The sequence below is a fragment of the Enhydra lutris genome, unplaced genomic scaffold, assembly GCF_002288905.1.
Source record: "Enhydra lutris kenyoni isolate GAN:26980312 unplaced genomic scaffold, ASM228890v2 scaffoldscaffold68, whole genome shotgun sequence".
Lineage (NCBI taxonomy): Eukaryota > Metazoa > Chordata > Mammalia > Carnivora > Mustelidae > Enhydra > Enhydra lutris.
The window spans coordinates 5940245-6010424 of NW_019154152.1; the positions used below are offsets into that span (position 1 = coordinate 5940245).

Here is a 70180-nt window from a genome sequence, read left to right on the forward strand (position 1 = left end):
GAGGCTTGGGAGGCTCAATCATTTAACCATCTGCCTTCAGCTCAGGTCATGATCCTGGGGTCCTGGGATAAAGCCCCAGGTTGGTCTCCTTGCCCAGTGGGGAGCCTGCTTCTCCCTCTGCCTGTCACTCCCCTTGATTGTGCTCTCTCTCTCTCTCTCTCTCTCTCCTTCTCTGACAAATAAATAAATAAAATATATATTTTTTAAATTGCATTTTACGGGGCACCTGGGTGGCTCAGTGGGTTAAAGCCTCTGCCTTCAGCTCAGGTCATGATCCCAGGGTCCTGGGATCAAGGCCCGCATCGGGCTCTCTGCTCAGCAGGGAGCCTGCTTCCCTTCCTCTCTCTCTGCCTGTCTCTCTGCCTACTTGTGATCTCTGTCTGTCAAATAAATAAATAAAATCTTTTTAAAAAATTGCCTTTTCCCAGCTAATAATGAGGGAAAGATCCTTATTGGCCATTTAGATTTCCTCCTCCCAGAATGGCCTGTTCATACCCCTTTTCCATTTTTCTCCTGGGCATTTGTCTTTTTTCTTTACAATGTTGAGAAATTCTTTGTATATTCTTTGCATATTTTCCCTTTCACTGTTACATACTTTGCAAATATTTTCCTGATATATCATTGTCTTTTTTCTTTGTTTATGGCATCTCTTGCCATTGAAGTTTTAAAAAATCAAATCAAGTGTGTCTTTCCTTTTGTTGGTTTTGCAGGTGTCCACCAAATTCATTTATATTATCCAAATCTATTCAGTTTTCCCCCTAACATTTCTAATATTTTCATTGTTTCACTTTTATGTTAAAATCTCTAACTGATGGGGCGCCTGGGTGGCTCAGTGGGTTAAGCCGCTGCCTTCGGCTCAGGTCATGATCTCAGGGTCCTGGGATCGAGTCCCGCATCGGGCTCTCTGCTCGGCAGGGAGCCTGCTTCCCTCTCTCTCTCTCTCTCTCTGCCTGCCTCTCTGTATACTTGTGATCTCTCTCTGTCAAATAAATAAATAAAAAAAATCTCTAACTGATTTGGAACATAACCTTTATATTTGGCGGGTAGAGACCCCTTTTGTTTCTTCCAGATAGATAACCGATATGGCAGCACCATTTTTTAAGACGACTTTGTTGAGATATAACTCACATACCATAAAATTCACCCATTCAACACGTGTTAGTCTACTCACAGGTAGGGAATTCAGCACAATCAATTTCAGATCACTTTCATCCCCTCAAAAAGAAACCCCAAACCCTCTAGCTGTCACCCCCTGTAACTCCCAGTCCCTGGCATCCATTCGTCTGCTTTCTGTCTCTATAGACTTGCCTATTCTTGGCATTTCATATGAATGAACTATTGTGACTGTTCTCTTTCATTTAGCATGTTTTCAGGGTTCGTCCATCTTGTGGCATGTACCAGTATTCCATTGCTTTCCATGGCTGAATAATATCCATTTGCCGGTTGATGAACATTTGTTTTTCCCCCCTCTTTTGACTATTATAAATATTACTGCCATAAACATGACTGTACAAATGTTTGAATAGGTGTATGTTTTCCATTCTCTTGGCTATATACTTAGGAGTAGAATTGATGGGTCCTATGGTGGTTCTGTGTTTAACTTTTGAGGAGACAGCAAGCTGCTTTCCAAAGTGGCTGCTCCATTCACATTCCCACCCACAATGTGTGAGTTCTGATTTCTCCACATTGTCACCAACATTTGTTATTACCTGACTTTCTTTTTTTTATTTTAAGATTTTGTTTATTTGAGATAGATAGATAGAGTGAGCAACTGTGAGTGGGGGAAAGGGGGAGAGGAGAGGGAGAAGCCCCAATGTGGGACTCGATCCCAGGACCCTGAGATCATGACCTAAAGCAGAAGGCAGATGCTTAACCAAAGGAGCCACCCAGGTGCCCCATTCTCTGACTTTCTAATTCTAGCTTCCTAGTGAATGTGAAATGCTATCTTATCATGATTTGATGTGTATTTCCAATGATATTGAGCATCTTTTCAGGTGCTTATTGGCTTATGTGTATATCTTCCTTAGAGAAATGTCTATTTAGATGGGAGTACCATTTATTAATTTTTTATCTGATGAATTGAAATGCAACTTTTATCATATATTAAAGTCCTTTCTATATGTGGATCTATTTTTTGGCTCTTTGTTCCTCTCACCTACTTATCTCTCCCTGGTTCACACCCTACCGCTTAAATCACAGTGGCTTGGTAGTGTGATTTATTATCCAAGAACACAAGTTTTCTCCAACTAGTCTTTCTTTTCATGTGTTCTTAACTAGCCTCAGATATTTCTTTTTCTTTTTTTTTTTTTAAGATTTTATTTATTTATTTGACAGAGAGAGAGACCACAAGTAGGCAGAGAGGCAGTCAGAGAGAAGAGGGGGAAGGAGGCTCCCTGCTGAGCAGAGAGCCCCATGCGATGCAGGGCTCCATCCCATGACCCTGGGATCATGACCTGAGCCGAAGGCAGAGGCTTAACCCACTGAGCCCTCCAGGCGCCCCTCAGATATTTATTTTTCAAATGTTTTTCAAATTGGAATTTTTAGCAGTTCTAAAAATTTTTTTTATTTGGGATTCTAAGCAAAATTACATTAAACCTATATATATATTAATTTTGAGAGGATTCACTGTTTATGAGAATAAGTCTTTGAAACCTGGCTGTCTTACTATATGTTCAGATCTTGTTACACATTCTTCAGTATAGTTTCACGGTTTTCTTCAAAGAATATCTTTAACTTTGTGATGGTGGTTCTTGTTTTAAAATTATTCCTGAATATTTTATAGTTTTGTCACTATTGAAGATGGTCAGTTTCTTCATTGTTATTTCTAATACCTCATTGCATTTAGGGGAAAAAGTACATATTTCCATTTAGGTTGTATTTAGCTACCTTCCCCCATGATCTAATTAACCTAATAGATTTTGACCTAAATTTTATTGGATTTTCTCAATACATAATCACATTATTTGTAAACAAACATATTTTCATCCTGTTTTAAGCCAGTTACTTATTCTGATTAGTTCATTTTCTTGTCTTATTGAATTGGTTAAAATTTCTAAAATATGTTAAATAATATTGATGATAATGAGCATCCCATCTTGTTCCCAATTTCTGGAAAGAGCTTTTGAATGTCATTGTTTATATAATTACTACTGGGTTTTGGTAAATAGTCTATCAAATTGAAATAGCTTTCTTTCTGTTTTAATATATAATTAGCAATAACTGCTGAATTTTATCAAGTGATTTTTGGCATTCATTACTCTAATTGTATTTTATTCCCTTTATTTGTTGATGTCATGACTTATATTGATAGATTTTCTTATGCTGAATGATGTTTTCAGTGTTAAAAAATAAACTCTTCTTTACATGGTATATTATTCTTTTGCTACTTTTCCCATATCCAGTTAGCTAACATCTTATGTCAGATTTTGCCTTTAAACTGCTCTGTGATTTCTTCTTTCTTTTTAAATTCAATCTTTATAAGGTTTGGGAATTAAGAAAATGCTAGCTCATAAAATAAACTAGGAAGATTTCCAACTTTTTCTCTTGTCTGGAATAGTTTAAATAACATTAAAAATCATCTTTTTCAAAGATTATATAAAACTCACTTTCAATATAAACTGTGCCCTGTGATATTTTGTATTTTATTTCTAACTATGGTGAAATGCACATAACATAAAATTTACCGGCTCAATCATTTTTAAGTGTGAAGTTCAGTGATGTTAAGCACATTCACATTGTTGAGCAACCAAGCTCCAGAATTCTTTGCATCTTGTCAGACTGAAACTCTACACGCATTAAACAAAAACTCCATATTTCTCCCTCCCCCACCCCAGTCCCTAGTAATGGTGGTTTTTGTGTTTATGAATCAGACTATTCTAGGTACATCATATAAGCAAAATTGTACAATATTTGTCTCTTCGTGCCTGGCTTAGTCCACTCAGCTTATAGTCCTCATGGCTCATCCATGTTATAACAGGTGTCAGAATTTCCTTCCTTTTTAAGGTTGAATAATATCTCATTTTATATATACATACACACACATATGTGTATATATATTTACACAAAGTGTATATATAATGTATATATGTATATATAATGTGTGTATTTATATACACACACACACATTTTTCATTATTCATCACCCATCAAAAGATACCTGAGTTGCATCCACCTTTTGGCTTTTGTGAATAATGCTCCCATGAACATGGGTGTACAAATATCTCTTCAAAAGCTTGCTTTCAGTTCTTTTGGGTATATGCCCAGAAGTGGAATTGCTGGATCATATGGTGTCTTGTGATATTTTAATGGCAGAGTTTTCATTTCTTTTTAAATCTCTTCTGTTTATTGGCCGATTCAGAATTTCAACTTCTACACTCAATTTTATTAATTTTCTACTTTGCCTGAAAATCATCCACTTCTTGGTTCACATGTATTTTCATAGGCTTACACATGTTATTGTTATCATTCTTTAATCTTTTCTGTACCTGTGATATATCTCTTTTCTCTCTTTTTTTAAATTTTTAGTTAAATTGCAGTCAGTTAAAATGCAGCATAATATTAGTTTCAGGTGTGCAATACAGTGACTCAAAACTTCATACAATACACAGTGCTCATCACAAGGGTCCTCCTTAATCCCCATCACCTGTTTCACCCATCACCCCACTTACCTCCCCTCTGCTGACCATTAGTTTCTTCTCTATAGAGTCTGTTCCCTGGTTTGTCTCTCTTTTTTCCCTCTGCGTTCGATTTTCTTTCTTAAATCCCACATATGAATGAAATCATATGGTAACTGTCTCTCTCTGACTGACTTATTTCTCATAGCATAATACTCTCTAGCTCCAACCACATTGTTGCAAATGGCAAGATTTCATTCTTTTTTTACGGCTGGGTAATATTGTACATTTTTGCCTTTTTTTTCCCCAACCAGTTTTGCCTATTCTGTGCGTCTTTTCAAGGAATCAAGTTTGGGTTTTAATTTTTCTTTTAATTATTTTTTCTATTGAATTAATTTCTGATCTTGACTTTATTAATAATATCCTTCTATATTCTTTTGGCTTAGTTTGTTCTCTTTCTGATTTCTTAGATTAAATACCAAGATTGCTGTAGTCCTTTGTTTGTTTGTTTAATATTAAAAAGCATTTAAGGCTATATTTTTTCCTCTAAGTACAGCTGTGTCCCAGAAATTCTGCATGGCACTCTCTGTTCTCTTTTTCATTACTAGATGATATGCAATTTCAGTTTTGAACTTATTTTTGATCCACTAGTAATTTAAGGGAGTATATCTTCATTTCTAAGCAGCTCATGTTTGAGGTCTGGAAGTTAGCTTTATTTGACATTAATATTGCTGTTCCTGCTTCCTCTCTGTTTGCATTTGTTTGGTGTATCTTTGCCCATTGGCTTTCTTCTCACTCTCCTTTGTCACCTTGTTTGGGAGTATTTCTTGTAAACAGCATTTGGCTGTATTTTTATTAGTTAACTTATTCAATCTGTCTTTTGATAAGGGAATGCAGTTAGTGTAGTAACTAACTGTGTAATAACCTGATGTACTTAGCTTTTTCTTTTCTCTCTCTCTCTCTCTCTCTCTCTCTTTTTTTTTTTACTTTTGTTGGCTTGATTGAAATTCTGGTATTAAAAATGGAGGCCAGTTTACTGAAATAAGATGAAGAAAGATTTTGGAAGAAATATCAAGAGTTCAATTCGGATTTTAAAATTTAAGATGCCTTTGAGACAGGCGCCTAGGTGGACCAGTAGGTTAAACCTCTGCCTTCAGCTCAGGTCATGATCTCAGGGTCCTGGGATGGAGTCCCACATCTGGCTCTCTGCTCAGCAGGGAGCCCGCTTCCCCCCTGCCCCTCTCTCTGCCTGCCTCTCTGCCTCCTTGTGATCTCTTTCTGTGTGTCAAATAAATAAATAAAATCTTTAAAAAAAAATGCCTTTGAGACATCCAAGTGGAGATGTCAAGAGAGCATTTAGAAATGCTGGAGTGGAACTCAAAGCAGAGATCCTAGTGAAGGTCACACACACTGGCAGCTATGGATGATACCCTAGGGGAAGGTGTTCTAAGATGGCCCGGGACCCAGTCCTGAGGAAAGCCAACAGCTAAAGACTGGAAGAAAGAGGAGAGCCAGCAATAGCTAAGACAAAAGGCAACATCCATGGTGGGGGCATGAGGAAAACCCAGACAGCATGTTAGTATAGAGAAAAATCATGTTCAAGAAGGAGGGAATGAACTTCATTATTACATGCTGGGAGGTCAGGTCAAGGGAGGCCTGAAAATAATCCCTTCGTGACATTAAAGTCACTGGTGACCTTGGCAAGCCTTGTAGAGACCTGATAGGAGTTGGTGCAGGGAGAGGGGGAGGGAAGGAGTCAGAAAAGGAAAGGGAACGGGTGGGAAGTATCTCAAGAACAACGTGAAGTTTAGGGACTTCCTTTGCTTGTTTTGCATGAGCTCCCAGAAAGGTCCAGCAGAAAGGGGACATCAAAAGGGACAGGAAGAGGGGCACCTGGGTGGTTCAGTGGGTTAAAGCCTCTGCCTTCGGCTCAGGTCATGATCCCAGGGTCCTGGGATCGAGCCCCACATCGGGCTCTCTGCTAGGCAGGGAGCCTGCTTCTCTTCCTCTCTCTCTGCCTCTCTCTCTGCCTCTCTGCCTACTTGTGATTTCTCTCAAAAAAAAAAAAAAAAAAAAAAAAAAAAAAAAAGGGACAGGAAGAGCCAACAGAACACCTTGACAAGTGATAGCAGGTGGGCCCTGGGGGTTGGGGTGGGGAGACCATATTTGCCACTGCTTGGGGAAAGAAGGTGCTTGAGACCAGGGGTCTGTTGCTGATGCTGTTGGTAAGGCTAGGAGTGCAGACTGGAGACAGGAAGGGGTGGGCCTTCCTGTCTGATTCCTTCTCTCATCTGAGTCAGGTAGGAGGTGATATCATCTGCTGAAACTGGAGTGGGGCAGGAGGACCAGATGGTTGGGGAAATGAGAAGGAAATGAAATAGAAGTTCAGGAGTCTGGGAGAGCAAGTATGGCCTCAAGAGGCCCTCTAGGCAGGGAAGGGCAGTGGAAGCAAAGCCTTTGATCTGCTGTATGACCTTGATCTAGTGCCCTCTGTGGCTCCTGCTGAGCTCCACTGCCACCAGGCAAAGCCGCAGTGGGAGCTGCTCCCCTATCATTGTCCTGGCTCATTCTTGCCCACACAGCCTTTCCCTTCATGCCCATCATGTAGCTAAGACAGGTCGAAACATAAAAGCTACACAAATACCAAGTATCGGGTCTCAAACCTTTATAAAAATTAGCCCCCAGATCTGGTCCTCTGATTCTTCTCTTCAGTAGCCTCCTTTCCAAGAAGTTGGGAGACCTTCTGGGAATGCTTACACGTGTAACCCAAGCACTCTCCGGGCACTGTGAGATTTTGAGTTCTGGAAAAAAGTCACTTTCTCTCTAATAATTCCAGCATTGGAAGCATGGGGTAGATGGGCGTGAGGTAGAGATGCCTCTCGTGTAATTACAACTGCTCTCTATGCTCCTACCATCTTGTCCTCCATGCCATGCACGTGCTGCTGCCAAGGCCACCAGGCTGCTGACCCCAGCTGTGACCCAACCTGTGTTGACGCAGCATGGAAATATCCCCTGCTTCTAGTGACCAGCTCTTTCAGGAGGGTATCCCCTAGCAGAGCCATGGGCCCAGAGTGACTGGGTCCCTCATTTGTACCACTGCTCTCCTCTTTCTGGGGCCTTGGTTGGGAGTGGGTCAGGCCCAGCTTAGTGCTGTATCTGAAACTATTGCCCCACCAAACTCCAAGCCTGTGGTTCTGTCTGGTCCCTTCTCAGGAACCTCACTCTCTCTCCTCCAACATGGCCGCCGTTAGGGACCTCGGTCTTCATGGTAGGTCTGTCCATGTCTGAGTCTCAGCTGTGGACTGAGTTCAGTGTCTTTCACCAGGGCTTGGGGCTGGGCTTCTGTTTCAGTATCCCTGAGGACTCTGTGAAGGTTAAGATCTCTGCACTCTCTTTTTCTCTACGAAAACTAGGAGAATAGTCTCCTAAGAGCTTACCAGATCCTGGTTAGGGTGGGGGTTGGGGCACAGGGTTGGCTGGGGGACCTCTCAGGCTGGCCCTTCTGAGTATAAACTCTGGCCAAGCAGAGACTCTCACTTCAGCACCATGCTCATCCACATGGGGCCCTTACACAGATTAGAGAAGGGTGCTTTCTCTGAGTGGGTGCAGCCTACACCAGGCCCATGGTTTAGAAGCAGAGGCCGAATTTCAGCCCCCTCCTGCCCGCTTGGCTAGCTGCCGTAGCAGAGGGAACAGCTGACACGAATGTAGGCAGTGGCCATGCCTAACTAAATAACATGGAGATCCAAATATTGGGCCAACAGAGGAAGCATATTCCTGGGTTCTGGTCCCATGCCATCTGAGATTCTGGTTGGGGGGGAAAAGATGCTGCCCAAGTGTCTCTCCTTCTGAGCCACCATTCCTGTATCTCATGTTCAGGAAAGCGGAGTTCCTTTCCCTGACTCTGCAGCTCCCATTTTCTCTAGTGACCCAGTGTAGACTCTTGATATGGTATCTCTCCTCCCTCTCCAGGGGAGAGCTCTAACACTCCCCTCAGGGGCTGATCTCATCCCCCAGGCCTCAACCAAATAATCCACACACCCCTCAGAGACCAGAGCCTTCACACAGAGACACCCACTTAGAAGGACAGAGAAGAGCTGTTTCCTTAGAGGATTTTTGAGAAGTGGGCCAGGGTTTCCTAAGCAGAGGAATTCCCTGAGAGGAGTCCCTTGAGCTGGAACCTACCAGATACATTCAGGGACAGGAAAGCAGTCCAGAGGGCGGGGCAGGAGTGTCAAGGTGGTTGCTGGCTATCAACAGAGATCCGTGGAAAGAAGGGGTAGGGGTTGTCACAAAGGCTTCTTCAAATCTTGTGGAAGGACCTGAAATAACAGGATAAGTAATTCGATTTTGTCACATGGACCATGGAGAGCCATGGAAGGTTTTTGAGAAGGAGAGTGGCAGGGCCAGATCCTGACAACAGAAGGTGTCTCTAGCAGCTCGTGCAGAATGGTGAGCAGGAGATTTGCCACCCTTGGGTGTGGTGTGGTTACATTCAGTGCCAGTGGAAGACTGCGAGTAGCAGGCTTGGAAGATCATTCTGAAGAGCACCTCTACGCTCCCCTTTTCTTCACCAAATTGATTATCATTCAGTCATTTCACAAACTTTTCCAGATACTGTGTGGGTCCAAGTGCAGGACAGAGGAGGGCAGGGAGACCTAGGATGAGCCTTCCGGTCCCTCCAACCCCCCACCCCCCCCCCCCCCCCCCTCCCTTCCTCCCCCCCCCTCTCTTTCCCCTCCCCCCTCTCTTTCCCCTCCCCCACCCCACAACCCCCACTCCCCCCATTCCCCACTCTCAGCCTTCTCCCCACCCCTCAGTCAGAATGTGTTTTGATAAGTGGTGGCTTGGGGACAGCATAAGGGTGACAAACTGTGCCCCTCCCCACCACCAATTAAATTTTTTAAAAAGCTGCTATGGAAGGAGCGAATATTAGTTTCCTGATTTATAAAGCCAAATGGATTAAGCTCATTCATTGCCTGAGGAAACAAAAAGGAAATCTTCAATACCTCTGTGCACATTGAGAACAGGAACAATACTGGTCTTTAGAAAGCAGAAACCTAATTTGGGGGAATCAATTACCCTCTGTGTCCCTGCCTCTGTGGGCTCTCATACTTGCTCTCTCTCAATAGAGATTTCCTGGGAGGTAAAATGTGAAGTTGGTCAACCACAGACACACCCTCGGTTCAGCCTGGCAGACAGGAGGGAAGAACTAGGCAGAGGGTGGGTGGCATCGGGTGGGGGTGCGCCTGGGTGGCAGGCACCTGTGGAAATAGGGGTAGAGGCAGGGGCGGGGAGGGCTGGGGGTGGGGTAGGGTCGGGGGCAGTACCCAGATGGGCCAAGGAAGCGGAGCATGGGAACCAGGGGTTTGAAAAAGCGGGTGGGCTGGGGGAGCAGGGGTGGCGGGGGAGGGGAAAGCATAGCCCATCCAGTGCAGAAACACCAGCCACCACTTCGTGATCCTCACGTTTCTCTTCTGTGTTCTGCATTTAGCCCGTGGGCTTGAATGTGCAACCGGCAGTGCCGGGGCAGTTATGAAAAAAAAAAGGGGGTGGGTGGATGGGGCACCCACCACTGTATCCAAGGAGTCAAATCCACAAAGTCACGCAGAGAAGCGCTCACAATCTCACCGTTGCTGCGCTGGGTCTCAAACCCCGGCCCGCAGTCCCCAGACCCAGAGCCACACCCAGCCCGATGCACTCACAATCACATGCACGGTTCCCCCACTCACACCCGCGCGGCCACAGACTCAAACTCCCACCCGCGATCGCACCCATTCCTCTACCCCCACGCTCTTCGCCTCACGCTGCGGCTCACCACCCCACACTGCCCTCACTCTGGCATGCGGTCACACACACACACACACACACGCGCGCGCGCGCGCGCACGCAGTCGCTCACACGCACACACTCTGGCTGTGCTTTTGTGTTTTGTCAGAATTAATGAGAAAAGTTCCCGTGCCCTGCGGGTAATTAGTGTCCTTGGAGTTAAATAAGCTAATGGCGGGCACCTCTGGCCCAAGCAATTATGTTTGTGTATTGAATAATTGATTCAAAGGGGGGAAGGGCCGCTAATCAGATCTGAGCATAATGAATTGATTTAATTAACAGGGGAACTGAGGGGCCCTGGGAAACGCAGGCTGCACTCGGCAGCGGCTAGCGCGGCCCGCGCGGACGAGAACGGGCGCGCGGCGGCGGCGGCGGCGGCAGCGGCAGCGGCAGCGGCTCCGGCCCGGCCCGGGCAGCGGCTGCTCCAGTGGCTCCCGCGACCCCGCGGCGGACGGACGCGCCCCCGTCCCCGTCCCCGGGACGCGCCGGCCGCACCGCCCCCCCGCCACCCCCCAGAGCTCCTTGCCCGCGGGGCTGAGCGGCCGGCGCCGGTCCGCCCGCCCCAGTCCCCGGCCGCCGGCCGCCGGTCGCCGGGCGCGGAGCCCGCGCGGGGCCGGCGTGAGCAACGCAGTCGGGCGGCGGCGGAGTCCGAGCCGTGCGCCCCTCCGCGTCCTCCGCCCGTGCCGCTGCTGGCGCCGCCGGGGGACCATGGTGTTGGACCAGGAGGACGGTAGGTGCCCGGGGTTGGGGGTGGGGGCGCGGGCGGCGGCGGCGCGGGCCCTGCCGAGGCCACCCCGCTCGCGTCGCGGCGGCAGCGTCCCCCGCGCGGGCCTCGGCTGGCTCGGGCCGCTCGGCTTCTTCCCGGAAGCGCGGCGCTGGGTGTGCGCGTGGGCGTGCGTGCCAGGGTGCTGGGCTCAGCCCGCGGGTTCCTTAGCGGGGTCTGGAAGTCACCCGGGCCGCCGCGGGCCCTCCAGCCCTGCACGCTCCGGCCGGGAACTTTCTCTCAGGCTCTTGCTGTCTCGCAGACACTGGAGCGCCTCGGCGACCCGCGCCGCCGCGGGCTTCCCCGCAGTGCCCACAGCCCCCAAGTCTCCTAGGCTTTCTGGGTGTCTGCGCGCCCCCCTTCCGCACCCGACTGCGGAACGTCTCCCCCAGGGGGATATCCAGAGAGCCTGCAGACAAACCGGCAGGGCTCGGGGGTCCCTCAGATCTAGAACTTCACAGCTGCGGGATGGGTGACATTGCTTCACCCCTGACAGCCCCCCCTTCCTCCACCAAGTGTGTCGGGAGTTGCCCTGCTGGCTAGGGTCGGGTCCTGTATCCAGAATATCGGGGTGGGGGGGGGGCGGATTTACCTTGAAGCTTATGAAGTTTCAGCTTCATAGTCCTTTGGTGGTCATTTTGTGTTAGCAGGCTTGTATTCCTTTTCTTAAAGAGCACCCCCAACCCCTAAATTGCATAAGTAAGCTTGGTTCTCGAAAAATCTGGATCCACGCCTGAGTCCAACTCACAGCTTTCCCACTGTGACTACCAATTTGCAAGAGAAGGCACAGCCAGGCTGCCCCATAGAGCCATTCCCCGGGGCTAGGCAGTTCCTCAGTGCCTGGGGGATGAAGCCCAGAGCAGGAGGCTGGGAAATTTGAGGCTACGACGCAGCTGCTGGTGTGCAGTGAAGGGTCTGGCTGCCTGACCTCTCTCTCTGGCCCCACTAGTCCCTTGTCCCAGCCTACCAACTCCCATTGTGGTCATCAACTGTCCTGCTTTGCCCAGAACCAGCTGGTTTTAGCACAGAGAGGCCTGCCTCCTGGGAACCCCTTCAGTCCTGGGACAAACCAAGACAGTTGGTCAGCCTACATGCACAACGTTCTCAGAGCTGTTGTGCAGGGGTGGCTTGGCCAGAGACTTGCTTCCTGGGGGAGCAGATTTGGCCTAGGCCTCCACCAGGCCTAACAGATATAACTGTAGCTTCCTCGACAAAGGAGGAAAGTTTGTCACCTTCTCCACTTTAGGTGATTGCAAATTCCTGTATTTAGGCTGCTTTTGTGTTAGTAGTGGGCAGAGCAGGGCATCTGAACTTGGCCAGCAAGCATCCTGATTGTACTGCAAAATCTGTAGGGTCACTCTGTCCTGTCATCTGTTGCGGCCACTCCAAATACATCTGTGAGCTTCACCTGTGAAGCCACCCATCTTGGAGACGGCTGCACTGTGTTGGAAGCAGGGCCCTCAGGCTGAGATACATCTGACAGCCTCCACTGAGTTCTGGAATATCTGGTCTGCCCAGGCCCCGGGGCAGAGTTTCCTGCCCCTCCACCCCACCCCACACACACCTCCCAAATCCAGTGCAGGAACCCTTCCTCAGGACTTTCCTGCCAAGTACAGGGACAAACTGCTAGGACCTGTCCCAAACTTTGAAAGGCAGCCAGTAGTACCCCCTTTCTCCTCACCATAACCTGGGGGCTGATCAGCTGCTGGTCTGTCTCTGCTGTCCCTGGAGGCATCTCAAAGACATTCTGGAGCACTCTTGACAACATTGACCTGAGAGTACATGCTCATTGCCTGTGGACTATGTTGGGTGAAAACCACCTCCCCCAGCCCCAGGGTATCTGAGGATTCCACTCTGGTGTTGTGGGTGGGCCCCTGGACTTGGAGACAGCTTGGGTGGGGGTAGGCCCAGGCACAGGACTTACCTTCCTGGCCAGCAATTCCCCATGAGCTGAGAGGGTGGCTGCCAGATGGGTGAGGCTTATGTTTGGCTCTGTCCCTCCAGTGGGCCCCTTCCTGGCTAAGAGTTCCAGTCATCTAAACCCTCCAAGACTTGCTGGGTAGCTCTGTAAAGTGGAAGGCCTCTTCGGAGGCCTTTTTCCAGATCACTGTGGAAGCTCGATGTTCACAACTGGGGGTGCAGAGAGAGCCGCCTGTGGACACAAGCAGCCCTTCACACACAGTGGTGACCCCCTGCTGACATACCCTACCTGCCTCTTCAGCCCATGGCTCAGAACTCCAGGCCTGCTCCCATCCCTGAGGTGGGGTACAGGGCGCCCGACTCCCCAGAGGGATGCTGGTGGGATGGCTGCTAACTGGGTAGCTTGGAGGCTTGAGGAAGCTGGTGTTGGGACAGATCCCCAAGCCCAACATGAGCAAGAGAGTGGGAAAGTGCCTTCAGCTAGTCAAGTCCTGGGCTGTGGGTCAGGGCCAGACCCTTGAAAGGGAGGAGGAGCTGGCCTTGGGACTTGAGAGGAAAGCCGCAGCCTTTATGAAGGGAATGCCTCCCCATTCTGAGGGAATGCCCACAGAGGCATCTACAGCCAGAAGCTACCCCTTGCCAGCCTGTCAGGCCCATTGCCTGTGACACTGTCTGGCCCCCAGCTCAAGCTGGGGTGACGGGTTGGTACGAAATGAGCCCGTGGCCAGCAGAGTCAAAGCCTCCCTCAGACCCTCGGGGTATAGCTCTGGCTGTAGTGGCAGGGGAGAGATCAAGCTTACAGTCCTGAGGGACAGTGAGGCTGAGCAAAATGATATATTTAACATCAAATATACTCAAGGACTATTAGGATTAAGTATTCTAGATGAAGGGGAAAGCGAAACCCTCTGAGCTGTGGATGAGGCATCTCATTAGAAGCAGCCTCTCTTCTGTTTTCTCAAAGACTGACTTCCCCACTTAGGCTGGAGGAAGATGGGCGGCAGCCCCACTTCCCCATTCCCACCCTTGCCAGGCACTCTGCTTTGGGACCTTCCGCTGGCTTCAGGGGCACCGCCTGGCCTCCAGGTTTCATGTATACTCAGTAAGTCCCCGCAATGTCGGGGTGCCACAGTTTACAAGGCATGTTCACAACCATTAGCTCATCTGACTCCCACCACAACCTTGGAGAGCAGCGCAGTTCTCCCACGTCACAAACAGGGAAACTGAGGCCCAGACAAAGTGATTTGCTAAGGTCCACCATTGGTAATAGGCAGAGATGGGATGAAATCTCAACTGGTGGTCCTTACCTTCTCCTTGCCTGAGTCTAGTCCTCAGAAGTGTCTGCCAGGGATGAACCTCTGACATGTCTTTCTGAAGCCCTCCTTGAGCTATAGAAAATCGTTAATATTTCCATCCTCTTGGATCACGGTACTGTGAAGGGGGAAAAAAGAAAAAAAAAAAAGCTCTTGGTATTTAAGATTGGCCTTCCTAGTCTAGGCAGCCTGGCACTAACCTCAAGCTCTTGGAGGAGAAGTAGGGTTCGGGAAGAGAGGAGATGAGCACTGTCTTCCTTCCTGCCTCCTGAGGTACGGAGCAAGGATTTTCAACTCCGAAATAGCAGGAACCTTTTGTTCACTCTGGTATCATAAGTGCCTTAGAATAATACATGCTCAATAAATAGTTTTGGAAGGAGAAAAACCTTCAAGGCCACACTGTGCTTGCTCAGAGAGAAGCTGAGACAGGATTCTGCTCCCTAAGGAATTAGGATGCTCTTGCGGGGGTTGGGGGGCTGCGTGCTGGGGTAAGTGTGATGCTAGTTTGTACCCTGCAGAGGGCTAACTTTGCCAAACAATCCAGGAGGTAACAAGAACCCTCCGGCAGAGCTGGTAGGAAGGGAGGGTACGAGATCAGAGAAAGATCGCCCAGCTGGGAGGGCGGTCAGAAACTAAGGCTGACGGGGTGGGAGTGGAAGACAAGGGTGGTCCACCAGACAAATATCTGGGATGAGGACCCTGGGTGCTGCGCAGAACCAAGCGCCGAGCTAGGGCCGAGCGACCTCCAGGTGGCGCTGCGGAGCCGGGCAGCCGCGCGTCTCCACTCCCCATTAACCCGGGAGGGAGGGGGGCCTCGGGAAATGTGTGCATTTATTCAGTAGCAGAAGTGCAAACCTCATACATTGAGGGAGAAAGGCAGCGGGAGACGGCCGCCGAGATTCCCCCATCTCTTTGAATATAATTTTAGATTGAGATTCAGATTAAATCCGAGGGGAAAACACTTTATGAGGCTGAAAGCTGTGTCGTTGCCAGAGCCAGGGTTATGAGCTATCAAATGCAATTACATTAAGACAGATTATACTGGGCAAATTGAGCCATTTAGAAGGTGAGAATCAAAGAAACGGCTCTGATCCTCTCTTCCCCCTTCTCTCTCCCTCTCTCTCTAAATTGCAGTTCGTAGTTCCTTGCAATTCTGAGGCACAAAAGTAGGTGAGACTGCTTTTGTATCTGCGAAGTGCTTCGCTCCTGAATGTAATTCTAGCTGAGTGCAATCTAGGTTAAGAGCCGGACAAGCGGGTAATTAGAGCCCGCTCGCTGCCCGAGGACCGGCCGCCCCGCCGAAGCGCGCCCGGAGTCGGCGCCCTTCTCCCGGTCGAGCCGAGCTGCGGCTGGACACGGAGCGCCCGAGATGATGGTGCTGGACAAGGAGGACGGTAGGTGGCAGGCGGGGGGGTTGACGCCCCGCACCCCCTCGTCCCCCTGCGGTGGCGCGCGGGAGCACACGCCGGGACGCACACGCGCCAGGGTTGCCAGGCGGGCGGGGCGCCGGGGGCCGGGGTGCGGGGGCGGCCAGGTGGGGCCGGGGGAGGGGTGAGTGAGCCGGAGGGCGGGCGGTGCGCCTGCCGCGTGGGGCTCTGCGGGGCCGCGTGTAGGCTCGGGTCCCCTCGGATCTCGGCGCAGTGGCGCTCCGTGAGTGGCGTCTCGTCTTTGCGGCCGCTCCTCTTACCACAGCCATCTCCCCCGCGCCGGCAGGGTAACCCAAGAGGAAGCCAGAGCTTGCGGCCAGCGAGACCGTGCTGGCCCCGGGGTGCCCTGCGAGCGAGGAGAAGGCCCGCCGGCCCCTGGGGAGACAGACGCCTCCTGTGCCGGCCCACTGGGTCCCGGTCCCCTGAGCGCGCAGGCGGGAGTTTGGCCCAGAGGAAGAAAGTGTCCTGCCACTGGCCAGTAGCACTGTGCAGGCGAGGTCCTGGAGAGTGGCATGAACTTGACATGGTCAAAAGCTTCAGTGCACCCCAGAAGTCAGAACGCAAGGCCCATGGTTGCTGCAAGCCTCTAGAAGATGGTCCCATAGACCCCAAAGCCTTCCTGACTGGGAGCGCCCTGCAGAAAGGGTCCTGGTGTGTTCAGGAGAGGTTGGGGATCGCAGCCCACTTAAAGGTAAAACCAGGTGGGTGCCTCCTGACCTAAACGCAGAGGCGGGTGGCCACACACTAGCTGTTCCTTGGCTGGCAGGGGCTCTCCTTGCCCTGTAGGTGATGGTTGACTGGTGTGTTGGTGCTATAGGGAGATGAGGATAGAATTGTTGGCACTCATGCTGTCACTTGATTTCTACTGGTAAGGAGCTGAGAAGGTGGTTTGCAGCATGTCACCAGGAATCCTCTTGGATTAACGGTGGTGGCCATTCTCTAACCTTCTACTAGTGAGTCTCCCCAGGCCTGTGCCCTCTGTCCACCGGGTCAGTGGTGTTACTATCATGGTCACTGGGTGAAAATTCCAAGTTAAGTGACTTGCTCAAGGTCACACAGGATGTGCACTTCACTGCTACCACAAGCTGGGGCTCCTAGCCTCCCCACCAGCCCTGAGACCTCCATCAAGGAGGGGCATTTAAGGTGTCTGGCCTGGGGGTGGCATGTGGGGCGGCCTTGAAGGCTATTTCTCAGCAGTATACAGTAAGAGAGGAAAGGGGTGACTAAGTGCTTCTGGCCAAAGGGATGCATTTGCAAGAGGTTGGCCAGGGTGTGACCTCCATCTCTAGTATGCTTGTAGCTCTTTGGGGCCCTCTCCCAGGATCCCTGTGGGGGTCACCAGAGGACTAGGCTTCTGCAGGTGTGTACAGAATGACAAGGAGAAGGACCTGGTCAGGCCAGACGGAGGGAAGAGGCATTTTGTCATGAGCTTGCCAGGTTCTCTCAGACCAGTCATGCCCAGAGCTAGCCTTCACTTTCCCTCTTGGTAAAATGAGGGTCTTGCAGAAGCCGGTGGAGAGGGCCCTTCCTCAGTGTGTGGGGGTACTCTCCTGACGGGGAGATGTGGAACTCAGGGCGTGTCTTTAGCCGTGGCTATTTGGCATGCCTGTTCCCCAGGATCGAGCTAGAACTGGAGAAAACCCAGGCCCTGTGCATGGGAGGCCTCAGGCGGGGAGATTGGTCTCATGCAACAGAATGACCCCACCACTGCCACCTAGGTCGTGCTCTGTGCAGGCACCCCAGAGTCCCTTTGAGCTCCGTGATACTCCAGATTTTCAGATGAGCCCTGAATAGGAATAGATACCTGGAGGTCATTTTAGCCAGTCTCCTGCCTCCAGAAGGCAGTGCACTGCAGCTGCCCTGGGCATGGGTTTCCCCCTAGTCTCCACCAGATCTGCAGAGGAGAGCTCGTGATGCTCCTCGGTCCCTGGCTTAGTTTCGTCTGAACAGAGTGGTGCTTCCTGCAGTTCATACCACCGAGCCCTGGGGCCCAGAGCACCAGGAAGGTAGACAGCTGCAGTCCCGAGGAGCCATCCGGTTCTTGTCCTGCCCAGGTCAGAGGTGTCCTCCAAAAGCAGTCTTTCAGCTCCTACATCTGCCCTCCACTCCCTATTAGAGTCTGGTCTCCTCTAATTCCAGGAAACTCTGAAGGTGGCACCTTCCATTGGGGAAGGGAGAAAAACTCTGGATCGACTCACCTGTCCGTCCGAGCCCGCTGCCTAATTTCTTCCTGGCACTTATGCCCTTCCAGCAGGCAGCCCTGTGGGCTAGGTGGCAGCCTTGCCCCCCGGGGCCCCCAAGAAGCATGTGCCTCCAGGATGCAGCATCGCACCCTTTGTCTGGCTGCAGCAGGGACTCGGGGCCCTTATTAACCACCCCCAATGCCTTTTCTCCACCTGACAGCATCTTGTCGGAAGAGGCCGGGGCTCCTCTGGTTGAAGTCAGGTCTGCCAGCTCCCGAGGACCAAAGCTCTTGCTCTGCTGGGCTGCAGGGCTTTCATGTTGCACTTCTGAAAGATAATAAAATATCAATCGCCTTGCCGTAGCAACGGGTTTAAGAGACTTTCTGAAGTATTGAATTGTCAGAAAAAAAAATTTTTTTTTTTTTTTGCTTTTAAGCACAGTGCATTATTAATAAAGTAATCCATTAGGTCGAGCAGTGAAGGGCCACCACAGAGAGGAAAGATCTGTTTTGCAAATGGTTAAACTTCTGGTTTTAAGATTAATTGCTTTCATTTGGACGCTTGATCTTGGCCTAGCCATCTCCACTTTACTGGAACTCAGGGTCCGGGCTTTCTAGATGCCGTCGGGCCTGCCTGTCAGCAAAGGAAGCCCTGCTCCAACTTTCCCGGAGAAAGCGCCCTTCTCTCCCTGGCACAGGTACTTGAACTGGCACTCAGCTGGGGGCCTTCCAGGGAAGCTTGTAGGCTCAGGGAAGCAAAGGGCACTCCTGCTCTGAAACAGATTAGCCCTTAGGCCATTGGAGAAGGGGGCTTGAGTACTCAGAAACAGGCAGCCGAGGGTCCAGGCAGCCCCAAGAACAGGGAGAGCCTTGGGTTGTGGGGGACTGGGCAAGAGGCAATGTTGCAGGTGCCCTCTTAGGGGTGCCGGCCTGTCCCCAGGTGCGTGCTGGAGAAAGGCAGGGAAGCTGCCTCTGCCAAGGCCCCGTAGGAAGACTGGGCTGCCCACAGGAAACAGCAGGCGGGTTGCAGAACTAAACACCAGACATTGTTCTGAGAGCATTTTGAATAAGTAAAATTGCCTAAGGAGAGTGGAGCTGGCCTGAGGAAGGCCAGACAGTGAGTCTTCAATTGTTAATGACCGCTGCGAGTGTGGCCTCCACAGTGGACCTGGGTGACCTGCCAGGGCGGCTCTTGGCTATTCCTGGGTACCGACCAGCTTTTGCTCGGCCGTCAACAGGACCTCCTGGGCTATCCCATCATGCCCTGGAGTGCAAACAGTCCCCAGCGTCTCTCCCAGCAGAGTGTGGCTAGGACCCTTCCTGGCCCCAGAGATGGAGGCAGGGAGTGGGCCGTGATGCTTGTCCAGTCTGGAGACCCCAGCGGGGTGGCAGGAAGGCAGTGCCCAACAGGCACCGCTGCCTGCTGAGGGCATGTAAAGGCCTGGTGAGGCCAGCGTGGGGGGCACCCGGCCTGACACCTGCCCGCAGCCTGGAAGAGGAGGGTCCCCATCTGCACCGCCTGTGGCAGCTTTGGCAGCAGCTACCTCCCAGCCTTTGGAAATGAGGCTTTACAAATCTTGAGCAGCATGTACGAGCTGCTTACCTTTCCTGCCCCAGTTCAGCTGGGCGGAGAGCCTATAGAGACGGGTCTCCCTCACCCCCTCCCAAAGCCTTGCGTAAAGAAGCAGGTGCTTCTCTCTGTTCCCCGCTCTTCTGTTCATTTGCCCACACAGAGCACTAAGGGGGTGGGGGGCGGGGGACAGGGAAACAACATAAATTGGTCTGTCGTCCAGAATCCATGTCTCACTAATGTACCCAGATTAACTCAACTGTAAATTGTCTCCTTGGATGGCAGTGTCTTGCTAAAAGTTTCCCATATGATTCATGATTTGGATTGCTTTTAACGGCTATTGGCTAAGCAAGCCGGTGACTGTACAAGGTGATGCAATTGGCATTAGTGAGGGGAGGCACGGGAGCGTGTAATGCAGTCAATACTGCATTAACTACTGATGCCCAATTACAGGGAGTGGGAGAGAGCCTTTCAGGAGCATTAGGACTGGGGGAAGCTGAGATCACTGGCCGCCGCTCGCCTAAAAGCTTCACCCTTTGCGTGCCGGGGCTTGGTGCTGATGTGGCCACTCACTTGGCCTCTGTGGCTGCCTTTCTGTCTTACTGTCTCTCTCTTTCTGGACATGTCCCACACGATGCTTTTTAGCACATGGAAATATGCATTCTCCCAGAGCCCAGGTCTGCCTCTGGTCCCTCAGAGAGCTGATTCCCCACCCCAGCCAGAGTCCAGAATCAGACCTGGAGGCCACCCCACCCACTCCCATTTAAGGAGCCTCCCAGCAGGGCCCATTTGTGAGCAAGACCAAGAACAGATTTATTTCTGTCTCTCTTCCCTTGGGACAGACAAATGATGGCCAGCCAGCATTGGTGGCCGCCCCTCTGCAGTCATGGGCAGAGGAACGTGAGGTTGGGCCTTGGCACGGTGGACTGTGGGGCGTGGTTGCCAGAGTTGGGAAGTGGCCATGGTTGGACAGGACCTTCTCTGAGCCCAAGACAGAGCTGGGGAGCCTACTGGGGGCATGGCCCAAGCCAAGGTGGGGCTTCCAGCAAACGTGGGCTGCCTCTAGAACTGCCTCCACCCAGGGCACAACTGCCCCCAAGTAGCCAGCAGGCCAAGGCTGTTGTTCAGACCCACTTCCAGGGCCCAGAGGAACCCCCTATTGGGAGGGCCAGCAGACAGGAAGGAGTTAGAGAGCAAGGTAGAGAAAAGGGCATCGGTGCCACAGTGTGCCAGGAACCAGTGGGCTGGCTGCCACCTCTGCTGTCCTGCTAAGCTCTCCAGGTCTGTCACGTCCACTGTGGGTTTGTGCCCCATGCCCACCCAGTGCTGAGGTTGCTCTGCCTCTCTACCTTCTCATCTCTACAGTGAGAACAGCTGCATCTAACTGGTTGGGAGGCTAATTAAGATTCAATGAGATGGAGTCCATGTATACGCTTGATAAGCCAGGAAGCCTCCTGCCTGTGTGAGGTGACTTTGTGCTCCACCAGCTACCCTGTGATCAAATAATCCGCTGCCCGATGTGGTGCCTTGTTCACTCACTCTCCCTCTTCGTTTATCCATCATGGCCATTGATCACTGCTGTCCAGGAGGGAGGCTGACTTCACTACTTACCGCCACTGGCCAGATTCCCCAAGGCAGGTAGCATTGTAGGAAGGAGCCCCCAAGACCACTCTCTGCAAGCGCTTCCATCTACAGGGGGATAGGCAAGGCTGAAAGTGGGCAGGAGGGTTGCCTGGCTTATGTAGGGAACCCAGGGTTCCTTTCAGGGTTCTCTGCCCAGCTTCCATGTCCTCTAATCCTTGCCCCGAGGCATGATGAGGCTGGTGGTAGGAAAGTCTGATCAGGAGGAACATCACCTGTCCTCTTGCCAGGTGCCCAAGTATCCCAGTTGTGGCCCTAGTCAGCCTGCTGACTGCCCACAGGACATGGTTCCATCCTCACATTAAGTCCTGCTGGCAGGTGCTGATGGGCACTAACCTGGCCCAGGTCTTCAGGGACCAGAGCAGCCCCAGAGATGCATATGACATGTAGCCCATCCAGCCTGCCTGCCCTGCCTGGAGTGGAAGGACAACTGAGTCACGGAGGGTGTCCTCTCCTTCTCAGGCTTAACTCTTCCCGGTGCTGCTAGAGTGAGTTTGCCTGGCAGGCCTGCATGCGGGATAGGACCACACCAGTGGGGTCAGCTTGTATGGGCCTACGGGAGCTGATCTGGCACATTTCTCCCCCACTCTTGAGTTCAGTGACGTTACACTGGTAGCGGGAAATGAGCCATGGGGGGTATATTAAACCCATGGATGTTGAAGGAGCCAACTGTGAAGTGTTTATCAGCACACAACTGGATGGCATTCATCTGGGGCTCTGGCCCTACCCTGTTTCTGTTCTGTCACCACCGGGCCTCTCCCTCCTGCCTAGCACCTTTCTCCCAGCTCTCACTACAGCCAGGGCCCTGGCCTGGGCTGCCCTGTCATGGTGCCAGAGACCTGCTGCCACAATAGCAGTTGGCCTTGTAGGAGCCTCTGGATGGTCAAGGCCTCTTACAGACTGTTCCAGGCCAGGCTCAGAGTCCATCCACCCTACCTAGTAATAAGCTGGTGTCCTGTTGGAGCATATTCATTTTGTGTTTTGTCTAAGGCAGGCGTCCGCAGAGGACAACACAACTTGGGGCGAATTAAAAGCAGGGGGTGTGAGAGGAGTGAGCAGGCTGGTCCAGGTTGCCGGGGCAGCTGTCCCAAGGAGCAGGTCAGCTGGGTCATGTTGCATCAGTAGCTCCTACCTTCCGCCTCTTCCCAGCTGAACTTCCTGGAGCGGCCTGCTGTCTTCAGGCACAGCCTGCTGGCATGATTCAGGACACCCGGGTGCTAGTCCCAGCTGACTGTGGTGTGACTCCAGACAACTTACTGGACCTCAGTTTTCACATTCTGTAATGGGAGCAATACCTAACTGGCACCTAATGTCCATGTACACTACTTGATCAACCAGGAAGCCTCATGCTTCTGTGCAGGGACCTCATTCTCTGCACAGATACAGTGTGATCTCTTTGGCTTCAGCCTCCCAGTCTTTAGGGCTCCTGTAAACACGCTTGCTATGGCATCACTGAACCCTTGCTGGAAACTGAGGCGTTGTGCTCTGCACGTGTATCAGTAAGTTATCACTGCATAACCATCCACCCCCAAACTCAGAGGCTCAAAACAACAAGCATCCATTTAGCTCTTGAATCTGTAGGTCAGTGCTCTAGGCTGGGCTTGGCTGAGTGGTCTCTCGGGTCTCAGCTGGACTCTCTTGTGCCTGGCAGACGGCCGATCTCCTGGACGCTGGGGGTACGAGCATCCCTTGTTGTCCAGCAAGCTCTTCTGGCCTGTTCTCATAGTAGAAACAGGTCAGGAGGGAGAGTGGAAGTACACAACGTTTCCTGAGTCCTGGGCTTGGCTCTGGGAGGCTTTCGCTTCTGCCACATTCCTTAGGCCAAAATAAATCACAAGGCCAGCTTGAATTTGGGGGCAGGGTGGGGGTGGTCAGATTCTGTTCTTGAAGGGAAGAGGTGGAAAGTCACATTGCAAAGGTCATGCATACTACCAGCAGGAGGGGTAGAGAATTGGGGCCATTTCTGTACTCATTCCACCAAAGCATCTTCCACGTATGATCTCATTGAATACCCTGAACCACCCTAGGAAAAAGCCACACGTATTATCCTCATTTCACAGATGAGAAAACTGCCATACAAAGAGACTGTGTAATTGGTCGCAGGTCCCACGCTTGCAAGGGCCAGAGTTCAGGCCATCTTACTGCAGCAGTGTGCTCTGCAGCCTTCCTGTTCCAGCTGGCGGACTTGGAGGTGGGCGAGAGGGACACTCGGGGAGGGCTCAAGGGCGAGGGGGTGGAGCCAGCAAGAGGATGCCTGGGGACAAGGGGTGGGAGGCTGGTGGTCAGGGCAGTTCTTCCAGGGGGCTGCTATTGGATGGCAGGCCTGGAGGGGAACCACAATGAGGTCAGCCCCCACTGCCTCCTCTGGCTTTTCCGCTCTGCCCTGTGATGCCACTGGACAGGTGGAAGGGGTGAGCAGCTCCCGTGCTGACTCAAGCCTGGGTCTATATGCAGATACAGCCAGGCGGGAATCAATTCATTGGTTAGCCCCTTGCCTCAAAACGGGGCGGTAAGTGGGCTGGTGAGAGGCCTGTGTACATTCATAAACCAGCTGATTGAAAAGCAATATTTCAGATAAATACAAGCCAGCGATCTATCAGTGGTTGTAATAAAACCCAGGCTTCAGGCTGTGATTTTATTTTGAAATAATAAGAATTGCTTGATTCTTTTTACTTGAGTTACCATGGTAATTCCGGCGTGGAGCAGTGTTATATTGATTTAGAAAGTGGACAGTAATATTTCTTTTGTGTTATTCTGTTTCTAGGCCTTGATTTCTAATTTCCACTTGGAGATTACTTTTATAAATTTCTTAAGTCCTTCCACTTTTTTTCCTCTCACAGTATAATTTTCCTCTCATACGCCACTATGTTCTGAGCTTATTGGTTTGCTCTTATTTTAAATTAAACTTGCTGGTTTCAAATATTGAAATGACATCTTTGTCTGTGTCTGTACTTTGGTTTAGCAAAATATTACAGTCTGACGCTTTCTGCTTAATAATTTAAGGGAGGCATTCTGTCGGCCCTCACTGGGTGCCGATAACTTATGACTCAACCAACACAGGCCTTAAACTCCTGACATTTTAATATTGTGTGGCGGGAGCGGCTGCCCCTCTGCTCGGAGTCTCAGTGGAGAAAAACCCGTGTGGGAGGGAGACCTGTTCTTCCCACGTGAGAGGAAGCAGCTCTGGCACGGGGTTCCTGCAGCCCATGGCCTGCACCTGCTTTGTCCTGTCTCTCCCCTCCCTGAATCTTTAAAAACTCTCAATGCCTGATCCCTGGTGTCTGGGAAGAATTGTGTGGGGGCTGCCTATGGGTGCCATCGGATGCTGGATCTCTGTTTCTCAGCTTCCCCATTTGTTAAAGCAAGCGGAACTAGCGTGGGCTTTGAGTCAGACCGTGTTCACATCCCACCTCTGCCACTTACTGATTCTGAGTAGTAAGTTGCGATAGTAGTTATGACCCGTCAAATGGGTGTGGTCACTAACCGCCTTTTAGGTCCGTCAAGCCTTCAGTAGGCCAGGCTCTTGCCAGTCTTGTAGACAGTTGGTATAGTTGCCTAAACTTCATCAGGTCTTAGTGAGGAGCAGGGGAGAAAGTGGACGTGGTTATACCTTGAAACACTTACTCTGCTCCAGACACATGTGGGGTTTGGAGCCCTGGCAGGCTCGCTCTTTGGAAAGGAGCCTTGGCTTCAGGAGGTGGGTCGGATCCGCCCACTTTCTTGCCCGCCCAGCCTGAAGCAGGGGCATCTGTCCTCTGGGCTCCTCACAGTACCCCACAGCAAGGACTGGACTCCTGAGGGAAACTCACAACAATATGGCTTATAGGGCTGAGATGGGTCTGCAGGATGCCCCCTCTGTGGCCTGAGGAGAGGCCCCTGTCCTCTGTGGTATGCCAACGCTTTGCTGACATGAAGACGTGAAGACATATGCCAATGCATATGTCTTTGCTACCTATGGCTGCGTAACAAATTATTTCACAGTTTAGCATCTTTAAACAGCACTCACTTGTTAATCTCATTTCCGTGGGTCAGGAGTCCAGGTCCAGATTAAGCTGGGTCCTCTAGCGCAGACATTTTTTGCAGACCGTAATTAAGGTGTTGGCTGGGGCTGTGGTCTCATGTCAAGATTCATCTGGGGATTGAGCTTCCCAGTTCACTCATTTCATTGTTGGCAGGATTCAGTTCCTCCTGGGCTTTTGGGCTGAGGGCTTCCATTCCTCACTGACTGTGGATCAGGGTCAGCCCTCATTTCCGTACCACATGGGCCTCTCCAACATGGCAGCTTGTTTCCTTAAAGCCATTGAGAGAGTGTCTGCTAGCATGCAGGAAATCACAGTCTTTTATAAGATGTGACAAATCTGATCACAGATGTGACATTCCATCACTTCGGCTGTATTTTATTCCTTGGGAACAAGTCACTCAGCCCAGTTAGAACTCAAGGAAATGGGGGGATTACACAAGGTCACAAACACCAGAAAATGGGGTCGTTGGACCCCATCTGAGATATCAGCCTACCGTGAGAGGTCAGCAAACTCTGGCCCTAGGTGGGCAACAGTGTAGCTGCTCCCAGAGAGGATGAAACGTCAGCTCCATCCCCAGAAGGCCCTTTGCCTCTGCCTCACACCACGGAGGGCCACAGATATCTCAAGGCCTTTCATTTAATCTTTGCAGCCCCCTTGGGAGGCTGGGAGATTGAACACTAGCCCCATTTTGCAGAGGAGTAGGTTGTACTCAGAGAGGGAAAGACACTTGCCTAGGATAGCCCAGCAATTCGGTCTGTGGCCGAGTTCAGATGAGAACCAGGCCTTCCGTGGGCCTGGGGAGGTAGTGGTAAAGGCACTCCCAGGCCTCCCTGGCCCTGGTGGTGAGAGGCACTAGCACTGACTGTAAGCACACGCAGGGACCAGGGCCACATATGGGAACTGTTAGATTCCTCGTGTCACAGATAATAGGTTTGCGGAGGACACTGGGGGTGTGCCACGCAGCTCTCTGTTAACCAGAGGCATCTCTTCTCACTCACTGGACCCTGGGAGGAGGGGAGAGTTGTTCCTCCCTGAACCAGTCTTCCTGCAGCCATTAGACTGAGGCCTCAACCCCTCTCTCCGGCTGTTGCCCGGCCAGGGGGAGCTGGCATCTTTGAAGCGGCCTGGGCAGAGACCACTTGAGCAGCTCTTCACATAGGAGCAGGACTGAAGGAGGCTTTTCTGTGGGCTGGAACCCAGGGCTAGGAGCCAGAACTCCTGCATCCACAGCCTGGCTCCCCCCACCCTCCTCCCCCCACCCCCGACTCTCAGTCTGTCCCCGGGCAGGTGCCCTCTGCTCTCTGGGTCTGTGCTTCGCCATTTACATTTCAAGGGTTGCTGGCTGCTTGCTGCCCAGTGGTACTGTGTCTGGAGATAGGTCCATGGGGAAGGTGTGTATTGAGGCCAAGGCCAGGAGAAAAACCTCCCTGTCCAGGTTTCGTGTCTTTCTTTGTTGTCCTGGGGTCACAGAAGCAGAGAGCCCAGGTGGGAACATCTGTGGCCTCTGGCCCTCCATACATGGTCTTGCCACATTTGAATCCAGGTGGGCTGTCTCATTTCCAGCTGTTCCCAGGCAGAGCCTCAGCTAAGAGGTAGAGGGGACCCCTGAAGCAGGCCCAGAGCCTGGAAGCCAGTGAACCAGAAGTCACAGCCTCAGGCCTGAAAAGACCCTGGGTAGTTACCCCCTCCCTCGACTTTTATGTTAGGGAAACTAAGGCACCAAGAAGCCTCTGTGTCCTCTCTCAGCTGAATGTCTCAGAGATACTTTCTGAGTAGAAGAGTCTGAAGCCCAGCAGAGGCTGCTTCTGGCCCATGACAGGAAGCCAGGGCTGTACCCCATCTTTTCACCTGTCAGTAAGAGGCTGTCTCTTGAAGGCAACTGCTCTCACTCCAGCCAGAAGCTCTTTCCCATCTGTGAGGTGTCTTGGCAGGGGCAAGGGCTCTGGAAGAACTGAGGGCAGGGGTAGCTTTCTCTCAGGTACCAGGTTCTGACCTCGTACTCAGCCTGGGTGCAGAGTGTGACCTGCCTTTCTGCCCCATGGATGTTTTCACACAGTTCTTTGATCCTCAGAATGCTTTATCAGATCAGTGCTAAAATATGCCTGTGTGTGAGAATAACATCTCATTAATATTATTGAAAACATAAAAGTAAAAAATATGATCCAGGAAAAAAAATCAAAATTGGTTGAAATAATTAACACAAAGCAAAACTGGCAACAGTTAACACTGCACCTGGCAAAATATGTTATTGACTAAAAATTGATGGAGGAATCAACTCTTCCTGAGAAATTTTAGATCTGCCAAAGTTGGCTCAGGAAATATTTTTTTGGTGGAAAAAAATATTTTTTCCACCAAAAAAAATGTGTCAAAAGCTGTAGTTCATAAGATTTAATATGAGCCAAAACTGATCATGAACCGAATAGTCACTTTAAATTTAAAAATAATCGATCCCGATGAAAATAATTTTAATAAGGATTTTTTTTTAAAAATTGTTTTAAGGGGCAGGGGGGAGGAGCTTCAGTAAAATAAGAATGGGGAAAGGGCAAAAAAAATCTTAAACATTAGTGAATAGAAAATTGGTCAAGGAATCAAATTGACTTAATGAAGCTCATTAAGAATTACTTTCTTGATGAAAAATCATCAGTGTTAGTATAATTCTTACTAAAATATATGGCTTAGGGGCCAGTTCTTAGTAGTAGATGCTTAGCAATTATTTATTAAGTCAATAGTGAGTGAGAATGAATGAACAGGCAAAGGAAGTTGGGAGGGGAGCAGAGAGGATCACAAGCACAAAGCAATCTTTGTCCCAGAGAGAGGACAGACTTACACTTTTCTCTTTTTTTCTTTTTTTAAGATTTTATTTATTTGAGAGAGAGAATGCACAAGCAGGGGGGACAGCAGAGGGAGGGGGAGAAACAGACTCCCCACTGAGCAGGGAGCCTGACATGGGGCTCAGTCCTGGGACCCCAAATCATGACCTGAGCTCAAGGCAGATGTTTAACTGACTGAACCACCCAGGCGCCCCAGACTTACAGTTCATTAAGACTTGTACTACTCAGGCATGTTTTCCAGCACCAACCAGCAGTTCTCCAATTCTCAGGGGACACAGACTGGGTGTCCTACAATTTAACTCAATTCTGACACTATCTAGTATTAGCCCCTGCAGGTTGAAGGCTCAGTCCCACTTCGAGACTGCTCCCACTTTGGAGGCCAATCACAAATCCCAGCTGTCATCTCTACTTCTGATCAGGGTTCCCACGATCCCCTCCTCAGGTTAGAGAATTTTCTAGGACGGCTCACAGAACTCGGAATCATTTTCTTACATTGACCCATTCACTGTATAGGATACAGATGAAGAGGTACATAGGGTGAGGTTCCGAGCCCAGGAGCTTCTGTCTCTGGGGAACTGGGTTCCACCACCTTCCTGGCTCCTGGATGCAGTCACCAATCCAGAGCTCATTAAGTCTTGTTCAAGAGTTTCTATAAAGCTTAACCTCCAGTGCCTTCCCTGTCTTTCCTGGAGGTCTGTTAGTGCATAGGGCTGGAAGTTCCAGCCTTCCTATTGCTTGGTCTTTTTGGTGGCCAGGCCCAGCCTCATCCTGAGACTAACTGGGGGGCTCACCTTAAGTCACCACAGGAGCATAAGTGCAGGTGTGCTCAGAAGGGGCTTCTCATGAATCACAGAAGATAGCCTTAGCACTCAGGAAATGCCAAGGGTTTTAGGAGCTCTGTGCCAGGAACCAGAGATGAAGACCAAATACATTATACCACAGCTACTATGGGGAAAATAAATCAGAGGAGATAACATTAGGGGCAGCAAAAATAGCTCATGATGTGAGGGGGAAGTATTCTTCCTTTTGAACTTTCCAGGGTGTCTGCCCCCACCCGTCCAGCCTCAGACTTCTTCCTGCCCCTCTCTCCCTTCCTCACTCCATCCGTCCTTCCCTCCCTCCCTCCCTTCCTTCCTTCCATTTCCTGGTGAGTCTGCAGTCTGGGCATGTGAGGGGACTGGGTGGGATGGAGGTCTGGGTGGTCAGAGGAGGCAGCCGAAGTCCAAAAAAAGAAGGGTAGAGGGCATGGCCAGAGCTGTGGCCTTGGGAATGTGGGGGCTCATCTGACGTCTCCCAGGGATCAAGATCCCAATACCAGGGCCTGAACTTCTGGAGTTGAACCCCAGGGAAGACAGACCCAAGGTCCTGTTTGCAAACTGGGCCTCACCTTCCTCTGTCCCAAGGACCCTTGCTTGCTCTTCCCAGCTTTGGCCTGAGGCTTCCCCTGACCCTCCCCTTCCTCTTCTGTTGCTGCCCCATGACCAGACCGTGATCCTAGCTTTCCAGGCTCCAAAGGAATGATCTGAAGCCCGTGGGCCTGAGGCAGGCAGGAGAACATCAGGTAGGGAAGCAGCCAGTCCAGACCTGCCCAACCACCACCATGGGCCAGCTCCTTACCCCTCTGCTTCGTGCGATCAGTCCTTAAAGAGTTTCTTGGTTGGCCCTCCCAGCTCTGGGCCAGTTTGCTTTCTCAGATAGGCTTCCATGAGAGCTCCTGATTTGGGGAAAGAGCTAAGTATTTCTGCCTTCTCTGTCTCTAATATAGTCCTCTCCCTAATTATATCTATAGCTAAGATGGGCCCTGAGAAGAACAGAATCTTTGTGTCTCAGGGCACCTCCGTGTGGTGCAAATGAGTCAAAGGTCTTGCCTTGGCAATGAGCTGGCTCTCAGGGGCATCCGTGGGTGGCCCTGGCTGGCTGCCCAGGGCCTCAAAACCCTCCTAGCCTACTCTATCCTGTCTCGGTGCCACGCCCTCTGCTCTCCAGGGCCCACACTCCCAGGAGCTCTGCCTTCTCTTACAGCAGGGAAGGCTTTTAATTCTCTCCCCCAAGAGGAGAGAAACTTCCAGAGCCTCTGCCCAGGCACAGGTTGAGAAATCTCTCAAATTCTCTAAGAGAAACAGTGGCTACAGGAGGGGGTGACAACTTACGGCAGAGGTGGCCTTCTTTGGACTTGGGAGGGAGGTAATCAGCATGGGCTTTGGACCCCAGTCCTGCCCTGCCTTCTGATAGTGATGTCTCAAGCAAGTCTTGCTTGTCCACCCACCACTGTGTGACCCTGGGCCATGCCGTGTGTCCTTCCCAAGCCTGTTTCCTCACATGGACATTAGGGCTCACAGCAGCCTCCCTGTCCCTTGCACAGAATCAAATGGGAGAATATGTTTCCATGTGTTTCACCAACTGGATAGCACTGTGCCCACCTGAGGAGTAGTTAGAACGTGGTGGCTGCCTAAAGGGAAGGGTAGCTTCCACCCCTTACCCCTGAGGGGTCCCCTCAGCCCCAGGACCTGTAGGACTTCAGAGAAGTTTGGGGACAGTGGGGGATCGTTTCCCAAGGGGGTGGCTTCTTGAGACAGCAGCCCATGGTGAAGCCATGGAGGCTCATGGAACCAGCCTCATGCCTGGAACACGGACTTGTGTCCTCCACCCCATGGCATAGATGGCCTCCTCTAGTGACCAGAGCTGTCTTGTCCCCTCCCAGGGGCTGCTCTGTGTGCTGAGATGAGGCCTGAGGTGCCCAAACTTAGAACCTAACCTTGGTCATCTCTCTAGGCTCAGGGAGTCTTGGTATGCCTGTCTCGGCGCAGGCCTGGCGCCCCCGTTGGCCAGGACGCTTCGTCTTCTTGAGTCAGCCTCTCAGATGAGCCGCAAAGGAAGCGGTGCTGAGCCTGGGCACTGCGTATGCTCTCTCCAGCGGTATTCGGTTCACCCAGAGGTAGCCTTGCAGAGGTCCTCCGTGGCCTCCGTGGTCTGGATCCATACATGCACACCTCTGTCCCAGGGAGGCTCCCAGGCCCTAGGAGAGGGCAACAATTCCGTAACTGAGCCTGGACTGGGGGCCTGGAGGGTCTCACTGTGATCTTATTCATTATGCACACACGCTAAGTTGTGGTACCCAATGTGGGACAAGTTCAAGACCTGAGAGAGGCACCCCCCCCCATACACAGGCACACACAATTTGGTGGTAGGGCACAGGCCTCTGAAGATGCAGAAATTATGACAAAAGACAAAACATGAATGCATTGGTGAAAGCAGACCGATCAGAGGAGAATGGTGGATCCCTGGGAAGCAGGGCTGGAAAAGTGGGTTCAGCCAGATTTCTGGATGGGGTGGCAAGGAAAGCAGGCATGGGGGTGCTCTGGGGAACAACCAGCGGGAGATGGGGGGAGCAGGGCCTGACTGCCCTGTGAGGGCGGTCTTTACCTCCCAGGCCCCCAATCCTGACCCTAGAGCTGGACTTCTTATCAACTGTTCCTCCTGTTCTCAAAGCAGTATTTACTTTGTTTTGCTTTATAACAGCTTTATTGAGATATAATTTGCATGTCGCAAAATCAACCTTTTTAAAATGTATAATTCAGTGGTTTTTAGTGCATTCACAGTCGTGCAACCATCCCCACTACTTAATTTAAGAACATTTCCGTCACCCTGAAAAGAAACTTCATACCCATTAGCAGTCACTCCCCATTACCCACTCCCAGGCAACCATGGATCTATTTTCCGTCTCTATGGATTTGCCTGTTCTGAACTTTCCATGTAAGTGAAATCATACAACACATGGCATTTGTGGCTGACTTTTTTCCTAGCCTGACGTTTTCAAGGTTCATACATGTCGTAGTACGAATCAGTACTTCCCTTTTATGACCAAATAATATTCCACTGTATGTATGTTTCACATTTTATTTATCCACTCATCAGTTGATGGACATTTGGATCATTTTTCCTTTTCAGTTATTGCGGGTAATGCTGATATGAACATTCATATACAAGATTTTGTGAGGGCCCACATTTTTACTTTTTCTTGGGTATATACTTAGGAGTGGAATTGCTGGGTCATGTGGGACCTCTGTGTTTAGGGCTATTTGGTTTTCATTTCAATACTCAGTGCCTGGGTGTATCAGAGAGAAATCCTTGGCTGTCTGAGCATTCTTTCCTGGCCCCTCCCGGGCTGCTGAGGTTTGGCAGAACCATGGGTAAGTCCTTTCTCCTGCTGGCTTCAGGTTTCTGATCTGTGAAATGGGGTTCTCATGGATCCCTGCTCACCTTCAGGGACCTTGTTAGTAATTATTACTCACACAGCACGTCAAGGATTGCAAAGCACTCTGCTGGTGTTGGCTGCTTTGGTTCCTTAGCCTGTGAGTTGGGTGTCATGTTCCCCTTTGCTGATGGGGAAGGGGAAGCTTGGAGAGGCTAACGGACCTGACTGAGGTGACGCTGGGGGTCAGTGGCAGAGCCTGATCTTGACCCTGGCCTCATTAGAGTCCAACTCCCTTGCCTGAACTCCTGCCTCACATGTGTCTCTGGGTGAGGCCTGCCTGAGCCACCACCATGTTTTATGCCCCATCTTGAGGGCCGGGAAATGAGGGCCTGGATGTGGCCCGATAAGGGCTCCAAGATAGAACCGTGCTGTAGGAATAAGGCCTTGGCAAAAGTCCACTTTGTAGCTGGGTGTCTTTGGGTAAGTCGCTCCACCTCTGTGAGCCTCAATTTCCCCATCCATAAAGCTGAGTCGTAATCACGACTCCTCGCACTGGGGAATGTGCTGAGATGCTGTATATGAAGGGACAAGTGCGCTGCCAGGGAGACAGAAGGTGTTACCTGCACACTTAGCCCAGGTGGAGAGTGTGGAGAGGGCACAGAGAATTGCCTGGCTGTGGAGAAGTGGCTGGGTGGGTCGGGACCAGTGCTAAGTGAGGAGGCATCATCTGGGCTGGCCAGGAAGGCGAGAGGTGGGCAGTCTCCCAGGCAAGCCTGGCCTTCCCCAGCCTGGGGCTGCCAGAAACCGGGAGGGGTTTCCAGGGGACTTGTGAAAGAGCCCTAGCCTAGAGGAGAGCGTGTAGACAGGCCTGCTTGTGCTCCCATTCCTCTCCCCCAGCCGGGCCCATAGACGCCTGTGAGGGGGGCCTGCATGACTGCTTTTCTTACCCCGAGTGGTAATAAAACACTTTAAATTTATTGTGACATTTGGATTTAATTAAAAAGTACACACTTAGGGAAGTAGAACATAATGGGGAGAGAGGCAGGGTGGCTTTTCCCCTCCTTTCTTCCCCAAACTAATTAGCGTTGTATTTTAAATTGTTTATGTGCCGCTAATCATCGTAATAAATCATTTATACTGAAAAAGACACACTCGGCTGTGCCCGCCGCGCGGGTTCCGCTCGCCGGGCTCTATCGCGAACAAATTGATCTGGAAGTGAATTTATTAACCACTGGGGAAGAAATCATTAGTGCTTTCTCTAAACATTCCCCAGGTACGCTTTATTGCTGCAGTTTATGCTGTAACTAAAAGGAGCATTACCCAGGCCCATGTTGTAATCTCCTTGCCGAGCTGGCAGCCCCACTCCCGAGCTAGGGGGCGGGAGGGGTGGCAAGCCCTGGCTGCATCTCCCTTATGTGGTTCCGCAACCCCAGCCCTTTCCCTTGCTCCTCGTTCCAAAAGGGGCTCCCCGGGAGGTCTCTGTGGGCTGAAGGCTTCAGCCACCCCTTTTGACGCCTCTCAGCTGAAGAGGAGTTCACAGTCACTTGTGTTTACGTCTCGGGACCGTGGCTGAAAGGAGGAGTGGCCTGAGATTCAGAGAACCGGGGAGCAGGGGCTGTGAGGTCACTGGGGCCAGAGAGGCTTGTCGTGGACCTGCTTCTCCATGCAGAGATGGAGAAGGCAGCAGTGGTGGGCCGATCATACCCTTGGAGGAACAAATGGGGCTGATCAGGGACCCAGGCAGGAGCATCTGCTGCCGGCTCAAGCCCCCAAGGCCTTCCTACGATGGGCCCGGACCCTTTTCCAGGGTTTGGCTGAGCAGTCTGTTCTGCTCAGCTGCCTGGTGAGGCCTGCTGCCCTGTGTGTCCCTGTCCATCTCCCCATGTGGGCCCAGAACGGTACTCAGTGCTCCACACATGGTTTGTCTGTTGACAGCATGATTGTCAGCTCCTCAGCGGCAGATACCATGCCTTGAGTGATGTGGCCTGGCAGCCAGCTTGCCCTACGGACTAGCACGCAGAATGTTTTCTTTCCCTTCACTCTGGGGGCTGCCAAGCACTCTGACTTCACAGGCCTGCTCTCCAAAACCTCACACTCACAGCAAGCTTTCTCCTACCCGGTTTCTAGAAGGGGCATCCACTTCTGAACCAACATCTCTTCTGAACCAAGGGTCCTGTGGCTGGTCTAATATACAAACCCTGCCCGTCCGACTCCCAAGGTCTTCTCCTAAATGGCTTCCTCCACTGGTGCCCCGTGAGCCTCCTCAGCCAGGCCGGAAGGTGGTCAGGGATCTGGCCCACACAGGCCTTGCCTTTGGTGGCTCTCATCCAGTTCTACAAAGGAGGGTGGGGCAGCCCCCAGGGTCTCAACAGGAAGCCTCAAGAGGGCACCCCACAGGCAGTGCTGGGTCAGCAAGAGCCAAAGGGGCTCCTGTCCTTGTGGCCCCTGGGGGCAGGCACTGGAGTCTCCCTCCTTGCCCCCTTGTCCTCCCTTCCCTCAGCCAGCCTGTGGCTAGCAGATAAGTTCTGGATGCTTCCAGAAGGAAGTAGAACCCGGCATCTGGCTAGGCTGAGCCTGCCTGGAGGGTCCCCTCCTTGGGTCTGGAGAACACATTTAAAAGTTTGAATTCAAAATTGATTTTGAAGGGCCCTAATCTCTGATCCCCTGAAGCTCACGGTGTGTCTGCAGCTCCTGCCAGACTCTCGTTTTCTGGTTCAGCGCGTTGGTGCTCACGTCCCTGATGCTGTGAAATTGAGACTCGTCTGAGAGTCCGTGCCCTCCTCCTCCTCTGCGGAGATTGCAGGCCCCTTGGGAGCCCTGTTTCATTAGATGGGTGACGTGGGCTTTGCGGGTTCCCAGGGAGCAGCTGAGTTGCTGTCTGGGGAACACAGCTTCCAGACACTTCCCTGCTGATTTCTTACAGCTGTGTGGCTCCAAGCAGCATCCTGTCGAGGGACCTGGGGGCTTGCTCCAGCAGCCCAGGACAGAAAAGGGTTTGGTGGAGGCTACAGATGGGAAGGGCTTGTGCCTAGGGTTCTTCTGTAGTAATCTTCAGGGGCTTTTTCTTCCCACTGGCCTCCAGAGGCTCAGACTTGGCTGGGAGGAGGGAGGGGTCACATCCCTAAGCCCAAAGGACCCTCAGGTGGGGAGTAGGGGAGGCTTGGTCTGTGCCGTGGAAGAGGGGTGTCCAGGTCACAAGCACAAAGGGGAAGCCCGAGCTGCTGAGGTTACACAGATGACTGAACTTTGGGGCTCTCCCTCTACCTGCTGAGGGTTGAAATGGTGTATTTATGTGCAAGGGGACATTCAGAGGGGGACTTCATTCCTCATGGGTCTGCAGGGGTTGAAGAAGAGGATTGCTACCCCTTGATCTAAGGGGTAGAGGGTTTATATTTGCAAAAGATCTGTCATTTCTCAGTTGGAGCCCTGGGCTGGACCTCTCATAATTCCAGATTGAGGATGGTAGGACCTAGACACTGCCACGGTTTGACCTGCTTTGGTAGAGACACAAAGATGTAGATGCCTGGCGATGTGTGGCATGGGCCAGCAACCAGCCAGACTGAGGTTCCCATCTCCAGGAAGCCTGCTGTCTGCATCAGCCCCCTCTGGCCAGCAGATTCTTACCAATAATATCCGGATAGATTCCGCTCAGTTTCTTTATTCATTAACTGAACTGATAGTTAAGAAGTGATTTCTATAGGGCTAAGTGCTGGAGACACAGTGGTGAATAAGACAGGACTCCCAAACTAGGCCCTCAGGGCACTTTCATTCTTACGAGAGAGACCGATCATTGTCTTAAGTACAATCACACACACACACAAAACCAAAAAACCTAAAACAATTATAAATTATGCTTACAAACTCAGAAGGAAATGACCAGGGAGTCATTTCAGTAAAGAAATAAGGTGATCAAGGAAAGCCTCTCTGAGGAGGTGACATTTAAGCTGAAGCCCAAGGATGAGAAGGAGCCAGCCACACGAAGAGGCAGAGAAGGGTGTTCTGGGAACGGGGGGGTGGGGTGGGGTGGGGTGGGGTGGGGTGGTGAGGAAACAGCATGTGCAAAGGCCCTGAGGCAGGAGGGAGATCTGGAATGTGGCTGGTGCACACTATGGGAGGTGGAGGCAGGGGCCAGACTGCATGAGGATATCATAAGCTTGTTGAAGAGGGTGGATGTTATTCTCAGCCCACTGGAAGTTATGGAAGGGTTTCAAGCTGAGCAGTGACCTGACCTACTTTGTTCTGAAAGATTTCTGTAGCTGCTGTGTGGAGAATGGATTGTAGACAGTAGACATGAGAGGCTGGTAGGGAGCTATGCTGATAGCGTGGCGAAAGATGATGGTGGCTCCGGAAATGGAAAGGGGAGGCAGTCTGGGAAGTGGGAGTCAGCAGTAGGGAGTGAGGATGACGGAAGGCCTGAGGTGACTCTGAGTCTCTGACCTGAGCATCTGGGTGGGTGATGGTGTTAGTGTGATGAGAGGAAGCCTGGGGTATGGGTAGAGGGGCCAGGTTTCAGGGAGGAGAGATCGAGTCCTGTTTTGGACCTGTTGCTTTTGAGGTATGGCTGAGACCTTACAGAAACAATCAGAGAGCTGGGAGAGCAGGCCTGCACTCATCCTGCAGACAACTGAGCAGTTAACTGAAGTGTCATTCCCCGTGACAGTCTCCAAAGAGCACTTGCAGCTTCCGACGTCTCTGAGTCCCCCCTGCCCCGAAGATTGGCAGAGAACCGTGTGTCTCTGGGGAGCTGCTTCCATTTGCACCTGCTCCAGGGCATCATTTGGGCCCCTGCGTGGTCTAGACTGGGTCCCCAAAAGCCCTCACCAGCCACCAGGCTGTGCTCGGTTTGGCTTCCCTCAACAGTGAGGGCCTGTGAGATGTGCGTGGAGACAGCTCAGCCCCTTCACCTCCAGACACTCGAAGGTCATGGCAGGGCCAGGCTTTAGGACACACCATTCCTAAGGAGGTTCGATCCCCTAAAACCTGCTGCAGAAATACACCCTCATAGGAAATGGCTCCTCTGGAGGGCACTGGGGCCCAGAGGCCTGTCCTGCCCTGATGTACCCTGCAAGCGGTGTTTAGAACTTTCTTCTTTTGGCAGTGACCAGATTGAGTCCAAGCAGAACTTCACTTTCCCCAATGCTTAGGAAAATCATGATGCCATACCACCAGAGCAAGGAGCTAGAGCACGAAGGGGCTGGGGTCAGCAGTCTGGGTCCCAGGCCCCCTCACTTAGCCACTCCTAGGCTTGCCATGGGGCAGGTTGTATGATTTCTCTGACCTCCTGGTCATCACAAAGATGAGCGTTCATGAATGTAAAGCACTTGGCACAGAGTAGGCAGTAAAGGCTATCATCCCGCTGTTGAACGTGACTGTAGCAGCTGCAGGTATACGGGGACAGCACTGCCGGGTGCTCCCACCAGCCCTACTGTGATGGGCTATGGACACAGGAAGGGACTTAACACTTTAGAGAAGGCAATTATTGCTGGACCTCCTTTCAGTTTCTTACCCTGAGTTGGGCCCCGTTCTAGGTGCCCCCCCCTTCCCTCATTCACACACCCGCCCCTGGCTGTTGATTGGGGCCCCCCCCCCAGCAACTGGATTCTGGGTCTGAAGCCCCCCGGTCCTCCCCTCACAGCTCAGCCCACTGCCCTGAGGACATGTGAGGACATGTGCCATCTCAGGGCTTCTTTGTCCCTCTCAAGGCTGCAATGCAGGCATCTTACATCTGCCGCTACACAGCCCTTCTGGTCCCTGTCCCCCTTCTGGCCCCACCTCTAAGCCCTTCCAAGGTCCCACAGCAGCTATAGCTTATAGCTCCTTTGGAACCACCAATGGAGCAGAAGGGGCCTGTGGCTCACCTGAGCATAGAGACTGTGCCCTGACATCATTTCTCCTGTTCTTAACCCAGGTCCTGCTCTAGGAGTGCTGCTGGCCCCCACCCCGGGATCATCCTGGCATCTAGGCCACAGAGGGGGACCCAGACGCTGCCCCAGTAAACGTTCCCCAACCAGTCTGTGCAGAGAAGCCATGGGTCGTGGGCTGGGTGAGAATCTGAAGTCCACAGTTGTCCAGGAGAGGGTTCAGTCCCTGCCCTGCAGCCTCCTAGCTGTGTGACCTTGGGTAAGGACTCGAACCTCCCTAGGCCTCTGCTTCCTCATCTGTTGAATGGGGGTCATCATTAGGACGTTAGAGTGAATCCGAGGATTCCCTGAGATCTCAGGTGTAGTGAGTACAGAGTAAATGGTGGGTTTTATGGAGAAGCCTCCAAAGTCTTGGTTGAGGCGTGTCCATCTCAGTTCTTTATTTTTTTTCTTGGAGGTGGAACGTATATGCAGTAAGAGGTGCAAGTCTCAAATGTTCAGTCCAACGAGCTTCTGCATTTACGTGCACCCCTTTAAACACCACCCAGATCAAGACCAGGACATTTCCAGTTCTTCAGCGGGCTTCCTCAAACCTCCTGCCCCGTGATAACATACACCATTATTCTGACATTTCTCACCACAGACCGGTTTTGCCTGTTTGGGTAATGCATAGAGATAGAATTATACCGTACGTAGCTTTTGTGTCTGGCTGGCTTCTTTCATTCAGCATTATGCTGTCCGATTCTCCATGTTGTTGTGTACCCGTGATCCTTCTTCTTCATGGCTGTGTGGTATTCCACTCTGTGAGCACACCACAGTGTGTTATCCATTTTGCTGTCGTTGATGGGCATTTGTGGTGTTTGAAGGTTAGGGCCGTTGTGAAGAAAACTGCTCTGGACGTCCTTGTACATCCCCTCTCATGGGCATATGCTGTCATTTCTGGTGGGGGAATACCTAGGAAGAGAATTATTGGATTGTAAGACATAGATCATTTTTCTTAGCTGATTTTTTAGAAAGATTTATTTATTTGCCAGAGAGAGAGGATGAGAGAACATACAAGCAGGGGGGAGCAGCAGGCAAAGAGAGAAACAGATTCTCCACTGAGCAGGGAGCCTGATGGGGGACTTGATCCCAGGACCCTGGGATCATGACCTGACCCGAAGGCAGACACTTAATCGACTGAGCCACTCAGATGTCCCTTAGCTGATTTTTTTAGGCCACTATATCAGTGTGCTTCATGTCCATACATTATACTTTTTGTCCATTAATTTAACCCTCAGAATAATTCTTTAAAGTGGGCTGTCCTCATTTAGCAGGTAGGGAAAGTGAGGCAGAGCTGAGAAGTGATGGAGCCAGAATTCAAGTCAAACCCGTCTCTCTGCAGGGCCCCCAGTCTTTGTGTCTACACCACCTGCCTCTTACACCAGCCCCTTTGAGGGGCAGTGCCAGGGCAAAAGGGACCAGTCCTCCAGTGAGTTGGCCACTGCTCCAGCATCCCTCCCCTGGACCAATGGGGAGTTGGAAGCCACGGGAACCTGACTTCTCTCCCTCTTCTCACGCAATGAGCACGCCATCTGCAAAGGGGTGCACGGAGGTGTGGTAATGAACGTGCTCTAGGTGGCTGTAGCCACGCGTTTCAACAGTTGTTCTCGTTGGCTTTTGATTCCAAATGAGTAGGAAATGCTATTAGTTCAGGCCTCGCCTGCTGCATGGCAAGGCCCTGGGATAGGAGTGCAGTGAGACGAGAAATTGTGGAGATAAAACTGGTGTGAAATGGAGGCCTTCTCACAAGGCTGGATGTGTCCGTGCGAAATGAAGTTACTTCTGAGAAAACGAGATTTAAAGAGATTCTGCGGAATTAGATTACACTTTCAAATTTCCTTATTAAACAGGACTGATGCTGTGGAGGGGTCACTGGCTGGCTCTGTTTGGGACCCTCCTCTGCCCTTCCAGGCCCAGGTGTGGGCCCATGTGGGCACAAGCACCTTGCAGCTTGGCTATGACCCAGATCCCCAAAGACCGCAGACCCCGCCCCACCTGCAGCAGCTGGAGCGGGTGCAAAGCATGGGACTGCCTTTCTGGAGAATCCCCAGCAGTGCCCTGGGTCCTGTGTGGGTAAAACCCAGGGGCTCCCACTCTTCCGTTTCCTTGGGAAGGTGGTGTTGAGAACCGGGCACCAGGCCTCTTCCTCGTGGGTTTTGCTCAAATCAGAGCTCAATTTCGAGCGACCATCTACTTTTTGGAAATGTTGTGGGGTTTTTTTGTTGTTGTTTTTAAGATTTTATTTATTTATTTGACAAAGATCACAAGTCGGCAGAGAGGCAGGCAGAGAGAGAGGGGGAAGCAGGCTCCCCGCCGAGCAGAGAACCCGATGTGGGGCTCGATCCCAGGACCCTGAGATCATGACCTGAGCCAAAGGCAGAGGCTTAACCCACTGAGCCCCCCAGGTGCCCGGAAATGTTGTGTTTTAAAAGGCAGTAAAGGTGCTGTGACCACTTGTGTGTAGGTGTATGTAATACCTGAGCACGCCCGTCACGTGTGTGCGCGGATGCAGGGGTGTGTGCGAGCAGCTGCTAGATGCCAGCGTTGTGCCAGGCTGTGGGATGAAACCACTGCGGGGAAAATCGGCGCAGTCCCACCTCTCGTGGAGCTGGCGTACGTGCGTGTGTTTATGTGTCTGCACACGAGCACCTGTGTGCTGCTGTGCATGTTTGCAGGCGTGTCCTGAGTCTCTGTCGCTCTTTGTTTTAATGCCTCCCGCCTGGGGTCCACAAGCACCTCAAGAGGTTCGTAGCACACAGTCCGAGAGCATAGCCAATGAAGCTGGGGCTTGGACCCGGGATTCAAATCCCAGCGCTGTCCCATTCTACCCATGTGTCCCCTGACAGGTCAGAACCGTTCTTGGGCCTCAGTTTTCTCATTGGTTAAATGGGAATAAGAAGCCCCAGGGGAGCCCAGCTTCTGCCCCAGGTGGCCAAGATGCGGTGTGTGGAGACAGGTTTAGAAGCACCACTGAGACACATACAGAGATGATGAGAGCTGCCAAGGGAACACCCACCTGTGGCCCCTGGGGGGCCTTCCCTGAGCTGCCATAGTGATCCCTTCCCACGTGCTTGCCCATCAGCCAGGCGGCGCTGCTTCCTCCTACACGGGACTGTTCTTCGGGTGACGCTGGACTTGAGCCGGCGCCTATGTGACTTTAACCAGGGTCACATATCCAAATTCGTGTATTTGCCTCGAAGTTTGTGATCATCACTATTTTAGGGGACTGAGATGGAGCTGTGACTAAGGTCATCCCTTCCCCTGCGCCAGATAAAGTGACACTGATCAGGGCTAACCTTTGATTGCCGGTCCCGTCAGTCCTAAGCACTTGGCAGAGACTGGCTCCCTGATTCCTCACGGCATCTCTGTGAGATGCGGACTGTTTTCATACTCATTTGACAACAAAGAAAACTGAAGTACAGAGGAATTAAAGTCACACCGTCAAAGGCGTCACAAACCCAAACTGAAGGGTACTTCGTAGTCGGCCTGGGCTCTTCAAAATGCTAGTGTCTTGAAACACAAAGAGAGGTTTGGGAATTCTTCCACATTTAAACAGACTAAACCTAACAAGTGAAAGCGATGCAGGATCCAGAATGTTAGTTTGCCATAAAGGGTATTATTGGGGGAATCGGTCAGATCTGAATGAAGTCCGCAAGTAATAGTGTTAGATCAAGGATAATTTCCTGGTTGTGTTAATTGTATTGTGGCTACGTGAGAGAATGTCCCTGCTTTTAGGAAAAACACATCAAAGTATTTAGGAGTGTGAGCCTTCCTGTCTGAACCCAACTCGCAAATGAGTCAGGGAAAAAAATCCTAGGTAGCTGTATAGAGAAGGATAAAGCAAATATGGTAAAATGTTCCTATTTAGGGAATCTAGGCAAAAAGTGGACAGGAATTTTTTCTATTTTGCAACTTCTCTGAATGCTTGAAATTGTGTCAAGATAAAAAGTTGAAGGAAACAAGGGTCAGAACAGGGGGAGGGCATCCTGGGACGCATATTAAGAACACTCCCCAGTTTTCGTGTCAGTCCCCCCTGGAAGCCAGATTCTGCCGTGCCTCAGTATGCGTGACCTTGTTCTGTCCTCGCCACCATCTTTTTGGCTCCCCATTTCACAGAAGCAAGTCAGAAAGATGGGGGATTTGCGCCAGGCCCTCGAGCTCCTTGGGACAGTGCTCAGGCTGGAAAATAGGCTTTCTGACTTCAAGCTCTGTGCCCTGCACCTCACAGCCACTGCTGATTCTGACTTTGGGTGGCAGGTGGGATGCATAGGGCAAGGTATTTCTTCCTGGAGCCGTGGTGGAGGGAAGGTGCTGGGATAGAAGCAGACCAGGTCCATATGCAGGTTGGAGAGGGATATTATTCTAGGATTCTGCAGGGACCAGATCCCGCAGTGCCAAGCAGGACAAGCTAGCATGTGGGAGGGGGTCTCTGATGCCAGCTGGAGTTGCCAGCAGTGGCCGCAGTGGCGCAGGGCATAGCTGGGAGTGACCCAGGGCTGGGTGGGCTGGGCTTTGGCAGGTGGAGGACTGGCTTTGGAGGAGCTTGTGGGAAGTAGCAGGAGTGCTCCCCAGTTGGGCTAAGCCTGCTGTCCAAGCTGGAGGGAGGCATCAGGGGAACTGGGAGCTGGTGGGCTTGGCAGTTTGGAGAAGTTCACATACCCGATATGGGGGTGGGGCAGCTTGGCCTGGGATAGCTGGGCAGGGATTACTGGGGACTTACTTGAATCTGACGTGGCAGACCCCTGGGGGGTCCAAGTGAAGAGAAGGGCTTCTCTCCTGGCTGGAGAGTGGGTACAGGAAGAGCTGAATGACCTCTGGCAGTCCCTCCTGGTCACTGGGACTGTCTGGCTTTTCCCCAGATTAAAGAGCCAAGGGTAAGTGTCTGGCAGCCAATGAGTCAGACCCGGAGGCTGCCTCCTTCTCCTATCAGCCTGCCTGGCATAGAGGCGGGCTGGGGTTTGGCCTGCCTCCCCTCGAATGGCATCCCCCCCACACCCTGAGATGTAGGGGTAACACATGGACTATATGAACTGGTTTATTTTGTTGGGTCCCGCGTGTGTCTGAGCGTGTGCCCATGCATGCGGGCAGGCTCAAACATCATCCATTGTAAAATATCAGTGTTTTCATGGGTGAGTAGTAATTACTGGGTAATGCTTTAAAACCTTTCCTGAAGGAGCGCAAAGCTGTTTTTTTTCTAAAGTCAGGAGTACATTAAAAGGATTACCATGTAGATTTGATTTTTAGATAACACTAAAATGGATCCCAAATGGACTTCAGCAAAGGGATGCTATCTCCTTAATGGAAAGTGCATGGCCCGAGGCTCAGCTCCCAGAGCCAGGCAGGGAAGGGAGGGAGGGAAGAGGTGTCTGCAGGGCTGACTGGCGGGCTGGCTGGGGGTTGGGGAGGCAGGGTGGTGAGGGCAAGCCTTGACCCTCTGGGGAACATCTCACTCCATTTGGGGAACAGGAGAGATGCCCCCTTTAAACCTCTTTGCCTTTTCAGGAGTGTTTTCAGGTCTGCTGAACTAGCCCTATGAGAGAGCAAACACAGTGTGGGTGCTCGGTAAAGAAGGAAGGAGTGAGTCATACTTCTCCCAGGACCTCAGCCTTTCTAGGCAGAGAAAGCCCAAGGTCCCTGTATGTTCTGGGAGCTCCTTAGCCAGGCTGGAGTTGTGTGTGTCGGACACTGTTCTGAACGTCAGACACTGTTTGGCAGAAGCCTTGTGGCTTCTTAAGAGTTCTCCAGGGCCCAGGAAACAGAGTTCCCAGGCCTTATGGAGCCCTGCCGTGGGCCAGAGCCAGCCCAAGCATGGGCAGGGTGCAGAGGACCTGGGCTGGCTTGTGGCTTTGCTCCTCACGGCCTTCCTGGGTCCTGTCAGTTCCAGGCCCAGCTAGTGCTACAGATCACAGCTCCGTAGGCTCTGCAGCTAGGCGTGCTGGAGCCTCAGCTCTAAAGGCCAGCCTGTCCAGGAGCCATGCCAGACCTCTCTTGGGGAGGGGGGCTCGAGCTGCTGCCTGTCCCCGTCGTAAGGGGAAAACCAGCCTTGGTGGGACTATCCTAGAGACCCGGCCTGAGATTTTGCAAGTTGGTGAGTGTGTACTTATAGCTGTGCTGGCTGGGTATTCCCTCCACAGGACCCAGGGACAGTCATTCCAAAGACCTCCTCACATCCAGCTCTCCATACCCCTCCCCCATTTTCCCTCACCCTGTAGGTCTGGCCTTGGAAGGAACTCTTCAGAGCTCCCTTAGCTCTCAGGGCTGCCTGCTCCCCAGCTGGCTCCCGCGGCCTCCTCAGTGCTCTGTGACCAGACTGGACCCTGGCAGAGGAGACACAGGCAGGCCTGAGGACATAGTCATCCTCAGCCTCATCACTCTCAGACCAATTAACCTTTAGAGCTGCATTAAGGAAATTAGGCAGCAGGCATACCAGCTAACAGGCCCTGCAGGGACTGGAGGAAGGAGGAAGGAGAGTCCACTGCCAGTCAGTGTGGCGTCCCCTCTGCTGTCACCTGTCCTGCTCCTGGGCCCTAGAAGGCCACCCAAGAGAGGTCTGAAGAGGCAGCAAAGCACAGCAGCAGGGAGGACCCCCGGAGCCTGCTGGATGATGAGTGGCTTATACTAGACCTTACCTTCAGACCTGTGCCTCAGTTTCCCCACCATTCCTTGGAGCATTTGCCTGGAAGAGCTCAGAGGGCCCTTCTGGCCTGACATCTGTGGATTCTAAGGCTGAGGTCTCGTGGAGGCTGCTTATTTTCTCAAGTCTGAGGAAGGGTCAGACACCAGGAAGAGGGAAGGGGAAGGAAGCCACTCCAACTCTGGGCTGAGGGCAGTGAGTGGAGGCAGGGATAGGAGGATAAGAGGGATACCAGGGAGAGGGAACTGAACCCAGGTACCCTAGAGAGTGCTGGGGTCCCTTGGAGAGGTTGGGGCCAGGAGGAGGGCAAACTTCATGGGCTTGGTGGAGAGTCAGGGAGGCAGGAAAGGGTGGGCTCTTCCCTCCAGAGGGGACTCCTCTGTGCTCCTGAGCCTTGGTCAGGGAAGGTGCACCGCCACCCCCACCGTCTTCATGAGGGGTTCTCAGGCAGCTCGTACAGGTGCCCCACACCTGCCCCAGTCCTGGGTCTCGACTCTGAGACTCCCTGCATTTCACTCTAATCAGTCTTTACCACAGTCATGCCTCAGGGCTCCGTGTTGGATGTCCAGACTCAGGATGACCTCTGTCCCCACCTCCTCCTTGCTGTTACTCCCTGCGGTCACTGCTTGTGCCCCCGTGGCCTGGGGCTAGGAGCCTGAGTCTCTGTGCACACGCACGCACGTGCCTACACGCTAGGCCTGTGTGCATGGGGTGTGCGTGAGTGCACATACTTACCTGCTGGGAGCTCACCTTCTCCTTCCAGTAAACTCCATGCTGAAATTCCTAGCTTTTGTAGTTTTTCTTGTATGTTGAGAGGCATGCATGGGCCCTGGGGGTGGGGTGGGGGGAACCCCATGGTTCAGAGACTGTGTCCTGGTGGGCTGAGCAAGGGTTCAGAGACTCAGAACCTCCCCAGCCTCAGGCCAGGGCAGGTAGGAAGTTTGAATCTAGCTGGAAGCATTGCTGAGGAGAGCCCAGAGGAGGCCAGGCCCTGCTGTCTCCCTGCTCCATCCGCGGGGACCCCCAGGGCTCCTGCTCCCCACTGGGAGTGTCGTGGGGTATCCCACACTCTTCCTGATACCACCACAGTTCCACAGGAGTGAACCAAGAGTCTGTAGGCTGATTGAGGGTGAAAGGGTCCCAGGTACAAGTCTTGAGGTAGCTAAAAGATCTGGGAGTCGCAGTGGACCCAAGTCCACTGTGAGATTCAGTTCTTGGGGCTGCCGGAAGAGCCAGGCAGATGGGGCTGCATGAGGAGAGTTCAGGCCTCCTGACAAGCAGACCGCGCAGGAGGCTGTGGCCAGATGGGGACAAACAGCTCCGGGGCTAGGCCTTGCGGCCACATGTGTGCTGTGCAACCAGGCTGATGTGGGGTTCCGCAGGCTGCCTGCAGCTTCTGGAGGGACCTCTGCAGGCAGGGGGAACAGCCTGTGCCGTGTGGCTCAAAGGACAGGACCCCGGGGTCAGGGTCGGTGGGGGCGTGCTTGCTGGGGAACAAGTGAGGACTCTGGGAGTCCCCACCCTGGAGGGGGCAACAGGTAGAAGCAGTGGGCTCCCATTCCTCGAGGGGATGGGCCCGAGCCCTGGAGCCACAGAGTCAATACCGTGTCGGTCCATCTGTTGTCCATCCATCCACAGGCGTGCCCATGCTCTCCGTCCAGCCCAAAGGCAAGCAGAAGGGCTGTGCGGGCTGCAACCGCAAGATCAAGGACCGCTACCTGCTGAAGGCACTGGACAAGTACTGGCATGAGGACTGCCTCAAGTGTGCCTGCTGCGACTGCCGCCTGGGCGAGGTGGGCTCCACCCTCTACACCAAGGCCAACCTCATTCTGTGCCGGCGCGACTACCTGAGGTGCGCCTCCCGCCGGCCCCAGCCCCCCACCCCACCCCCAGGCCCTGCGTGGCTCTGCCCCTGCCTCTAGACCCAGGCCCCGAGTGCTCATCCCTGACCATCCTGGCCCGGCCCTGCTCCCCCAGATGTCCACAGAGCCCCAAAGGCAGAGCCACACTGTCAGCTGCTTGGCTCAGCGCCCAGCACAGGGCCTGAGCCAGCCTTTGTGACCGTGGGACACCTGAGATAAGTTTCCCAAGGGTACCAGCCTGGCTCTGCCTGTCTTTGTCAGGTGCTTCTGACCCACCCTGTCCCTGGAATCTGGGAGGAGACACCTCAGAGGCCTTCCAGGACCAGGTGGTCAAGCTTTGACTTCCCTGGGCCCCTCCTGCCTGGTGAAGTCTCCTTGCCTCCTCTTCCCTGTGCCCAGCGGGCCCTGGCATTAGACACCTGGGTGCCTGGGGCATCTGGCAGGTAGCCAGACCCTGGGAGAAGGACCACTGATGTTGGAGCTTAAAGACCTGGGTTTGAACTAGCTCTGAACCCTCTAGCTTCTGACCTTCTCCAAGCAGCAGTTTGTCCCTCCGTGAATAGTTAATTATGAAGACGAAAGCTTCCCCAGCTCGCATTCCTTGGAGCTCTAACCCGCCCTCCCCCCACAACCTAGATCCTATTCCCTGGGGCTGTCTCCCCCAATTAACCCTCCCTTAGGCCATTTATGACATCAGCAAGGCTGGAAGGAGGCCACAAAGCGGGGGCCTTGGCTGAGACCCAGCATCTACATTTGGCTGGGTGGCCGAGGCCGGGCCTTGCGAGGAAGGAAGGCCCATTGCATTAATTAATAGGTCAGGCAAGGACTTCACGGTGGGCCTCCCACTGCTCAGGTCTGGGCCATGGTAGTGGGCAGGGTTATCAGCAGATGCTGCCTTACTTTCAGGAAGAGCCTAGGGTTTACCTGCCTGCACCTCCTCTTTGAACTTCTGCCTTCAGCCAGAAGTTTTTTAAGTATCACAATAATCTAGGACCTGTGTGACTCAGTGCTCCTTGCTGGGCTGGAGGAAAGGGCTGAGGCCAGGAGGAGGGGCTAAGGAAGGATATTTCTGGGGACTCCCTCCTCGATGACCTCCAAGTTGGAAGATTTCGGACAGCCCCGGGGGGCTGGACCTCCCAGGTTGAGGAGAGTTGGCATACCAACACAGGGGTCCCCGGGACCTGGGCGGCAGAGGCCACAGTGTAGGATGGACTCCTCAGCAGAGTCTAAGCACCCACACGCATTCTGAGCCCTGCCACCTACTGGAGCTGAAGGTATTGTTTCTGGGCTCTGGCAGAGGCCAAGGAATGGCTTTGGGGCCAGGTAGGTCAGTGGGCTGGGGCGGGGCTGGGGCTTCCTGGGGCAGCTCCTCCCCAGAGAGGCCTCTCCGAAGGCTGCCCCCCTGCAGCCACTGGGGGCAGTGAGGCCCCCCCTTGGCAGGCAGATGTTGCAGCCCAGTCTTTGTCTTCCTTAATCTGAGCCACCAGGCAGCTCAGGCTGATGAATAATGGAGCCAAGCTTGAGCAGCAGGCGCCTGGGCTTGCGCTGGACAAATCAGGGATTAGGGGGTCTCTCGCCTGCCTCTCAGCCCCCTTGCCTCACTTGGGACTTGCTCAGCCGGTGTGCAGAAAAGAAGCAAAGGGGAGCCTGGGTGGGGGCTTCAACCATTGGGATACCTGGCCCAAGACTTGCCTACATGGAGAGAAAGTGAGCGCCCCATCCCAAAGCTCTGCAACCAGCAGCTAGGAGGAGGGAATGCCTGTGTGAAAGAGGCCTTGGGCCAGATGGCCTTGGAACTTTCTTTGGGCATTTGTCCTTTTTTAGAAGCATCTTTGAGCAGGATCACCTAGTCCAGAACCCCCTTTTGAAAAAGGTTATGCTGAGATCCAGGAAGAGGAAAAAGGAATTTAGGCAAGTCACCCAGTGAGTTGGTTGCTGAAAAAGACCACCCCACAGGGTTGTTGTCGAATTAAATGAGTTGATCTCCGTACAGCCCTCAGAACACAGCCTGGCACGTGGCAAACACACTCAGTAGAGGCATTCACTAAGTGGTCCAGGACTGAGAACTTAACCGAAGTTTCCACAACAAGCCTGCAAAGAATGCTCTTCAGTCTCCGTTTCATAGTCAAAATAAAGGAGGCTCAGAGAGACCCAGGACCTGCCTGAGGGCCAGTGGACTGCCCCTGAGTTCATGCTTGTGTGACTCAAGTCCTTGCTCATGGCCCAGCCCAGTGTTCTTCCACTGGCCCTAGGTCCCAGTAGCCCAGCCCCAGTGGGAGCCTGGGAGGGGGATCTTGTCAGTCCAGCCCAGAGAAGGACAGTGTCACCCAACCCCTGAGCCCCTACACTGCCCTCCGTGGGTGGCTGAACTGATTTCTCTGAAGCCCAATCTCTTAGCAGAATCCAGAGGCTGCCCTCTGTGTTCCTTCCCCCTTGCCTAGGCCCACCTGCCAAGCACCCAGGAGTAGGGCCCTGCAGGGCCCTGGGTAGAGGCCGCTCCTCTGTCCCCCAACCCTGAGCAGCCCCTGAGCCCTCTGCACCCTACACCTGGCAGGCTTTTTGGCACCACGGGCAACTGCGCTGCCTGTAGCAAGCTGATCCCAGCCTTCGAGATGGTGATGCGGGCCCGGGACAATGTGTATCACCTTGACTGCTTCGCTTGCCAGCTCTGCAACCAGAGGTGAGTGCGTACCTAGAGCAGACCCCAGCTGCTGCCTGCGGGGCCAGCGCACGGCGGGCACGTGCGTGCAAACATGCACGGGCTCACATGTCGTGTGGTCATGAGCATGCATGTGCATATGTGTGTTTCGTGTATGCCTGAGCCTCGTAGCTGGATGTGTGCCCTCTGGCACTGTTGTGTATGTGTTTGGAGGGCCCACGTCTGTGTGGGTGTGATGGGTCACGCATGTACGTGCTTACTGTGTATGAACATCGTGTCATGCGCGTGTGTGGATTTTTAAACGTGCATGTACAGGGCAGGCGTGCGTGTGCTGTGCGCACATGACAAGTGAGTATGAACATGCACACGTTCAAATGTGCCAGGGGTCTACCGGGCCATACGTATGTGCATGTTTCTACATTTCAGTGAGGAGTTCCTGTGCCTGGAAGGGAATGCCCTGATGGGAACAGCTACTCACTCCTGTGAGTCTGGGTCCAGCCCAGCCACTTCCTGACCCTTACACCATGTCCCAGCCCCATGGGAGGCCCCAGGGACCTAAAGGGCCAGAACCTCTCAGCCCTGTCTTGGGGGCCTAACACTGGAAGACAAGCCCTTTTCTCAGGAGCCCCCATGACAGGAAGGGGCTCCTCCAAGTGTTCCCAGAGGATGAGGTCCAGAGGAATCTATAGGGAAGGCCTAGGGGGATCATGGGGGCAGGGGCGGGAGGGGGGCTCAGACAGACCTGAGGCTAAGAGGGCTTGGTGAAGTTGCAGTGCCACCTGGTGGTGGGATTGGGATCTTCTGGGACTGAGCCTATGACCCAGGGGTCTGGCTGAAGGCCTAGCCACCCTGGGGACATCTTTGGGGAAAGAGCCTAATCCTCCCATACTTTAGAAGGACGGAGGGGTGGGGGGTGTGGGCGGGTGGCAAAGCAAGGCCTTCTCTGGGTGGGAGGGAAGATGGTAGGACAGGGTCACCTCCTTCTGGAAGGATGTTCCAGGAAACCTACAGATTCTGTTCAAAGGAAGAGTTTCACTGAGTCATCCTCTTAAGTTGGGAAAAGGAACAGAAGGATAGAAAAATCAACCATTTTACCCCTTCCTCCTCCCCCATTTCTACCTTTCTCCACCTGTCTTCTCTCTCGGTCTTTTTCTGTTTCTTTGTCCTTCTCTCTCTTTCTCCCTCTCCGGGACTGGGGTAGGATATTCCTAGAGCTTCCCACCAACCCCACCCCTCCAGGGAAGACCCAACTATGGCCCAGACTTGTCCATCTGTCTGTCCTATACCCCACACTACAGGGCCTAGATGAGGACTGGGCTGACCCAGGGTGATTGACCAGGTTTGCTATGAGACCTTTAAGGGATCCCTTCTGGAAAGTTGAAGGAACAAACTCTCCAGGACCTCAGTTCTCACATGTCTACCTCCTGGGCTGGGCTGGGGCCTGTCTGGAGCACCCACCATCCACTGGGACCCCTCCATGGCCTCTCTCTCCTGCTTGGATTTTCCAGATTTTGTGTGGGAGACAAATTCTTCCTGAAGAACAACATGATCTTGTGTCAGATGGACTATGAGGAGGGACAGCTCAATGGCACCTTTGAATCCCAGGTTCAGTAATGCCCAGCGCCTGGCCTCCAGGCCCATCTGTCCGTCTGCCTGTCTGCCCGTCTGCCCGTCTGCCCGTCTGCCCACCCGCCTGGCCGGCCAGCCACTCTCCTGCCGATTAGAACTCCTCCGTCCTCGATGGGAGGGACGGCCCTTCCTCTGCTGCCCGTCTGTGTGTGACCCCTCCTGGGGCCAGGCTGGGCCTGTACAGTCTGTCTTCTGTATATAAATGGGAACATTTATTTTATGAGAAATGTAATGCGATTTTATTACTGGCGTGGATTAAACTTATGAATGTTTCCGGGGAGGTTACTGTGCATTGATCGCCTGACTGATACAGACCTGGGGGTCCCTCTCCTCTGCTTGGGAGTGGAACAGGGCCCTCTCCTGGGCTCCCTAAAGCCGGGCACAGAGCAGGACCTGGGGCTCCAGTGTGTGCTGTTGATGGGCAGGGTAGGGGAGCTCCAGGTGGGCTTTAGGGGGTAGAAGCTAGAGGGAAGGGGACAAGCCCATGTATCCCACAGCCAGAGGTGGGACCGGGGGTGTCCTCCCCTCCTCCTGGAAGAGCCTATACCCTGGCTCCCAAGATAAAGAGAAGCAAGATGAAACCCTCCCTTCCCTGGGTTCCTGTGTGGCCTCCCTCCACTGAGACCACCAGCCAGGAACCCAGCCTTGACCTGTTCCCATAGTAAGACCCCGAATCCCGAGCCTCCTACTTTGGTAATACCTTTCACAAACCCCTCTTCCATTTCAGGGTGATGGACAGCCTTTGCTGTCTCCTCCCTGAAGCTTGGGCCTGTCCTGGGGCCCGACTTTCTGCGCTCCTGGGTGACCAAGAACAATCTTGTCGGCCTGTATTCAACCCACGCAGGCTAGAGGCTTTCATTCATTCATTCAGCAAACCTTAATCCACTCTGTCTCATCCCCGTGCTGCAAGCACCAGCCATGCGGATGAATCATGGATCGGACACAGTCCCTGCCCTTGAGAAGGAGGGAGAAAGCCAGGAAAGCAAGCGGAGTCCAGCACAGTGGGGACGAACCCCACAGGGAAACCTGTGACGGGCCAGTGGCCTTCCGCGGACCACCACCACTTGTGACAACCGTGGAGAGTCAGAGACAGCCCATCCAGTGGACACACGCAGTCAGACAGATGTGCATGCTGGCAGGCAGGAGGCCTGGACACACAAGCGGACGGGTGTGTAGGCAGGAGTAGGCGGGGACAGCCATCCAGCCAGATGCCCAGGGCATTTTCCATGCCCCACTGGGCAATGAATGGTATGACAAATAGGGACTGCTTGGATCCAAAGCCTGGATGGGGAAGGCTGTGTGGACAGGCTTCCTCACCACTGTCAGGCCACTTGCTCCTCCTTCTCTGGGGACTGTTCTCACCCTGGACTTGGCCCAGAGCCCAGGGTGGATGGAGCCTGCTCACTGCTTCCAGCTCTGCCTGCTCCTAGATGGGGAACTGCGTGTCACCCTGCCCCAGGCCTGCTCCTCCACTGAGAGTGACGTGGGAGCATGGCCGGGCCTTTCGGGCCCTGGGAGCAGGCTTCCTCCCCACATGGTGGTTTTGTGGTCGGTGGCCCAGTCCGTGGGCAGGGATCACTAGGGCCAAGGATCTTGGCGCAGGGGTTCTCATCTGTGGGGTGTCCCCCTCCTGTGACAGAAGAGTGGCAAAGAGCCAGGTGGCCTGGCTGCAGTGGGGTTTTTGTGTGATGTGTCTGATGTGACTCGAACTGGGGAGCTGTGTGTGGCAGTGTGAGATGGGGACCGAGTCGGAGTGCGTAAATTTGAGGACTGGAGTCTGTAGTGAGGAATTTTCTCCCTCAGCTTGGAAAAGCGAATCATTTTCCTGATTGGTAGCAGAACTCCCTACCCTGTGCCAGACCCTCCCTGGGCCCTCAGGCCAAGGAGGGCTGTCCCCACCCCTGGGCCCCCAATTCCTAACTTCAGAGTTTACTGCAGATGAAGTTGTAACACAAGTTAATTACATGGTTATCGAGAGATAACGGAGCCACTCGAATGCCGTTTCTGGGCAATTACAATTGTTTCCAACAGAGTTCCCATATTGCAGCCCTGAAATAACATGTCGTTTTGCAGTAATTATGTAATTAACTTGTCTCACCGCTCTAGGTTGCACAACAATTAATTCACTCACAATGAGATAGACTCCGCATCAGGCAGCCGGCCTCTGGAAGCCCCCGAGAGCAGAGCCGGCCTTCTAGGAGGACCCCAGCCCTCCTCTGCCCACCGCAGACCCTGCTGGGGGTTTTCCCCAGTTCAGCATGTGGTGGAACGTGCCAGATCCAACACCAGGGCCCCGCTTAAGCCTGTGTCGTGGTCCCCGTCCAGGATGGGGGCTGATCTGTTTCCCAGGGCAGCTACGAGGCAGAGATCTATACTGTGAAGTGCTGTGCTTACAAAAGCTGGGGTCACTATAACAGATGTCCTGACCTGCTGAGTGGGAGACCCTTTGCCCAGGAAGTCCCACAGCGGTCCACAGGTGCCTCCAAGAAGAGACCACATGGGCCTTGTGGACATGTGGCTGGTGTGGAACCAAAACGAGGGCAGGGGAGCACAGAGGAGGCCAGGGCCTTCTTGTAGCAGGCAGCGGGGCCAGGCTGCTGTGGCTGCTTGGCGCCAGCGATTATGCACCTGGGGAGTACCCCAGGGGCTCCCAAGAAGAGCCTGACACGGTGGCGGTTCAGTGAAGGGCATGAGTGGCCCTGACCTGGTTCTCCTTGGGGCTGCAGCCCCACAGAAGACGAGGGTAGGGAGAGACAGGAAGCATCAAGCATGGATAGCTGGAGGCTGCAGCAGCTCGAGCCTCAGCCCAGGCCACGTGGGTGGTGGCATTGTGCACGGACGGGCATCATATGGTAGCCAGGCATGGCCCTCTTGTCCTCCAGCCAGCCCGCGGGACCCCATCTTTCCTCCCTGCGTTCCTTGGTGGCCTATGTCAGAGATACCCTAATGAGGGGCCTGGGACCCATGGACTATGGCACCTGCTGATGCCCCGCTCCTTGGCCTGAAGCTGAACCAGGTAGTCCCATGTTTGGAAAGAAGTTCAGTTCTAATCTTGACAGTGCTGCATGGCCCATCATGAAATCTCTCTTCTCCCAGGCCTTGCCCCAGAAACTGCGCAGCACATCATGAGATGCACAGGAGCCAAGGCAGAACCCATGTGAAATTCCTGCCTAGGCAGTCTCATCTTTGAGACTGTTGCTTTTCTCCCTTAAAGCGGTCAGTGATCGTCACAGCCCGGCTGACTATGTTTGGCATGGAGTACTCCCAGCACCGCCCATCTAGGGACGCTGGCAACAAGTGAGGGTAGATTCAGGACAGACGCTTTGTACTGCAACTGTGCATTACCTTTAAAATTATAGCTGCCAAAAATGAATGACTAAAGATGCGCTGCTGTGAAGATCTGTTAGTCTAGAAAAATACTTGGTCAAGCCTGGTTTAATCATGATAAAATCATCAGATGAAAATCATCGGATAAAATATCATACACACACACACATATACACACAGCTCAAGAATGCTAGATGATCAGAAGCCCCTGAACAAGCCTCATCCCTGCACCTGGGGTTCATACTGCCTTGTTTCAACAAGGGCAGGAGTCTCTTGCCCCCCAGATCTCTGAGACTTCCAAGAGTCAAGTAGACTACCAATTGATAGCTCTTGAGCTCCCTCCAGTTGCTGCCATATTTGTTACCCAGCGATAGCCCCTCTTATCAGTTGGTCTGCCCCCAGCCTAGCAGCACCTCTGAGCTCCCACCTGCTCCTGCAGCCACGCTGAGCTCCCCTGAGGCTCCACTGGTCTCCACTCTGGGCTGGGGTTGGTGCTTACATGAGTTTCACATCACACTTCTTTCTGTGGTTTCTCCTTTTCACCACCTGCACCTGTTTCATGCAACAGGCGACCTCCCTTGCTGGAACTTGCCTCCAGACCCTCTCCTGGGGCTCAGGGCCAGACCTAGGAAGGGGAATGCAGGTGCTGCTGCTTAGGACATCCGTCAGGGTGCGGGGCAGAGCAAAGGGAGCTTTACTATGCAACTGCCGTAGCAGGAAGAGAAATAGGCTGGGGCCAGGTTTCAGGGAGGAAGGAAATCTGCAGCTCAGAGAGAGAAATGAGCTTTTAAAGCCTGTTTCCCGTGGAGGAAAATAGAGCTGGATTCAAATATTTTGGACTCTCCCAAATTATTTTTATTCCAGGGCAGCAGCCTTTCCCTTTATGAAACATGGTGAAAATTCTGTGCTGTTCCCCCCGATATGAATTTCTTCCTCTCTAGACCCCCCCAGGCTGCACACCTATGCAAGGCTTCTCGTGGGTGCCTCATGGACCTCAGTTCTCTGAGCTTACGTGCTCCCAGCGCAACACAACAGCCCAGTCCCCAGACTATGCCAGCGGCACTGGGTGTTGCAGACCTTGTGGCCTTTGCAGGAAAAGCGTGAGCCCCTGAGGGGCTTAGGAGCCTTTTGGCTGCTGGTGGCACTGGGTTGGGGTCTCTGCTTCTTTGGTCCTCTGCCTTCTCCTGGGGTATAACTAGATTCCGGAGAGGAGCTGGTCCAGGGGCTCCTGCCTGGGGCTTGATTTATTCTCTTACCTTTGGGTGAGGTAAGAGTCCAGGAGCAGAGTCCGGGAGCCCCCAGGAAACCCCCTGGGGTTTCCTACAGTTCTGGCAAGTTCAGTTTTGTCTCTCAGAGTCTGAAGGTGCTGGGCAAGAGAGGCAGGAACGTTCCTGGCACACCTGTTGTTGTAACAGGTCTCCCGGCTGCCCTTGGGGAATATGGGGCTCTCCCCACAGGGGGTCTGAGGGCTCTCCGGAATGACTCAGGATCCCCTCCTCCTGCCTCCCTCCCAATCGGCCGGCACAGCTTAGGGATCAGAGATGGCGCGCTTACCTGAGACAGGAATGGGGAGAGAGAGATGAAAGAGAGTAAACGAGGAGGGAAGGAAGGAAGGAAAGGGGAGACAGAGACAGATGGGAGGAGATGAGACGGGCCAAGAGAGCAGGGGGAGAAAATGGGCAATAGGTCTGGGAAGAATCTAACTGTGAGAGGTGTGGGGAGAGGACAGCTGTGGCGGCAAAGGGCAGCATGGCATGGCGTTGACTTGTGACCAGGAGCCACATTACGTGGATTCAGACCCGTCACTCCTCTGCGTGGCAGCTGCCCAGCATCCAGCAGCTCACTTCACGCCCATCTTACAGAGGAGGGGTTCCCTCATCTTTACAAGGGGGATATGGTAAGACCTACTCGAGATTGCCCCGAGCCGAGCTTCAGAGGAGTCATCACATGCACGGCACCTCCCAATGGAGCTGGCTCACGGTGAACACCGGAATGTGTAGCTGCTGCTGGAGCACAGGCTTGACCCAACCAGCACTAGGTCTGTCGGTTCTGAGGCCCGAGGCCCTCCTGCAGGAGGCCTGGGCTCCCCACGGCAGCCACTTGCCTTCCTCCCAAGTAAGCTGCTCTCTGGAAGGGGCCCTGCACCCTGGGACTATGGGGGAGATCAGCCCAGCAGACCAACGGAACAGGCTTTCCTAAATAAAAACACGCCCAGCCCCTTCCAACTGCTTGGGAACTCCATTAGGAAGGTGAGATGATTATCCTCATCCCCATTTTATAGCTCAAGAAACTGAAGCTCTAAGCATCATTCTTTGAAGTCATAGAACTTCATCTGAACTTGGGCCAGGTCTGACTCCTGATTGCAGTCGGGGAATTCCCATGTGAAATGGACCCCTAGAGACTGCCCGTGCACAGGAGTGGGCCTGGGAGGGCACAGGTAGATGATGCCCGTGACAAAGCCCCTAGACGCCCCACCTTGTCTCCGTTTCTCTCTAGGGCCCACCCGCCCGCCAAGAACATGATCCTTGTGTAAGAGATAGAGAGACAAGAGAGGAAGAGTAAGTGACTCGGGCACGTCTCTCCCACATTGCACACCCTGCCTGAGCCTGTCCATGGGGTGAGGGGTTTCAGATGATGTCATCAGAGCAGTGTGGGCCGGAGCAGGGATCTGACCCGGCAGCTCGGCCAGTCCCTGGGCCAGAGTTTTATTTGTGAGGCAGGCCCCAGAGCACTCAGCCCGTCAGGAAGCCAACCTGCCGCGTGGCAGCTGTGGTGGTGGGTGCAGAGGAATGGAAATCCTGGTGGACAAGGCAGGCAGGGTCCTTCTCCGTGTGAGCTTTACAGTCTAGGAGGGGAGACCCATGATAAACAAAGAAATAGATCAATAACAAGCTAAAGATAGTGCGGAGAGATGGGAAAGAGACCTGCTTTATATAGAATGGGCAAGAATGGTCTTTTCTTGCTCACCTTTAGAGTAACCGTCTTCTCTAATGGGCTCACTTTGGTGAAATTGAGGCCCGGACAGGAAGTGATGGACAGGGGCACACTGAGACCAGCCTGGGTTAGGAGCCTGACCTTTTCTGGCCCTCAGCGCGACCCAGAGCTGAGTCTCCTGCATCCTGAGACCTTCATTCTCCAGGGGTCCCACATGGGCACACAGTGCACAGAGAAGAGAAAGGGCTGCTCAGCCCTGACGTCAGCTCAGTGCTCCTCTCCCTTTGTTTTCCAGGTTAACAAGAAATACTATTCCTTAAAATACCAGCACATTGGGCTTGGGTTCTTGGCTGCCATCACTAGTCTCCCTGCCCCATGATGCCACTAACTTGGGATATGTTGGCTGGGCCCACGGTTTTGGAGGATTGCAACCCGATTATTCTGAACACTCGGAGTTACTGCCCTCTGCAGAAAATGCGCCAAGAACACACTTTCTCTGCAGGCTCTGCATGACCAGTTTTCCAGGAAAAAAGAGGATTTGCTGTAAAAGCAGGAATTGGCAATGCCCAGAGGGCCAGGGGACAATGGGGTTGGCATGACCAGTCCTCCTTCCCCGTTCTCCAGACTCACTGCCTTCAGCCTGCTGGCCTGTTCTGAGGGGAGAGGTACACCAGGCTTAGGCTTAGCCCTGCTACTGGGCCTTCGGCTTCCAGGGATCCAGAGGGAAGCCAAGGCAATAGGTTTCTCATGGCCCTGCAGCCCAGAGCTGAGATGTGGCATCCCCTGTCTGCCGCCAACAGCATGTACCATGCATGAGGTGCCCCCTGGAGGAAGGCTCCTGCGATACTTTCCAACTTTACCCTGGGCTCTCATGCAGGGCTGGGGATTTCCAGAACACGGCTGACAGTAGAGCCCCTTGCTTCTAGGCTGGGGACACCAGGCCATCATTCACTCCTAGCCTCATAGTGAAGGAATGGAGGCACTTTGCCCAAAGTAGGGTTGGGTGGGCACTGGTTCCATGGGACTCAGGAGACCCTGGACACCTTCTCTAAGTTCCCATGGGCTGGCTGCTCCTCAGCCTGAGACTCAGCTGGCCCACACCTGTCCTTTACTTCCTCCCCTGCACCTGCCTACTTATTTGGGGCCTATTTGGAAGCTAATCCCTGCATTCATTATGTGACCCTTCCTCCTGTCCCTCTGCTTTCATTAGAGACAAGAGAGCTAATTACCAACCCCTCAGAGGCCCCACCACAGGCCATTTTAGAGTTGACACAGCTCTTTAAATGATTTAAAAATCCTATTTCCCTGCAATGAAATGGGCTACTCTTCCTTCCCTATTAAAACTAATTACTATGCACTTCCCATCCGAAGAGGGACCCTGCTCCTTGTCTTCCCCAGACAGTGGCTCCTCACAGAAGCCTTTCCAGGTGGCTGGGAAGGAGGTGGAGGCATCTGAAAATCTTCTCCCTCCAGCCAGACGTCCCAGTAAGTTCAGGAAGGCTCAAGCTGGAGAGTTGGATGGAGAGATGGTGTTAAGGAGGAGGGAGAAAAACCAGCCCTGAATGGTGACCACCAGCCCCTTTGGAGCCTCAGTGCTGGAAGAGTTCCCTGCCCAAAATCTAAGACTTGAACATGTCCGGTGGGAGGGGGAACTAGGTCAGGGCCACAGAGCTGTCGGGAGCTCTCCGTGGTCCTGGAGTTTTTGAGCTGGAGCTTTTGGCCTCTTGATAAGATGCACAGAGTGAAAGGGGTGGTGGAGAGCACCTCCAAGTATTATGACGTGGACTACGCCTGCAACAGCAGCACAGAAGCTCATCATCTCCAGAAGCAGCTTGATTCTATAAAGGGAGGCCCCTGCTCAGGCCCCTCTGACTCCAGGAAATGATGTCAACAGAGACCTTCACTGTGACCCTTGTATTTCCCTCTGCCCCCTGTCTGGGACCTACAAGGTGGAAAAACGAAATTTAAAAAAAAAAAAAAAAAAAGACTATCTACAAAGGGGTGGTCTTAATTTTAGCATCTATGTAAGCTTTCCTTTCAAGAATATAATTTGATTTTACAATTTAGCCATTATATTTATTTTAGATCACATAGGGGGATCCCCTAATATTTTTTAACTTGGGGCCTCTAACTTGAGGTCCATACTTCATCTGGTTCTGTTCATCAGGGGCTTTGCTACATGTTAGAGGTCACTCCCCTTCCCACATTCTGGGACCCCTTGAGTCCCCTCTCCAGGGACATGCTGCAGTGGGCTCTCACTACCTGCTGTCTTCCCACCCCCACTGACAGTGGATGCATAGCTATGTTTAGCCTGGAGCTAAAAGTGGAAATGAATATAAGGGGGAAGAAAGTAGCATGATCTGCCTTCTTGGGGACTGCAAGGCCCTGTAGGGCAAGTCCCAGGCTGTGCTCAGCCAAGCAGGACTCAGACTCTACCCTCTGCCTCTGCTCTTGTCTCTGATGGCCCTCACCACCAACAGCACTTTGAAGCATGAGGCACCATCTTCCTCTCCCCCTCTTGCTGCGCTCTACCAGTGCTGTAAACCTGGAAGCTTTGCCTTCTGGTCTTTTGCAGGGAAACAGGCAAGGATAAGAACTCCATACAGAGGAAGAGGCACAGATTCCAGAGTCCCACAACAGATGTAGGTTCCAGACTCCTGTCCAGTTCCATGGGTGATGTTTAGATCCCCATTACACTTCTGGTTGCCTTTATTCCCTAGAAGAATGCTCACATTTCCACCTACCTCCACCGCTTATCTATAGTCCCTTTGTGTAGCAAAACAATGCCCTTGGGCATAAGAGGCTTTAGAGGGAGGATATCAAGGGCTCCTTGCTCCCTGCACACTAAATTCCTGAGCTCATAGGTCTCTACCCTCTGGGAACTTAGCCCCAACAGGGGCTATGACAACTCCCCACACTAGAAAATGTTTCTGCTTATTAAATCAGCATCACCTCCTTTGCTGTACTGTGTCTCGAAGCGTCCCTGGGAGCACAGAGGTTATAGGTGAGGAAATAAAACACATCGGGATGTAGCTGGGTGGTGCGGAGGAGAGAATTGAAGTCAGCTCTTCTGCCTCTTGGGAAGGGGAGCTACTCTGTGGTAGCTCAGGCGCACATATCAATATAAGCAGCACGTGGCGAGAATGAATGGAAGTGTATTCTGTTGTGAGAATGCTGAAGGATGGGCAGCGCATGTGGAACAAAATACCTGAGAGGAAGGAGAGACAGGGTTGCTTGTTGCAGAAAGAGTAGCTGGAGAGATGAGGGAGGCCTTACAGGAATAGGGGAAGGTCTGAAATCTTGACTGGCTGGAACACAAGAGGGGACACTGGCAGGGGAGCGGGCTTGGAGTTGAGGTGGGGGGACAGGAATGCGAAGCTGAACAGAAGAGGTGAATCCTTGACGTGCGACACTCAGAGCTGTTCTAGGTTCTTGGGCAGGACGTGGCACACAAGTCCTCTGTTTTCTAAGTCATGGCCACTGTCAATATGTCTTTTCCTGCAGGCACACAGGAAGCCTCACTGGCCACCACTTATCAAAGTTCTGCCTTGGTAAGGGCAGTTCTAGCCTGCAGTGAAGAAAGAGTACCGAGAAAGAAGGGTTTTGGTGGTCCCAGGAAGCAGAATTATTTGAGCTGGGCCTTAGATTCATCTGGGTGGAGACACAGAGAAAGGACACTTCTGGCTGAGACAAAACCAAGTGGAAAGGCCCAGGGGTGGGACAGTACTAGGGGAGCTCTGGGTACAGCAGGTGCCCAGCTGCGCTGCTAGAAGTAGGGGAGGAGGTGACAAGCAAAAGGGTGTGGTGCATGGAGACACTGGATGGTCTCTGTCTTGGGAATTGGGCACGTGATCAAGGTAGGGGTACCCTTTTTGGGGAAGAACTCAGGACCAATAGACCCAAAAAGTTCTGCAGGTGGCAGAGTTCGGCACATGGAGTGACGTTTTTCAATGCCGTCTCTGCCAATAAAGCCAATTATAAGCAGAGATGACCACTCTGTTGGCTAGAAATTGCACATGACCTGGCCCAGAGCAAAGCCCTGTGGCCGGTCACTAGGTGCGTCCCCTCAGACTACTGTTATTTAGTGCTCTTTGGGGGCGGTTCTTCAAACAGTTGCGTAGTACCATGTCTGAGGCAGTTTTCCATCACAGGCATGGATGAGGTTATGAAAGAATTTATCAAAAGTCTGAACACCACAAAGCATCCCTGATAGCTCTCTGGTGCCCTAAGCAGAAAAAAAGTAGGATTGATTTCATTCATCCCTCCCTCCCTCTGGCCCTCCTTGCCTCCTTCTGTTCCTCCTTCCGCCCACCTTTCTCTCTGTCCATTGTATGTTGAGCATCTAATGCAGAGTAAGGCCAGGGAGGCACAAAAGGAATGAAGCGAAGTCCCTGCCCTAAAAAACCCTCACAGAAAGAAGGCGAGTCCAGAGCCAGCCTGCAGAAAAGTCCTAAGTCAGTGTGGTCGGTGTCCTGACAGCTTCAGAAAGAAGGCAGAGGAGGTGAGGAAGTTTCTGGGGAAGGACACTTGAACATCAAACAAGGGAGAATGAGCATAGCAGACAGTGGGGAAAGGCCCAGAAGCCGGAGAGGGTGGAGCTTGGGTGAAGGGTGGCCCTGAGCTCTGTGGGTCCACACACAGGCACAGAGGTCCTGGAGGAGGGTGGCAGGTCCCCGGTGGGGGCTCTCCTGCCTGCCTGGGAAGGTGGGGCTTTGTCCTTGAGGAACAGGAAAATATCAGAGCTTTGTAAGGGGAACAAGGCATGATCAGATCCGCACTCTTTGAAAGATCACTCTGGGGTGAAATAAAGAGAAAATCAGAGGGAGCAGACACCCACAGTGGGGACACCTGCCATTTCAATTGCCCAGGTGAGAAATGAGTTTTGCATGACTTCCTCCTCAGGAGCTCCTGCTGGGCTTTTTTTTAATTTTATTTTATTTTTGTATCCACTCAAAAACATATACTAGAACCGTCCTGGGGATGCAGAGGTGAAATGCTCCACTCTGCCATAGCTTCCAAGATCTGCTTTTTCCCTTTTCAGAAAACCCAGCCTCCCAGATCCCCTGTGAGGACCTTCACCCATGATCTGCTCCTAGGGCTTCTACTGGCACAGAGAATAAAATGGCCAAAGGAAAAATGTACACATGGGGCAAAGAATGTCTTATGAATTGAGATGGGCTGTGGCCACCTCCTCAGTCCCCCATTGCCAAGGAAGACATTGGGGGTCATAGAGAGATGAATTGAGAATGGTGCCAAAGGTCCCAAATGCCTCGGGGCAGGCAGGGGAGGTGTATTTTCTGTGAATGAAGGGTCCTGTGAAAGCAGGGGCAGAGACGAGTCAAACATGTTCTTAGCACAATAATTCCGGGTCATAGTTATTAGAGAGAAATAAAAATCAGGGTGCTGGGAAGCACCTGCATTTCTCTGGTGAGAATCAGCTTGTTGCAGTGGTGAATTTCTCTTAGCTCTCTCCAGGAGGAAGCAGTGTGTGTCTGGTTGAGAGACTGAACTAGAGAGAGTCAAAGCGTGAACATCTTCTTCTCTCTCGTGTAGACAAGGGAGCATGTCCCTGAGACACCCTCCGTGGTGGACATCTGGTTAAGTCCCAACCCCTGTTCCGCAGATGATCGGTCTAAATGGAAAGGGTGTACCATTATCAGTGTAGGGCGAGTAGATATCCAAGTCATCCCGAGCAGACGAAGAACTTATATTTTTGATTGGACAAGAGGTTTTTCTTTCTTTCTTTTCATCTGTGAATAAGGAAACAGGTAGCTCTGTTTGCCACTGGAAGCATCTTAAGACCACGAAGGGAACCAGGAAGGCTGAATGACACTGAAGAAACAGAATGGAGGAATGGGAACCTCCTAGGTCCTTGACAGCTTCGTTAGGCTGCTGGGAGTTCATACTTGGTGCCCCGCCATACTTCCAATGTCCCTGTTCTTTAGGTCCCTTGGAATCAGGACTTGCACTAACTTTCTGTTACTTACAGCTCAAAGCATCTTTACTAATATCCGCTCCAGAAGACTCCAGAGGTGAAGGTTTGTTCCCCCTGCGCCCCCTTGGTGTGGTACAGGAGCTTTTTGGCTGCATAAAATGTCATGCCACCATCGTCCAGCTTCCCATATTGATTTCAGGTGCTTAGCTGAACCCCTCAGCAGAAGAACTGCTTACACCCCCATCCTCTGTGTCAGACCTGGAGAAGACACTCAGAGAAGAGGCAGGACCTTTTCCTTTGTCCTCAGATGGAACACTGGCGCTGCTTTTGGGTATCACAGCCTGGGCTTTCCCGACATGCGCAGCTCCCCAGGCCTGAGGGTTCAAGGGCCAATTTCCTGATTTTCGTCTCAAGAGCATATCATCAGACCCATGTGTGTGCCTCCCCCGAGGGCCAGAAAGGAGAGCCTTGAGCAGCAGGTTCTCTCCATATGTCGCAGTTCACTCAATCCCATCGAGCCCCACATTTCACCCGCTCCCTGACCCTGTGTCTTGAAGGGAGGAGCCATGCATAGGCAGGTAGCTCCTGGGAATCCACTGTGCCAGGCTAAAGCCCAGTGGAAGCTCGAGGGCAGTGTCCCAAGGGCTCAACTGGCAGGCAGGCAAAAGCCAGAAGCTGCTGTTCTCCTTCCCTCGGGCTGAGGTATCAGCTAGGAAGGGCTCTGGAAAGCTCTTGAAGGTAGTGTGGGCAGTGCAGCTTGCCCTAGCTCCAAGGCATGGCCTGGCTGGGACTGCGGGTGGTGCGGTGTGGGGTGGGGAGCCTTCAAAGCTGTTCTTCCTCCTCTCCCCTGCTTGGAAATCTGAAAGGGATTCTGATGCCCCATGCTGGTTGCTTTGATATCCAGACTTACCCACTGAAAAGACCTTTCCCTGGCCATGCTCTCTGTCTCTCCCCTGTGACTGTTGCCCTGTGTTCTCTTTGTTTCTCCCTCTTTCTTTTCCTACATTTCAGTCTCTGTCTCCTTTTGATTCTCTCCCTCTCCCCCACCCACCCTCCCCAGATCTATGTAGCTGAGATACTTTTTCTCAAGTGAAATCTAAGTCACCCTGTGTAAAACAGTTGGGCTCAGTAGAGAGGCTGCCACAGGGCCTTTGCTGGCACCAGCCTGAGGCTGCTCATCCCCCAGTCTCCTTTCTTAGAAAGGACACACAAGCCTTTTGATACTCGGATGCTCACAGGTGGTCCTGCCTACAGGAGAAATGAAAGCCTATCTTTCATTTCATTTCTGGAGGCTTCCCCAGGCCCAGGATAACCCCCAGCCCATCTGCCTAGAGCTTAAAACCATCATTATTAGTCAAGCCTTTGGGAGCCCCTATCCATGCACCCAATGACATCATGTGTGAGTCTCACACTTTCTCTCTAAAGGGCCCCAGTTATCAGAAGGAAGGAGCCTTGGAGGGGTGTGGTCTGCCTTTTGCACAAATTGGGTTAAAGTAAGTCTCATGTTTCATCACATGCAAAAGTTCACACACATCTTCATGATTCCAGTTCATAATACAGCCTTTGTAAGGTATGCTTGTTATTGAAATGTAAACAAAAGTGCTCAAATCAGAAATGCTTAGCCCCAGGGTTTTTCAAAAGAAGCATACCTATGTCACCAGAACCCAAAGGAAAGGAATCTCTTCAGCACCCTAAGAACCCCTAGGGCCCCTTCTAGTCACTACCCCTGAAAGGTAACCTCTGTTCTGCCAGTCCATAATATATGCCTTTCAAAATATGTTTTAAATTCCTTTCTGTGTAGTGAAACTGTCGTTGGGGGGGACCCATACTTGTTCCGTGGCGTTCACAGGCCCCACGATCATGCTGGGCACTGCAGAGGGAGAAGCACAGAGCCTCTTCCTGCCCGGTGCTCCCAGCAACTTCAGGAAATGAGGACTAGCCTTACTATTTTTGCCACTAGACGGCTAAGAAACTGATATTCAGAGAGATGCGATTTGCCCAAGCCCACTGAGCCTGAGCGATGAGTCGGGAACGTGAGACCCCCACCAGCACCCTACAGCCCCGGGGGGAAGAGATTTGCTCCCTGGAGCCTGAGTCGTCCTAGCTGATGAAAGGATTCCTGTTGAGAGCTTGGTAACATCATGTTAGAGACGGACGGGGCAGGGGGCTGGGGTTTAAGCAAGACTGGGTCCCAGAACACGGACATGGTAATGAGGGCAGGGTTCCAGGCAACCTGATAGGAGGTGACCTTAGACTTCTGAACCAAGTGTGACCTTTGGCTCCCAGATCCATTACCAGATATTCAAAGGCCCTTCCCTAAGGACAGAGAAGAACGGGACATGGTCCTGCCCCATCATGTGGCTGGGTGACCTCGGGCAGGTCTCCTCCCTACTCCTCTCTTCTAAAGAAGAAACTGGAAGAAATTTCCCAAAAGGCCTGATGTGGCTTACAGTTCCCAGGGCATCTAGCAAAGGACACTGCCAGTGCTGAGGGTCCTGCCAAGGTCACATTAATAGAACAGTGTTCAAATGACCTAGAAAGGTAGAGCCAGGGCTATGCAGCCCCACTGACCTCCAACTCGAGTATCCCTAACTCCCTGAAGAAGGCTGCAGCCCGGAGAGGGGGTCCCTCAGCAAATTCCAGGGCTGTAGGAAACCTGCTTGGGGAAGATCACACCAAATTTTCCTAAAAGTCAAATAACTGGAGAAAGTGATCTTCTTAGCTCCTTTACAGAACAGTGAGTCTGAACCTTGGTGGACAGGAGGTGTTGTGGGGAGGGCAGTGACCCCCTGCTGAGGACCTTCTTGCAGGCCAGGCTGAATTCCCAGAGGACGGTTTTCTCATGTGTAGAGCAGGACAGACTCACACTGCTCTCTCCTGTCCAGACCACCTCCAGGCTTTAGACTTCAGGAAGAGAGTTCAGGGTGGGAGAGAGAGAAGAGACCTTGTGGGACAAGGAGCAGCTGTGGCCAAGGAGCTGGCTTACCCTGCGGGAGCAGCCTCGGGGCCATGGTTTCCCTCTCTGTGGAACAGAGAGGTCAAAAGCGAGAGCTCAGGTCTGGCCAAGTGGGCTTTCATGCCTTGTGCTGCAGCTCTCACCAGTGACCTTGCTTCGGTTAGGTTCGGTTATGTCCTGTGTCCGTGCCTCAGACTCTCACCTACCTCATAGGGAGAGCAGGGACACTGACCAAGGTGATGTGTGACAGGGGCCCAGTACTTTGTGTGGTACCTAGTTCAGCTACTATTAGATACTATTACGGTTATTGCTGTCATTATCTGAGCGGCTCTCATGGGGAGAGGGAGAGAGGTGGGAGGGGTGGGGATCAGAGAGAGGAGCCTGCAGACTCTGTAATAAGGATGACCCTTCTTGTCATGAAAGCGGCCACAGTGCCAAGAGCTTCCCACGCATCGAGGTGTTCAAACAGAGGCTGACTGACCCCTCGCACCAACTCTAAGGACCACCTCCAGCTCTTAGCCAGACTTTTGGGATCCCTTCCACTTTTGTACCTGGGGGGATGCCCAGGACAGTCTGTCAGTCTGTCCACTGGGCTTCGACGCCAGTCCAGAGTGAAGGACACAGGCAGATGGTGTGGTCCTGGCCAGGGTCTGCAGACGAAGATACAAGAACTCCTTCCTGATTTATCTCTCTGCTCAGAAAAGCCCTCAGAATTCCTCTTTCTGAGCACAAGCAGCAGGATAGGGACAGGGATGAGGGCAGGAAGAGGTGGCTTAATAAAAAATCCCAATAAAGCTCTGCAGCCCCTGGTGGCCAGGGGCAGGTCCTGGGCACAAGCTTTCCTTAGACCCGCCCACCCGGGGGCCCCGACTAATATTCCTGGAGCCTCTGCCTGCCCCTGGCTTCATTAACAATGCTGAAGGGGCCGAGAGGTCCAAGGGGGCTCCCCAATGCTGCCTGACAATATTGCTGAGCCGCCTACGCCAGCCCCACCCCTGCGCCCATACCCCGCCCCCCCTCCAGACCCTCTGCTGAGGAATGGGTTGGATTCAATCAGCCATTTGCCTGTGGGACCTTCCAGGTCAATTTATTATGGGCAGACGCCAGCTCCAGGGTGTCAGGCAGCCCAGGCGTGGAATTCGGAGTGAGGACTCATTTAAAGAGCAGCTGACATGCGCAAGGCTGGGGTTCAGTGCCCTCAGAGCCCACCAGATCCAAGGTAAGCTCTAGCTAGGGAAGGCCGGGCTGGGGTAGGTAAGGGCAGAAACGGCGGCACTGCCTTCCTGGTCAGAGCGGCCTCCCTCCGTGGGGAGCTCCGGGTGGGATGAACTCAGGCCTGGTTCCCTCTACCTACCCCGTACCATAAGTTGGGGCTGAGAAAAGCTAAGTCTGGCCAGTTTGAAGACAGCCAAAGGCCCAGTGCAGGACCGCGGTGGAGTGCTAGGCCCTCCGGCTGCCTTGGAAAACAAGGGAAAAGGAGTGCGGACTTTGCAGTTCGGCTTAAAAAGCAAAACTGTGAAACAGAGCCAGGCCCCCTCCCTCCCCCTCACTCCAGCATTAGCAGGAGGGGCTGAAAACATTTGTTCAGAGAGGGGGTGGGGTGAAAAGCCCTAAGTGCTTCTGCTTCTTTTTTTTTGCCAAATCATGCAGAAGATGCTGGCAGCTGCAAAGATTCAATTATGCACAATGCGAAAAATCATTTACAAAAATAATGGCACTCGAAAAAAATGGCCTCTCCAGAAATGGCGTGGAACAATAAATCCGTTAATTAGCTAATTAATATTCAATTGGGGTCAGTGGGCTTAATAGAACCTTTCTTGGAGACCCAAGAAATTCTAAACTGCCGCGAGGCGGCTGCCCAGTGCCATTATCTTGGGCGAGCAGGCCCTTATCGGGCCGCCAGCTGTCCCCGAACAATGCAGGCCCTTATCAGCTGGGGCCGCTTGCTCAGGCTCCCTCCACCCAGAGGAGCACGCAGCCTCTTGGTAATTGATATATGGCGCAGCTTTGTCTGAGGCTGTTTGCTCTGCTGGTATTTAAGGCAGCGCAGGCCCCTGATTGATTGCCATTGGCCAAGAGTCTGCTGTCAGTGACAACCTGTCAATGAGGGACCAGCCAATGACGGTGGCTAACGCTCCTGATGCCCTGGCCATCTGGGCCAGGCGGGAGGCCCGACACGTGGCAACATGACCGGCTTGGGTTTGGCTTGAGTTGGGTTGCCCTCCTCAAGTAGGAACCCAAGCCCTCATAGACTTGGGTGTTTGTGCAGGTGACCAGCATCCCCTGCCTTGCGTCAAGAGGTTGGACCGGACCCTTGCTACTCTAAATGGAGTCCGTGGTCTTGAAGCATCCATCGCTGGGAAGATTGCTAGAAACACGAATTCTTTCCTCCCCCCCTTAGCCCCCCAGCTCCTGGATCTCCTGAATCTGACTTTCTGGGGATGGGGCCCAGGAACCCATGTTTTATCAAGCTCTTTAAGTGGTCCTAATGCGTGAAGTTCAAGAAACATTTGACAAAAGCAGAGTTTCCACTCTGGCTGTGTCTTAGAATTACCTGGGGTGGGGAAGAATTAGCTATGCACATTGCTGGGTCCTGCCATAGAGAGTCACGTTTCCCTCACCCACGGAGAGCAGCAGGGGGCACGAGGCAGTCTGGGAACACTAGGACTGGCCCTCCAAGAGGCAGTAGAACAGGGTGCCATGGTCATGGCCTGTTGGGGGTCCCGTCTAGTAGGGAACAAGGCCGCACACATCCGCCAGAATGGTCAAGCTCTGGCTCTTCAGGATTTGGGCTCCAGAGAACCCATCTGGGAGCCATTGTGTATTTAAAATGCATTTTCTACAGAGAATGATGTTCCCCGTGGAAGGATGGGCCCCTAGGCTAGTCCCCAGATAACCCGTAGCAAAGCTGAAATTTAGCACTTGTTCTTAGCAGGGGGGTGCCATGGGCCAGGGAAGGGAAGAGAAGGAAGTGGAGAAAGGGAGGAAAATCACCGAGAGGGGATTTATCTGTTCTCTTCCCAGAGCCCACACCCCAGCCTTGAGCTGTGCCTACTTCCGAGTGGACACGGTTTCCTTGGTGTCCTACATTCCCAGCCTGTTCTTCCTTTCTCTCGTCACCCCACCGCCCATCCTCTGTCACTGCACCTGCCCAGGTCAGCCCTGTCAGGTAGGGCTCAGTGTTCCGTAGCTACCCTCTCCCACCCTTCGCCCAGCTCAGACCCACCTGTCCAGAGTCACCGGCATCAGGGAGCCGCTACTGGCATCTTCACACGTGAGACAGCAAGCCCAGGTCACTGAGGTAGAGGGCTTTAGTTGGATGTGGCCTTGGAGGCAGCCTAGGATGATGAAGTGGGGAGGATCCTCCCATGATTTTACCCCACCCTCTCTTGGGCGCTACCTGGGAGTTAGTCAAGCTGTAGGACCCGGGAGGCCGTAGGTAGGACACCAGGCATAACCCAGCTCAGGCTTAATGCCCCTGATCCCATGAAGTCAGGGAGGAATCTGTACATCACAGATCTCGATGGCAGGAGTTCAAGCCTGTGCTCCTGAGAGAGCCGAGGCCAGTGGCAAGGAGGGTTGGGCACTGAGAGGTGACAGGGCCCAGCCACCTAGGGGCAAAGCTGGGCTGGGCAGAGGGCAGCTCTAGGCATAAGTAGATGGCATCCCTGAGCAGATGACCCAGTGGGGCCTTGGACCAGTTAGGATGAAGTGATCGGCCCTGGGACATGAGGCAGGGACCCAGATGTGATACTGAGTGAGCCAGAGTGACATCTCCTGGGCCACCTTGAGGCTGTGGCCCACTGGTGGCTTCAGTGGCTGATGAGAAAGGAAGGAAAGAAGCCCAAGAGGCGGAAATTCCTTCCTCTCAGCAGTTCCTTTGTTTTTCATGTGACTCCACAGCCGCAAAGGTTCAAGGTGCTGCTCCTCTGGGGTCATTCCTGTCCTGAGAAACAGGTGCCCTTAGGGCACTGACCTCTGTGTGGGAGGATTAACAGCTGCCCCAGGCCTCTGGGGACGCTCAGCCCCATGCATGGT

General features: G+C 52.7%; 1 protein-coding gene across 1 annotated transcript; it reads left to right on the forward strand.

Moving 5' to 3' along the window:
• The first annotated feature begins 11094 nt into the window (after window positions 1-11094).
• LOC111159577 (LIM domain only 1) lies at window positions 11095-51270 on the forward strand. The gene is made up of 4 exons (XM_022522106.1): window positions 11095-11172; window positions 46479-46692; window positions 49257-49382; window positions 50870-51270. Exons 1-4 carry the CDS (start codon window positions 11151-11153, stop codon window positions 50973-50975), a joined length of 468 nt encoding a protein of 155 aa, XP_022377814.1. The 5' UTR covers window positions 11095-11150; the 3' UTR covers window positions 50976-51270.
• Window positions 51271-70180: the final 18910 nt, after the last annotated feature.

What these genes read in the sequence shown, in the direction of transcription:
- LOC111159577 (XM_022522106.1), top strand. Translation starts at nt 11,151, where the DNA reads ATGGTGTTGGACCAGGAGGACG. An exon ending in TGCCGGCGCGACTACCTGAG is followed by an intron (nt 46,693 to 49,256) that starts GTGCGCCTCCCG and finishes TACACCTGGCAG; the next exon opens with GCTTTTTGGCACCACGGGCA. An exon ending in TGCCAGCTCTGCAACCAGAG is followed by an intron (nt 49,383 to 50,869) that starts GTGAGTGCGTAC and finishes TGGATTTTCCAG; the next exon opens with ATTTTGTGTGGGAGACAAAT.